This window comes from Homo sapiens, chromosome 8 (assembly GCF_000001405.40).
Source record: "Homo sapiens chromosome 8, GRCh38.p14 Primary Assembly".
NCBI lineage: Eukaryota > Metazoa > Chordata > Mammalia > Primates > Hominidae > Homo > Homo sapiens.
The window spans coordinates 141,634,545-141,704,405 of record NC_000008.11 but is presented as its reverse complement, the minus strand read 5'-3'; the positions used below and the strand labels follow the sequence as shown (position 1 = coordinate 141,704,405).

Genomic DNA, 69,861 nt, shown 5'->3' with positions numbered 1-69,861 from the left:
GGGAGGGCTGTCTGGGTGGGGAGAGTTCAGAAAAACATTGTCATGAGAGACCCCCCCAGCCCTGAGTCAGGCTGAGCATGGTGGGGGCTGATGGCGCTGGAACCCGTGAGTTGCAACCCTCAGCGCCATCCTGATGAAGCACAGCCTCCTCCGTATTGTTGTGACGCAAGTTTTTGATCAGGGAAATTACTGATTAACATATTGGCAGAGTTACCAGCTCCTGCCTGAGAAAGACTCCCTAGCAGATGAGGGTCAGGGAGCAGGAGGAGAGGGGTCGGTGATGGTGCTGCAGAGCGGGCTCATCTGCGAGAGGAGAGCTCCTCTGTGAAACAGCACCGTTGCTGGCACACTTGCTGAACCCCGCCAGCTCACACTGCCTTCTCCATGGACCGGAAATCTGCTCTGATGGGGAGGGAGTGGGGGCTCTGGGGGAGGGTCGTATCCATGTTGTTCTGGGCTAGCCTCCCCTGGCCAGGCTCCAGACCTTTGGAGTCAGCCTCTGAGGTCTGCTGGCTCCAGACACGTGCTGAATGCCCACCGTGGATTCGGGGAGGCAAAACCTTCGAAGGCCCTGAAAGATGGCGAGGGCATGTGGCCTGAGCTCTGTGGACTCCGCCAAGGGCTGTGGGGTGTACACAGCGGGAGGGAGCTGAGGAAGGGAACCCTGGGCCGAGGAAGCTTGGCCTCAGCCTCCAAGGGGGCTAGAGCAGAACCCTTGGGCTTGAGAAAGGACAAAAGCAGTGAGTGTGCACAGGCCGGGCAGCCTCGGTTGGGCTCACCTTAAAGGCTAGTTTCAGGCTCAGCTTAAAGACCAGTTTCTCATCACTGCCAAGCTCTAGCCCACCCCCTCTCCCCAAAAAGCCACAAGGGACCACTGAGTCTCCTGCCCAGGGCGTGGGACCCAGCAATCCCCGGCTGCCTGAAAGATGACCAAATATGGAATTCCATGGTGGCGACTGCTGAACCACTTTGGGCAGCAGGAGGGGGCTGAGCAGGTGACAGCGCCTGGCAAGCCTGCCCCAAGGAGATGCCGAGAAGTTCCTGGGCTCAGAGAGAGCATGTTCTCTGGTGAGATTTAATAAGAGGCCTGGGAAGAACAATCCTGCGACACAATTTTATTTCCCAGCCTCACCTGAGATGAATAGCAATTGCCAACACGAGCTCCTGCTATAAATAGAAGACTCCTGGGCTGGGTGGCCTGAGCACCACCTTGTCATCCCTCACTTGGCAGGTGGGAAGCACCAGTGTTCTTTCCTTCATCACCCAGGGGTGCTGTGGAACAGGCTGCAGGGGGAGGCAGACACAAGTGCCGCTCCTTGAAGACCAGTGGCAACACGTGCACTGCGGGTGCCGCCTGTGAGCCCTCCAGGAGGCCTCCCACTGCAGAATGCCAGGCAGGTGCCCCCTCCTTCCAGAAACATGTATGGAATTCCCAGGATGTGCAGGCAACATGGGGGCGAGAAGGACGAGAAGAAGGGAGAAAAGGAGGAAAGGAGGGAGGAGAGGGGAAGGAGGAAAGAAGGATCATGGCAAGAAGAGACAAGGGAGGGAGGAAGAAAAGCCTGCCCTGGCGTCAGGAGCCCTTTGTTGAGGAGGCAAAGGGAATCCCAGCCTATCCCAGGCATGATGAGGGTGTGAGGAGCACAAAGTGTGGGAGTGGGGAAAGGGGCACCTAGATCTTCTTAGGGATGCTGGGAAAACCTGCTCATGCATGAGCCACACCTGAAGGGCAGTGGGGACAGGTCTGGGCAGAGTGCCTCAGGCTGGGAGGAGCACGTGCCAGAGCGGGAGAGGTCCTCATCACAGGAGCAAGAGGTAGAGCAGGGATTGTGGGGCAGAGCTTGGGGGCTGCAAAATGGGAGGCCTCATTATCGTGCCCAGGAAAACCAGGGAAGGGCTCAGAGGCAGGGAGGGAGTGACAGGGACACGGAGGTATTTAGAAAGATGACGCAGGGGCTTGGGGAAGGGGGGGCAAGGCCTGAGCCCTGAGCCACCCCTAAGTGTGAGCTGCCGCTGGGCTTTGGGAAGGCTGTGCTCCAGGGACCCCGACATCCCGCCAGATGGCCTTGGGCCATCCCCTCTCATCCACAGGCCTCAGGTTCCCTCAGTTCTCAGCCTCAGCTAGTTCAAGACCCAAGTTTGACTCCAGGGGGCTCAGGTAACCCCCATCTCCCCCAACACACACACACCTACAAACTAACATCCCCCCACACTTCTCTCCCAACACGCACACACACGCACTCAGATACAGAGACACTCACACATGCTCACACACAGTCTCCCACACTCACACACACCCACATACACTCACTCTCACACACACGTACACACCCACACGCATCCACTCACACTCACTCTCACACTCACACACATGCTCACTCACTCTCACACTCACACACACTCACGCTCACTCACTCTCTCACACACTCACACTCACACACACTCGCACTCACACACTCACACTCACTCACTCTCACACTCACACCCACACGCTAATACTCTCACACACACTCTTACACTCACACACCCACACACTCTCTCTCTCTCACACACACACCACTTGTCTGTTGCAACTTGTTTTAGACACATGGCCGCTGGATGAGGTGGGCCATAGGACTGATTCAGAGAGAGCCTGAAACTCCAGCCGTCAGTGATGAAACCAGAAACAGCCGATGTCTGTTTGGAAATTTACTTTCTGCAGGCACCTCTGAGACTGCTTCCCCCCAGCCTGTGTGATTGCTCCCATCAGCCTGGTGGGGTGGGGATCACAGCCCTGGGCGAGGCTGCAGGAGCCACACACACCTGGGAGGTGTGGGCAGGGACCTGGGGCCGGGGCCAGCGCAGGGGCTGAAAGGTTGCTTTTGGAGGGTGGGGCTCTTCTTGGGACTCTGGCTTCTAAACTGAAGCAGGGATGCAGGAGAACAGCCCCCTCCCACCAGTACCCCCAGGGTGACCAGCACAGGGCTCGGGGCTGGGCATGGCAGGGCCGGCAGATCCCCCATCATTGCAACCCTGTGGCTGCTCCATCCGTGCCAACAGTGGGTCTTTCCCATGCCACAGGCCTCAGCACTGCCCTGTCCTCTCCCGCACTGGCCTCTTTTCCTGGGTGGCTGCCCACTGTTTCCCCAGCACCACTCTCCTCCCCAGCCCAGCCCAGCCTCTCAGGCAACAGACCTGCCCCTGGACATGTGTCAGCAATGGCAGCTGAGAAAACCCCTTCCTCCCTCCGCCCTGGAAAGGAGACCCCACCCAATGGTGAGGCTGTGCTCCGCAGTGACCATAGCCTGCTCCTCACTTCCCCCTCCCCTCTGGGCCTGGGCGGGCAGGAGGGGGCTTTCGATGAGGAGGTGAGCTCTGGTGAGACTCACCTCCTGTTCCCAGGGAGCCTGTCAAGCCACTGAGAGGTGGGGAGACCTCCGAGGCTCCCACTGCCAGCTGTGGGGCAGGTGGACTGGCAGGGGAGAGGGCATGGCTGTCACCATCTTCTCACCCCAGGCCCTGTTTGCATACCAATGGGGCTGGCATTGGCATTTCAGAACCCCTGGCAGGAACTCCGGTGGCTCCTAGAGCAGGAAGGGGCTGGCGGGACCAGGTCCAAGAGGGGAAGCCCCCAGGACCAGGTGCCCACAATTAGCCAGGCTTCAGCTAGCCAGCATCCAGGGCGTTCAGAGGACCCAGTAGGGGGCTGGAGACACTGAAATCTTTGGTACCACTGAGTGCTTGAGAAAGAGTGGTTTGCGCTGAGGGAGACAGGGTGGTGACGCTGCTCTGTAGCCTGCAGCTCTGCTGACAGCAGGAGGAGGCTGCTCCATCTTCCCCCAAGACCACCCCAGCCTCTCTCCCCCTCCCCCATCCCGCCTCTCCCCCTCCCCTTCCCCTCTTCCCTCCTCCTCCCTTCGTTCCCCTCCCCCTCCCTCTCTCGCTCTTTCTCCTCCCTCCCCTCCCTCCTCCCTCTCTCTCTCTGAGCAGTGCACCCCGTCTCAAAACAGTGAGGGAAGAGCAAGCCTTCTTATTCAAAACATTAAACAGACAACCCCGGTGTTCATCCCAGGCAGGAGAATGGCTCCGTGAGATAGAGGCTGTCTAGCCCTGACCCATGTTGAGCTCCCCTGTGTCCTTGGGGTCTGGGGCAGCACCTGGCCGCCTGGCCACCATGCATGTCCTTTTCTGTGGCATAAAGAGCCCTGAAATGGTCTCCTTCATCCCCGCCCCATGTCCAGGCCTCTGTAGTCCCCCAGCCTCCAGTGGCGGACATCTGCAAACAGGATCAATGCCAAGCCTCTATTAGGTCATGTGATATGGCAAAGAGGAAGGGATTTTGCAGGTGTAATCAAGGCCCCTAGCAAGCATGGCTTTGCTCTGAGCCAAAGGGAGATTATCCTAGCAGGCCTGACCTCATCAGAGAAGCCTCTTGGGGGACTTTGTCCTTCCCTGAGCTCGGAGACTTCAAACCACAGGGACCCTCTCCTGCTGAACCTGAACAAGCCAGCCCCCACCCCCACCCCAGCAAGGCAGCTTTGAGAAAATGGATTCTTCAATGAGCACATGAGCTTGGAAGCAGACCTGGGGCCACAGAGGGGGTCTCATTGCAGCCAGCTGAGCCCGCCATGACTCCTGACCCAAGAAGGCAGCGAGATAACACCTGGGTGCTGTTGGAAGCCCCTAAGTGTCCAGTGATTTGTTACGTAGTACAGAAAACAGGTACCCTCTCCTTGCTGGGCATACAGCTCCACTGCCTTTCCCAGCCTCCCTTAGGGTGGCCACACAGCCAAGGTCACCCAGAGGGATGCAGACGAAGACAAAGTGGCTACCGCCAAGCTGGTGCCTTGGCTCAGTGGCCTGGGGCTGGGTGAGACGAGGCTACAGCGATCAGGGTTCTCCAGAGAGAGCAGACTGGGGGACACACATGTGCATGTCAAGAGATGGGTTTCAAGGAATTGGCTTACGTGATTGTGACTGTGGGGCTGCAGGTCTGAAATCCAAAGGTGGGCAGGCAGGCAACTCAGGCAGGAGCTGAGAGGCGGAACTTCCTCTTCCTCGGGGAAATCTGTTTAGCTCTTAAGGCCTCAGACCAATTAGATGAGACCTGCCCAGACCGTCAGGGTCATTCCCTTTACTTAGGGTCAACTATTGCCCATATTCACCACATGGGTAAAAGACCTTCTTGGCAGCCTCTAGTTCTGTGGTTGGTGAACAGCAGGGGGCTGCACCTAGCCAAGCTGACACCCAGAGCCCTAATGTGAGCCACAGGAGAGGCTCTGTGGAGGAAGCTGGGTCCCTGAATCGCCATGTGGAGGGGAAGCTGGGGAAGAACCTCCACTCCAGATGGAGGCTGAGTTCAAAGCCCATTTTCCGCCGTCACGTGTGTTAAAGCAGCTGCCCTGCCACAACCTGCACGGGACCCCTCAACTGAGTCCCCCGGCCATGACCTCGCAGGTGCCAGGGGCTTTGCCCCCCTGTAACACACTGACCTGGGAACAAATGGAAGAAACTCCCTTTCTTGGCCCCAAAGTGCCCCTGAGATCGACAGGCATCCTGGTCTTCCGTACTGAGCAGCAACATCATAGGCAGAGAGGAGGCAACCAAGACAGAAGGTGCCGGCCTCTGCTCCTGCCCCTCGTGGTCTCAGAGTCCCAGACTCAGCATACCTCCCACTCACTGACCAAGTCTGTGCCAGGGCCCCGGCCCCTAGCCCAGCCTCGTGGCCCCTTGTCCAGGTCCTCTGTGGCTCCACCACGGGCTGCAACGCCAGGGCACCCTCCCAAGTCTGAGGGACTCCAGGCCCAGATGCCTCTGCAGCCGGCAGCCCTGGCTGAGCCCCACTCTGAGTGAGCAGGGAGAAAGCGCTGTGGGCCGGGAGGGTCAGAGGGGCTGCGTGAGGGCACGAGGCTGAGCTGTGCCTAATCCGGTCCACCCCTCTCTGAACTCGAAGCCATGGCAGGAGTTGAGCAGACAGAAGTGACAGAGGCAGGTGCCATGGGGGGTGGAAGGTCCCCACCAAAGGCGGGCAAGTCTGGTGACTTCCAGTGGGCTGTCCAGTGACTTCCCCACCCCGGCGTCTACCCACGGCCTCACAACTCCCATGACTGTCCAGGGTGCCAGGACCATGGTCTCGTCTGAAGGGTGGGGCGCTGAGGCTCCAGCCAGGTCACGGCTGCCTGAGGCCCCACAGCAGCCTCATGATGGTCCTGGTCTGCACCCAGACATCAATGCCTCAACCTTCTCCAGAGAGACATGGGGACAGAGACACGGCTTGGGCCTGGGGTCCTGAGACTTGAGGCTGGGAACTCACCAGGTGGCCTGGGGTCTGGGGCCATTGGCAGACTCAGTCCTAGTCAAGTGCCTGTGGGTGTCTGGGCTGCTGCCTGCTGCACCTGCTGATCCTGATGCTGTCTGGATCAGCATCAGGGGAAGAGGCAAGGAGGGGGCAGCAAGGAGAGGAGGCTGCCCAGGCACATCCAGGATTGCTGTCATCACCCAAACCCTGAGCGGCCAGCGTCTGGGCTGTTTGTGCCCTGAGCAAGGTCTTGGGTCAACTCTCCAGTATGAACAGGTCCTGGAGTCAGGAGCACTGGGCAGTTGCAGGGAGGCACCTGCAGGGTCAGGCCTCTCCCTCCAGGCCCAGCACTCCCCCTCCCCACCTCCCAGTTCTCTCTCACCCTCTCTCTCCCTGTTACGTCTCTCTCCGATCTCTCCTGCACTCTCAGCTCTCCTCCTCTCTCTTCCTCCTGGCCTTTTTTCCCTCTCTGATTCTCAGGCCTGGCCATGTTCCATCCAGCTCAGCCCTGTCCACAGGAGAGTAGGAAGCAGTGCACATCCTACCACACCCAGCACTCACTCCAGCCCAGCAGCCCAGGCGCAGGCCCAGGAGGAGGAGATGAGGGAGATGAGGTACTGACAGATAAAAATCCCTTCCCGGAGATCCCCAGCAGGTAAGATGTGGCTAACTGGGAGCTGATTGAAAAGGGAGGGACCTGTTCACCCTGCTTGTTTTCCCACACAGCTGCACACTCCAGGGATGCAGCCAAGCCTGCATGGCCCCTGCAACCAACCTCCCAGTGCCTGAAAAGGGCCAGGCTCAGCCTTGGGGAGAGCAGTGTTTGGGCCTGAAGAATGGAGCGCTGCCCCACTCGAGGCTGTCTGTCCCCAAAACCCTGCAGAGGGGACACTCCCAGCCCCAGAGTGAGACCCAGAGGCAGGTGGCCTTGTCATTCCAGCCTCTAGGGACTAAGGACAAGTCACTCTGGGACAGGAGAGCTCGGGGAAGATCGTGAGGCTTCAGAACCACCTGTGTGAGTGACCGCAGCTTGAGGCAGGTCCTCATCCCCAGCTCCCCCAGCTCTCTCCTCTTGGTCATCCTCTTGATCCCCTGCGGTGATGAAAACCAAGGGAATCTCACCATTTCTCCCTCCAGAGCCAGCCGGCCACATCTCACCCACAAAAGATGAAACCCAAGGAATGGGGCTCAGCAGGCCTGGGCTGGAAGTGGCCCCGGCACAGACACCCAGGTCACTCACCAACCCTGCACAGGCTGTGCCTCCTAACGGGAGCCCTTGGGGAAACCGAGTCGCATAGCATGCCTTGTACATCCTCTAAAAGAAGGAAGCATCTAAACTTAGACCCGCTGCCCCTCAACTTCCCCAGTACCGCCCATGGCGCTCAAGGCGCTTGCTTCCTAGAGTTTGTGGGGGACACCCTTGTGACTCAAGGCTCACCTCTGCGGAAATGAGGCTCCATGTCCAGGCTGGAAGGAAGGTGGAGGGAGCATGGGGGCAGAAGGAAAGGACGTGAGCAGACGCAGTTTTCTTCCCGGCATCTCTCTTCCTACCGGGCTGATGGGTTACCTCCTTGCCTTCTATGTGGGGACAAAGCCACAGCCCTAGCATGGCTGCTCTGTGTTTCTCCAAGTTCCAAGCCCTCACCAACCCCGACATGCTCCACCCCAACACCCGCAGGGTGACACTACTCACGTGCCAACGTTGTCACCCATCCTACGGGAGGGGCCGGGCCTGCCAGAGGGGGCAGGGAAGCCTACGTTCTAGGAGCCCCATTTCCAGGACAGAGAGATGCCCCCCAAACTGGGTGATGTCAGGATCCAGGTGATATTTGCCCCAAGAGGAGCAAGGCAGGCAGAGGTGGAGAGAGAGGCAGAGACTGGCAGCCTGATGGAGAAGTTGCGTGCCTGGGGAAGGAAGACAAGAACAAGCCGGTCCTCACGCTAAGGGCTGCTGTTCTAAGTGCCTGGGGGTGCATTTTCTCATGACACCTGCAAGGCAGGTATGTTTAGGACCCCAGATCTACCCCCCTCACCTCCCTGGCCTCAGGCCTCAGCCTCCTGTTCTGCCTTACCAGCTGGAGGCTCCTCTGGGGCCTAAAACACACCAGGTGCTCTCCCACCCACAGCCTGTGAACTTGCCGAACCCTCCTCCCACAGGCTGGTTTGCTGTTGTTTTAAACGATTTCTAATTTATAGAAAAGTAACAAGTACAGCACGGGTAACTTTTTCCCGAACCGTTTAACAGTGAGTTGCCAAAATATTTCCTCTTCCGCCGCAAACTCTTGAGTATGTTTCTTACAAACTCAGACCTTCTCCAGCACCCCACACCATGATCAGTGAAGTCGGGGGCTGCTGGCTGCTCAGGGCAGTGGGGTCCTCCCATCTGCAGGCCCCGTCCCAGCTCCACCAGTCGTCCCAGCTCAGAATCTTGGGTTCCTGTGCACTGTCCTGGCTCGAGTCCTCTTAGCCTGTTATGTAGCACAGAAAACAGGTACCCTCTCCTTGCTGGGCATACAGCTCCACTGCCTTTCCCAGCCTCCCTAGGGGTGGCCACACAGCTAAGGTCACCCAGTGTGGTGACCTTGGCCTTTCTTAACTTTCACGACCTTGACACTTTTGAAGGTTACAGGCCAGTTCTTTGGTGGAACGTCCCTCAATTTGGTTGCGTCTGACGTGTCCTCACGATTGCGTCTGGCTCCTGCATCTTTTACAGGAACATCCCAGAAGTGATGCTGTGTTCTCACTGCTTCCTGCCCAGGTGGTGGGGGTTGGGGGAGGTATGGTTTTGATCTGTTTTATCACATTTATCACTTGTCGGTGGGGGAGGCTGCCAGGTTTCTCCCATGTGAAGTTGTTTCTCCTGCTTTGTTATTAATAAGTATTTTGTGAGTGTGTGGGTCGGGATGTGGTGCCTTAAAACCAAGTGCATATCATATTCCTCATCAAGCTTTCCATTCATTCTTTCATTTATATTTGTCTGGACTCCTGGATGCCTATTTTTCCCAATGGATTATAATGCACTACCAGCATCATCAGACTGTCCTAGATTTGGCCAGTGGGAGCCCTGCAAACTGACTTCTGTGGGCTTTACATGTCCCCAGTGTGACCTGAGCACCACCTTGCTTTCTGGCTCAAGATGCTCCAGGCACATCCTGTGCTGTCCTCACCCAGCCCTGGTCAACCTCTTCTCCAAGGAGCCCTGGCACTTGTGAGTGAAGAATGGTATTTAGACACCAAGGTGGGGGCTCCAGGTGCGCTCACTGCTCTTGGGGCACCATCTTTTTCAGGCCCTCTGAGTGGAGAGAGCTACAAATTAAGATATCTATTGATATGTGAAGAAACACTCCAAAACTTAGTGGCTTAAAACAAGAAAAACTTTTTTTTTTTTTGGCAGTTTGTGTCATTTGCAATTTGTGTCAAAAATTTGCAATTTGTACAGGGCTCAGTGGTGACAGCTGACGTCTGCTTCACTCAGCATCCACTGAGGCAGCTTTGAGAGCTGGAGTCATCGTGGCAGGTGAAAGTCATGTCATCTTTTACGACTTAGCTTTGGAAGTCACATAGTATCAGTTACACAGTGGTCACCCCGCCCAGATTCAAGGAGAGGGAACACAGACCCCAGCTCCCAACAGAGCAATGTCAAGGCCTCACTGCAAAAAGGGCCTGAGGGTGTGTGGGAGAGATGTTGGTATGGCCATCCTGAGAGTACAACCTGTCACAGGAATATATATATATATATATATATATATACACACACACACACACACACATATATGTATACCATCCATCTATTTATCATCAATCTCTGTATATCTATCTATCAATCTCCTTACCTACCCACCTATCTATCTAGAAAATTATGAATTCATCCTGTGTTGTGGCTTAAGCCAATACAAATTTATTCTTTTATCATTCTGGAGGGTGGAAGTCTAAAGTGAAGGTGTTTGCAGGTTGCGTTTCCCTTGGAGGCTCCACCACCTCACCCCAGCTCCTAGAAACCACCTGCATTCCTTGGTTCAAAGCCCCTTCCTTCACCTTCAAAGTGCATCCCTCCAACCTCTGCTTCTATTATCACCTCCAGTGTCAAAACAGGCTCTGCCTGTCTCTTATGAGACCCTTGTGATAATGCTGGGCCCATCCAGATAATCCAGGATCACCTTCTATCTCAAGAACCACAGCCTCATTACACATGTGGAGCCCCTTTTCCCATATAAGGGAACATATTCCCAGGTTCCAGGGGTGAAGATGTGGGCATCTTTGAGGGCCATTTTTCAGCCCCTCACAGTCACAACTGTGTTTGTCGAACCACGAAGCCCAAGAGAAGAGAGTCTCAAGGTGATGGGGACGGTTCTGCACACCTGTGTGCATCTCCGTGCCCCTCCCTCTCCCTCAGCCCTGCCCCCAGCCCTTCAAACCCACCAGGTGTCTCCACCTCTGCTGCCCACCGGGGAAGCTGCACTGCAAGCCTTCATATGGCTGACGAGAGGCTCCGTGAGCCCTCAGCCCTCCACTTCTCATCCTCTGTGACCAGCTGCCACGGGCACGCACACCACACAGATCTTACGTGAATGCCCCCTTTGTCTTAACTACATCCTCTGCCCAAGGACAGCCTCTGACCTCTTCCCTCCCTCCCCATCACCACCAGCATGGCCTTCTCAAGCTTCCTCCCTCCTTCCTGCCCATCCCTCAGGATACATGTATAGATCAGGCTTCCAGAACCTTCCTGCATTCCCTGGGGTTAGCTGCTCCCTGGGGGTGTCTGCAACTTCCACTCTTACCCCTCATGGTGATGACAGTAGGTCCTTGGCACACCTTACCTCTGTGCTGGGCCCCACCTCAACTCCCACACCTGTTGGCTCACCTCCTCATCACAATCGCCTGGAGGTTGGGGCCGTTATCATCAGCCCATTTTACAGCTGGGAAGCTGAGGCTCGAGGAGGTCGCTCATTGGCCGGTGCAGACATGGGATGGAAGCTGCACCGTTCCCCTCTCATGGGGGACATCGCCCTGTACTGGAATGGCTGTTGCCCCTGTCTCCTCCTCTCTGGCCTGGGGAGTCCTCATCCTGTCCATCACTGCCCGGGGCGTGGTGACCTACAGCAGGTGCACATAAAACGTGTGGGTAAATGACAGCCTCAAGGGCAAGGATGCTTGAGGAGCAGGGGGGCGCACGGGGTGCAGGAATCAGCTAGACTCACCGGAACTCAGGTGGGGTCGGCCCTCACCTCAACCTCCCCCTGAGCCTCCCAAACACGCATCTTCTCACCATCAGAAATGTAGCAAGAGCCCCTTGAAATCCTTAAACCCAAACAAAAGTTTATCTTAATAAGCAGGCAAACAATAAGATAAGCCTCTTGAGCATGAAGGGCTACCCAGGGACTGACTTCTCACTGTGATTCCTGAAGCTGAGACTGAGACCACCTGCCTGCTGGCCTGCCCGGCCCACAGGCACCGAAGGGAAGGAAACAGCAGGGCCCTGAGGATGCTGCCCAAGCCTCCTGTGCAGGCCCTGAAGCAGCTGCTGGGCCCCAGGCTCACCTCTCATTCTTACCTCGTGAGGCAGGTGAGACCAGATAGAGTCCCAAGTCCCAGCACCTGGGTAAGGACACAGTTCCCCAAAATGTGTGCTGACCACACTTACCACCATCACAGTTACAGGACTTGCTGCTTTGTGGATGGGGCGAGCAGTGGGGTAAAAGCTCTCCTGCCCTGGGTTCAGATCCTGCTTTGAGAGCTTACCATGGGCATCTCAACTTTGCATGACCAGGCATTCCCATCTGTAAGCTGGGGATGAGGCCAAATCCCTGGCAGGTCGGCTGTGAAGACTGCGTGGATTAATCATTAATTGTGTCCTGGTTTGCATGAGAAATGACAAAGTCACCTGTCTGGGGCATTTTGGGGTGCCCAGAATGGGTCACCTTCTTGGTTACTTTGCAGGAGAAGCTTCTGTGCAAAGGGCCCCTTAGAGGAGCACAGGAAAGGGGCATCGGTCACAAAGTCCATCAGCCATCACTGTTTGCCCACGTGGTGAGTATCAAGAAGGGTGCTTGGGCCAGGCACAGTGGCTCACGCCTGTAATCCCACCACTTTGGAAGGTCAAGGCAGGCAGATCACCTGAGATCAGGAGCTCGAGACCAGCCTGGCCAACATGGTGAAACCCTGTCTCTACTAAAAATACAAAAGAAAAAATTAGCTGGATGTGGTGGCAGGTGCCTGTAATCCCAGCTACTCGGGAGGCTGAGGCAGGAGAATCACTTGAACCCAGGAGGCGGAGGTTGCAATGAGCCGAGATTTCACCACTGCACTCCAGCCTAGGCAACAAGAGCGAAACTCCGTTTCAACAACAACAAAAAAAGTGGGGGTGCCTTTTCATCTTCATCTGAGAGCACTGCCTAATGTTCTCACTCTCAAAACTCGCATGCAAGCCAGCTCACTCCCTACAAAGCAGGTCTGCTCACCGAAGGGGGTTTGATCAGAGGTGACATCATCCCTCAAAGAAGGCAGGGTCGCAGCAGAGAGAAGTGAAGGTGAAGACAAGATTCGGGGAAAAGGGGGACTCATGGCCCAGAGTGGGGGACAGAATCCCCTCATGACTTATCCTGTGGCGTCCCCAAGAGGTAAGGGTCAGTGGTGGTTGGAAGTGGCAGCATGGCCACCCACGGCCAACTGGGTATGGCCTGGCTGGGTGTGGTCCTGGTGTGGATGGGGTGTCAGGGCCCTATCCTACCTGAGACACTCCGCTGAGCCAGGTCCCCAGGCCGCTGCCAAGAGCTCAGCTTCCCACGGGCCATGGGCCATGTAGGTGAGGAGTGGCCTGAGGCGTGGGTGTTCCCATGAACTGGGAAGTGCACCATGATCTCTAAGTGACTCTCAGACTCCTCAGGAAACCAGTGCACACGGGAGCAGCTCCAGGACCCTCAGGGTGGCCCCAAGATACCTATAGATTGACCTTGGTGGTCCTTGGATGTGCCAGACAGCCCAGAAAGGCTCCTAGGAGGACCCCCACAAATCAGAGGCTGACCCCACGCATCGACACCTGAGCATCCCCTCAGAGAACAGGAAGCATGGGGGACTCTAACTTCTCACTGAAACCAGGACACAAGTAATCACTACGCTGGAACCAGAGGCACACGGGGGACTTCCAGCAACCCTCTGGAGGGAGAAAGCTAGAGTCTGTAGCCCAGTATCCTGCTGTATCACTAATGTAAAACCTAACTCTACTGCCAGGTGAGCACCAGGGGAAATGCCTTTTACAGGAATATTTGTCACGTAGATGGTTCAACACACACGCACCTGCGAATGCGCCCGCCGTGCTCAGCTCCTTGCTTTCCCTGGCGGCCAACACTTCCCTGCCTGAGTGGATTTATTAGAAGTGCTCACACCTACCCACCAGCCCCACCCACTGAGGAGGGGTCCCTGGGCCAGGAGCGCACAAAGGAGGTGATGCCATCAGCAAGCCTGACTGTTCCTTCCTTGTCATTTATTTTTCACAACTTAAAAATCATGGAGTAATCCAGGGTCATGCAGTAATAATCAACCACAAACTTCTCTCCTGCAGTTGGCCAGGCTTTTGCAAAATATACTCCTGTCTTACAAAAGGTAATGCCAACTGCGCGAGGGAAAACTTGGAAAATAACAAACAGTAAATAAAATAAAGCAAGCTCTGCCTATAACCCCACCATGCAAACAAAACCATTGCTAATATCTGGGGGCATGTCCTTTCATTATTTCTAAAGCGCTATTTTCCTAGCTTTTCCTGAGATGATGGTGATTTCTTGCTGACAGAGTTGGAATCATATTACACTATATTACCTGTTAGGATCACACTTTTTGTTCCCTGCAAGCATTCTCGGTATGTGCTCTTAGCAAACATTATTTTTTAATGGCTGTAATATTCATTCAAGTGGATAACCCACAGTTTACTTAAACATCCCCCATGTTCAAACACTTAGGTTGTTTCTAATTATTTTGCTAAAAATACCTATTTTTTCGTATTTAAGATTACTTCCTCAGGATAGCATCCTAGAAATTAAACTGCCAGTCTAAGGGGGCATTTTTAAGCGTGTGATGCAGGCTGCCAACTGTCTGCTCCTGGGGCAGTCCCTGCCTGCACCCGACACAGCACATGTCAGACATTACCATGTTTTAATGTCTGTTCCCCTTATTAACAAGAATCCGTACTTGGTTTTAATGTGCATTTTCTTTATTACTAGTAAGGGAAGATAACTTTTCCATGTTTATTTCCTAACTGTATTTATGATTCCTGGGAATTGGGCAGCCACATACTTTGACTAATAACCTATCTGAGGTTCTACGTGTTACTTATCAATTTTTAGAAAGTCCTTTTACACGCTGAAGATGTTAACCCCTCGAATGCGGTGTTGGCTGGAAATATATTTTCCATGGGGTAGTGGCTTTTCATTTGTGGCCTTTTCTGTGTTTGTTAAGAGGCAGGAGTTTCCGATTTTTCTATAAGTCAAGCTGTCCGTCTTTCTCTTTGTGATTCCGTCTAACATTTCTCATTTGACAATATCCTCCCCTTTTACGTGTCCATTTTCAGTTCTATTTGGTTCTAGATTTGCGGATCCTGAGCATGTGTTTTCACACCGTCATCTCAAATCCAGGGTTTATCCAGAGGACAGATGATAGACCAATTGTACGCTTTCAGCTTACCGTGGAGGAGGTCACTTGTGATGCGGGCAAAAAGGGGGAAGTGGGGTGGGGAAGTGGCGAGATAAGGTCTCTGGAAAGTGGAATGTCTCCCCCAGCCTGTGACTGATTTTCCCTGCGTGACCTTTCTCCTCCAGTCATCACTTTTGTCTTTGCTTTAAGTCAGAGGTTCTCAATCAAGGACAATTTTGTCCTCCAGGGACATTTGCCAATGTCTGATTGTCACAGCTGGGAGGTGCTGCTGGCATCTAGTGGGCAGAGGTCAGGGAAGCTGTTCAGCATCCCGCAATGCACAGGATACAGGATGGCCCCTGTCCCCAGAGCAAAGAATCACCCAGCTCAAAATAGCAATAGTGTCAAGGGGAAGAAATCCTGCTTTACACTGAATGCTAGCTTCCCTAGATGGATTAGCTAAAATTACACTAAAAAATGATCAAACATGGGTGGGTCTGAGAGGGCTAGTTGTCCTACAATGCCCATTCTCTCCTCCTTTCTTGCGCAGAAAGTTTAGCTGGGCACACATAGAAGAAAGTGGTTACATATCACAATTCTCCTTTCACCCAGGCACAGCCACATGACTGAAGTTCTGGCCAGTGACATGTAAACAGAAGCAAGTGTCCAGGGGCAGTTTTAAAAGTCAGCTGCCACTCACAGCTTGCCTCTCCCTTGCTGCCCCCTAGAATGCAGATGTGATCGTTGGAGCCGAAGCACCCTTTTGCACCTTGAAGTGGCTTTGAGAATGGAGGCCATGCTTGGGGGACCAACAGGGCAAAAGGAGCCTGGTCTCTGAGCTCTCTGTGGAGTAGACCATTTCAGTCCTGGCTGGCCTGCCTCCAGGCTCTATGGAAAAGGGAGAGCGAAGCTTCTTTCTTTTTTAGGCCATTGCTATTTTCAGTCTCTGTGACTTACCACCAAATCTAACTGTCGCAAATGGTGAAATGGGGAATGTTTGTGAAGACTTCTGATAAAATTCCAGCGTGAATTTGAGAGGATTAAATAGAATAAAATGTGCAAATTGCTTAGCTGATCACTTGGTACACAGCAGAACACTTGGTACCCTTGATACATTTAATAGTAAACTGGCTGAGTTATTGTGAGCCCCACCATGTGATGGGCATTACACCAACAAGCTTATACCCCATGTTTTAATCCCCCCAGCAACCTATGAAGGTGGTGCATTGTGGTCCCTGATAGGGATGGGGTAACAGAAATACAGAGACTACTCTCAACTTGCCACCATCGCACTGTCAGGGCAAAGCCAGGCCTAGTCCCTGCACTGTGCCACCTCCACCTCAGCAGACATTGGGGACTGCATGGTTTGGAGGCATTTGGGATCCAGCAACTATGAACAAAACTCTTTGCCTGAAGATCTTGCTTCATCCCAAAACTGTGAGCTTTTTGTTGCAGCCCAAAAGGGCTGCTTCAGCTCCAACCATCACATCTGCATTCCAGAATGCATCTCCAACCCTGTGAGATACCCACTGTGGCATTTGTCTTGCCACAAGAAACCTGAGTCACAAGGAGGCTAAGTGACTTATCCACTATCACACCACGAGTGGCAGAGCTGAAGCTCAAATCCAGGTGGATTTGATATCAGAGTCCATGTACTTAGTGACGTGGCCAAACTGCCTTTCAATAAATACAGCTGAATGAAGGCAGAGAGCACACAAACGAATGCCAGCTGTGGCTATGATGCCACTGAGTATCAGGATTAAGTACCCACCATGCACTGACTCACTCAAACTCACAGCAATTCTTGATCCAAAGATAAGGACATGGAGGATCAAAGAGGTCCGGAGACCAGCCTGAGGTCACTCAGCCAGGAAGTGTGGGGCCTGGATGAAGAGCAGATCTGGGGTAGGGGATGCTGTTCCCCTGCCCCTCCTGCCTCCTCATGGGCCATGTGGCCACAGTTCCCAAACTGGCGTGGATGATTCCTTGGCCAGGAATCCTCTTCTAGTTGGCAAGATGCTCTGGTGTGAGGCAGGCAGGGACCCAGGCACAGCCCTGGTGTCTTATGTTACCCGCCTCCATCCCTGACATCAACAGGGACTCACGCTTTGCAAAAGGGGCATACAGCTGGTACCCCTTGGAGCTGAAACAGGCTCTGTGTGTGGTGGGCCTGCAGTCGCTGCTGCAGAAAGTGAGAAATTGAACACATTTCTTGCTAATGCAGACAGAGCCGCCCATTTAATGTTGGAGAAGCCCTGAGAATTGGGGAGGGCAGGGAAGACCTCCTGAAGGAGAGGAGGTTTGACTCTACTACCTGCAGAGGGGACTGGGGCTGCCCACAGGAGGCCAGAGGCTCTGAGCCCTGATTCTGGGATTCCAGCTTCCTGAGAGGCAAGCTGACTTCCCCGGCCCTGAGGAGTGGGGGTGAGGGGTTGGGATAGGTGAGCCCCATCCCTCCGGAACCGCTGCCAGCTCACTCAGGTCGTTAGCACCTAAAGAGGGTGTAAAAGTGACTTATGAGCAGAAATCAGGTGTTCAGGCATAAACACACCAAGGCCAGTGATTGATTTGACTGGGTAAATAGCTTTTATAATTGGTATTTTTTATTAAATTTTAAGTGATGCATATTTATGTGAGAGCATCGTGGGCACATAGGGACCGGCCTCGCCCGGCCTTCCTGCTGGCAGAGACTCAGGATCATAAAACAGATTCCTGTTGGCCGGATTCCCAGGACCCCAGAGGACCCCCGGAAGGAGAAGGGACAGGGGATGTAATTGCAGCATCAGCTGCATTTTCAGATATTGGAGTGACGTTCACTTCCCTCGAGCTGGATGTCCGTGAGGTTTGGAGACAGGCGAGGGCAGGCAGTCGGGGAAGCGAGGGGTTTGGTTTTTGCTTCCTCCCTGCCCCACCCCGACACAGTCAGTCCCACAGCACAGAGAAGGCAAGCTCCGTCTCCCCTCCAGACGTGGAGGGCCGGCCCAGGACAGGCACAGACAAGGCTACTCGGGCAGAGGCTGGGCATTGAGCCCCAGAATAGCAGGGCACCCTCTTTAGCTCATGAGGCGCTTGGGGCCTGGCACAGCCAACAGGTGCTTGCTAGGAACCACCAACCGGAGCTCACAGTGCAGGCCGGGGGCGGGGGAAAATGCACTGGGGGTGCTGAGACCCCAGGAGGTGTGGGCAGAGCAGGGTGTGGCTCAGATGCAGGGTCTTCAGGACCGGCTATTCTCTGGGCGAGATCCTGAGGCCCCTTCCCGGGCCTCCGTTTCCTCCTCTGTAAAGTGGGTTAATGACTCTCACTTTTGCTCACTCCCCAGGAGGTGAGGCTCTGAGGTGAGCGTGATCAAGCCCCCAGCCTGAGGGACTGTCTCATGGCTGCCTCCTTGAAAGCTGCTGCTGTCACCGGAGGGCAAGCCCAGCGCAGGCTTAAAGCACAGCTACCTGAAAGATGCCACCTGCAGGAACTTCTTCTCGCATGTAGGGAGGGTTGTGTTCTGACCTGAGTCCCAGATGTGCAGAGGGGCTGCCCTAGCGAGTCCCACCTCATGCCCTGGCCTCTCCCTTCCACACTGGAACAGTTCATAGCCAATCAGGAAGCAGGATCAAGGCTCAGCTGATTGAGGACCAGGGTCAGGGCTCAGTGTGTGACCAGGATCAGGGCTCAGTGTGTGACCAGGGTCAGGGCTCAGCCTGTGACCAGGGTCAAGACTCAGTGTATGACTAAGGTCGAGGCTCGACATGTGACCAGGATCAGGACTTAGTGACTCAGTGATGAGAATCAGGGCTCAGTCTGAGACCAGGGTCAGAGCTTAGTGTGTGACCAGGGTCAGGGCCCAGCTTGTAACTTCGTCTAACTTCATCAGGGCTTGTTGAGTCTCCAGGGTCAGGGCTTACTTCCTTACACCTGTCCCTTTGCTTCTCTTGGAGCCTTTGAAGGGCAGAGGTCGCTGGGCGGCTGCCTCCTGTTTTCCACTGTGTAAATGGGGTCTTAGAACCGAGACACCATCAGGGTGCTGGCTACCTCCCCTCCAGTGTAGCTGAGCTGAGGCCAGGCACCTGTGGGCCGCCGCTGGGGCAGGGATGTGTGGGCATTATGGTTTCTGCAGCCTCTTCTGATCCGGCTTCCTCCTAAGCCTCAGTAAACTCGCCTAAGCTCAGCCTGAGCCTCCGTCACTCAGGCGCTTTCGCAGCCCAGGAACGAGCCTCCAGGCACTGTGAAGCTCCCGCCACCCCTGTCACTGGCACCAGGCTGGTGTGGAACAGGCGGGAAAGACTTGTCCGCTGTGAGCAGCAACCAGCCTAGATGGGATGAAGGCATTTGCATCTGACTGCCAGACAAGCCTCCTCACACTGCAGATAAATATAGGCCTCACCCTCCTTCCCTGGTCCCATGCAGGCCAGCAGGGCTGGCAGGGAGGCTTGCCTGCGGTCAGCAACGTATCATCAGTTGCCCAGGGCTTGGGCGGGAGCCCCCAGCCATGGCCCAGAGCTGGTGGGCAGCTGTCCCTTGTGAGCAGGCACCAGCACTTAGTGATCAGCTGCTGAGACCTGCAGCTCTGGCACGCCTGGTCTTATGAATCCCTGGAGCTTCCTGGAGGGCGGCTCCGTCATCCCCACGTGCAACATGAGGAAGCGGCTCGGCAAAGCCAGGCCACTTGACCACCGCCACGCAGATCGGAAGTGGTGGCACTGGGCCCCCGAAGCCAAAGTTCGCCTTCTCTCTGCGGCTGCTTTTGGGGCGTCTGGGCAGAGGGCAGACACTGGGCAGAGTGGACGGAGCACCTCTCCATCAGACCTGAAGTTCCCAAAGGAGTTCAGCACCTGGCCAGGTGCTCAGGGCCCGGGCAATGCGCAGATCAGGCTGTGGCCAGTGTGGTCCAGAGTGGCTCCAACTTCCTTGTACCCACTGTGCTGGGTGCAGCCACCCCACTTCTCGTACTGGGAGGCCACGTGCTCTGCAGCTGGGGCAGATCTCTCTCTGACCCCCTGCTTCGGACAGGGATTCAGCTGGCCTCTAAGACCCCCTTCCAGGATATCTTTGGGCAAATAGGAATGGCAAGAGGGATGCATTTTCTGCATAAATGACGCTGGTTCAGTTAGTGGTCTGCCCCCAGGTCTTTTTCCCTCCACATGAAGGAAGCACAAGGTCAGCTGTTTGAGCACTGTGGTGGCTGCATTTCCAACAGGTGGGGTCTGGCCCACAACAGGCCCAGCCCTCGAGGCCCACACCGCCAGGTGAGAGACAGAGCTGGGCCCCAGGACAGCCTGGGGAAGGAGACCTGGGGAAGGAGACCCAAGGAGGGGACCCAGGGAGCAAAGGCCTCCTGCCAGGCTGCAGAGGGCTTCCCCAAGGAGGGTGGGCTTCCCCAAGGAGGGTGGGCTTCCCACTGGGTGTGAAGGGTGGGTTGTGCAGGCTGAAGGGGAGCCCAGCTCCTATGGGGAAGGGTCTCCAAGTCAGGCTGCCTGGTCTGAGGCAGTGGGTGTCTCTGAAGGCCAGGCAGCCGCCACCCTGGAGCTTCCAGGAGAGAAGCTCAGGGGTCCGTAGTGGCGGGAAACCAGTTGGGGCTCCTGAGAAGGGAGTCTCGATGGCCTGTGTGCTCAAGGGGGAGGCAGGGCCTTGTCTGCCGGTGGCAACCCGGTGACCATGCAGGGTAAACACGGTGCGGGGCTGGGAAGCTGCTCCTCTGGGAAGGAGAAGGGCAGCGCTCGGCTGTGTGGTTTGCCAATTTCTGCAGTGTCCAGGCTCCCACGTTGGCTGATTCCAGGAAGTCAGTGTTGGCCACAGCTTGCAGTGTTCCTGAATATGAAGGATCGCCAGCTCTAGGAGCCACCAGTGCAGCCCACACCTGTTCAAGAAGACGGGGGCGCTCTGAGTTGGGCCTCTCAGGCAAAGGGGTGGTCATCTGCCGTCCACCCCCAGGTTGGCTTCCCAGAGCACATAGTCTCAGGGTTCCCATTGCGGGAAGATAGCCCTGTGGCCAATGGGAAAGGGGAAACCCCATAAGGCAGGGGCAGCCAGGGCCCTTCCGAGGTTCGAGGCACAACCTCTGGGCTCCAGGGAGGAACGCAGGACGTTGTCACAGCAGGGCTGGGTGTGGTGCATCTGCTCCAGGGGGAAGCTGCAGGGACAGCTAGGACTTTGCCGGGGACCTGGGAGCGGCTGGGTGCACCTCTCCGCACTTCAGTTACTCACCCCCCAGCCCCCAGTCCCCAGCCCCTGTGCTGTGGCCGAGAGCCAGAGTCGATGGGTAACTTTGGTGCCATCAGGAGCCAATAGCTGAGGCTTTCCAGCTAATGCCTGCGTGGAATCAATGAACAGAAAGAGCTTTCTTGTGCGGAGATAAAATCACAGCTGAGGATTAAAGTCACAAATGAGCAAACCCTTTTATGAAACCCCTCAGTCTCCCCAGGCCATGGAGAGGGCAGGGCCATCTTCTACAGTGAGATTGACCCGCAGTTGAGGGTAATCGGCGAGAAGAGGGAGGGAAGGAGGGAGAGTGGCTTCCTGCGCACCCCTGCTCCCACCCGCAGAATCACAGCCCCCTCCTCCTTGTCCGCACAAGCCAGCAGGCTCCTCTTCCCTGGTCCCACACGTGCAGGCCGCTGGAGTGACTGAACTGCTCCCAGCTCCCGTGCCCCCCGCCACATCCAGCCCACCCTTCACAAGCTGCATCTCCTGCCTTCCCTGCCTCCCCACCCTAAGCCCCAGCTCAGCACCAGCCTCAGAACGGCCTCTCTGCTGCTCACCTTGGTAGAGCTGCCCTTGCTCTGAGTGCCCTGTCTCCCTCTGGGCCTCCTGAACCGGTGCAGCCCAAGTCCCGGTGCTAACCCTCATCCTCCAGAAATGTCCCAGAGTGCGCCCTGGCCACCCCCACACCTGCACGTCTGAGCCTGTCACTCCCCATCTCTCTCTCACCAAATCCATCACCCGCTCATCCGACAGACACTCCTGGGCTGCAGCACCAGGCCGAGCTTGAGGAGATATAATAAGACCCAGTCCCTGCCCTCAGGGAGCTCCACGTCTGGTCAAGAAGACAGAAGGGTGGGCAGGGAATTCAAGAATGGTAGGGGCCGGGGCAGGGGCAGAGGCATGCCGGGGCAGCAGGCGCTGATGGAAGCTGGAAGAGGCAGAGGGATCCTCCCCTGGCATCTGGAGGGAGCACAGCCCTGCCCACACTTTGATTTCAGACTTCCAGCCTCCACCGCTGCCAGACAATAGACGTCTGCTGTGAAAGCCACGCTGTGTGTGGTGCTTGGCGGAGCCCGAGGAAACTAACACACACCCGGCCTGTGAGGGAGGAGGCGGCCCCGGCACGGGGGAGAGCTCGGATCGCTTTGGTGTCTGCCGTCTAGTGCAGTCCAGCTGAGTGCAGCTGAGAATGCAGCCCAGGCTCAACTCTCAGAGGCCCCTGGGCGGGGCTGGGGCTAGGCCACCCCCACTATCCTGTGTCTCCCCTTTCTCCAGAGCTGCAAACAAAGGCCCAGCTGCACTGCGGAGCTGCAGGGAGCCACGGCCACTGCCCCCACTTGAAGGGAAGCAGAGAGATGGGATTGAGTGCGGGGGAAGTTTCTCCCCGCCGCCCTCTCTCAGGGGCTGAGGCCCATCGCATTCTGGCCCAGAGAGTTCTGAGCTGGCAGAGCTTAGAGGCAATTTGTGCCACATGTGCCCAGGCTCACCCGGAGAGGTCATCTGGGAGCACCCAGAGTCTCAGTCAAGAGCCCAAACCTGTAAGTGCCCCCAGTGGCCCCTGCCCCAGACTCCCTTCCTCCCACCTGATACTCGATAGCATGTAGACAGCCCTGCCTTGACTGACAGCCCATGGCAGGTGGGGCTGGAGTAGGCAGGCCACCAGCAGCGCTCTGTCATGGGGGCTGGGCCCACACTGGGGCTGGTAGCTGCTGCTGGGGCCACCCGCCCTGGGTGCTGCCATCAGTCTCCCCTCTGCAGAGTCTGCTCCTGGCTCCTGTGCTGTGGCCGCACGCAGCCTCCCCGTCTCTGCTTCCCCTCTGCTCAGAGTCCTGGCCCCTCCTCCCCCATCACCCCCTCCTCCCAGCACGGCCCTCTCCATCGCCCCATTCCTCTCTGGGGTCTCGGAGGCCTGGGGTGGGAGCCCGCAGGGGACGGAGGGCAGGGAAACAAGCAGGTATGGGTTCCGCTGGACCTAGGGGTGCTGGGGGACAGGAGCGAGGCCCAAGAATGAGACCGAGGAGGCAACACCTGATGGGGCAGGGGCCCAGGGACTGGCTTTCCGAGGTCCTGGCTGGGAGTCGCCCAGAATACATTGCCCACGCTGTTCTTTCGCACCGTTCCAGGAGCTGACCTGACCGAGGCCACAGCAGAGCAGACAACGCCGATTCAAATGTGTGCAGAGGTGTGGCGGGAGGCCAGGGATGGGAGGAAGCCTCCTGCAGAGGAGCCCTTTCAGGAGGGTCCCGTGCCCCTGCCTGCGAGTCCTGCTGGAGAGCAGTTGCTGATTACAGGAGAAAGGAAGCAGCGGCCTGGGCCAAGGGGACATGTGGTGCTTTCTGCCCCACTGCAGTGGCTTCTTACGGAACAGCAGCCCCCAGGCCAGCAAAGGCTGAGGGAGGGGACTCACTGCTCTTTCTCCAGGAATCAGACACAGTGCCTGGAGTGGGGAGGGGCCCTGCAAGTCTCCTGATCACAGTGCAGCCCCCTGGCCCCTCCCTGGCTGACTGACTGCACAGGAAGGGAGTCCTCTGTGCTGGCCACAGCACCTCCAGTCAGGCCCATGGGCCTCAGTCTCCCCAATTGTGGTTTGGGGTGACAACCTTGAAAGGGTCTCTCAAAGATGCGGTGTAGAAGAACAATGCCGGGCCCCACTCTGGGAAAACCCAGCACAGCAAACAGCGGGTAACATGGAGCCCAAATCGGAGCACTGCCGAGGACGGAGCCCCCAGAGCAGGAGAAAGGGATCCCCGTGGGGCAGACAGAAACAGTCATAGCAGAGACAGCAGCTGCATCCCGGGGGTAGGGCGTCCGGCCCTGAGGTGCTTGCCTGCCTTCACTGGTCCCATGGAAATTCCTCAAAGAAGACCGGAGCAAGCCTGCATCCCAGGAGAGGAGCTGGATGCCACCAAGCCTAGCCAGCTGCAGGAGACCTGCAGATGCCAGCCTGAGCCTGCCTGCCCCACAGCTCCCGGAAGTTGTCATGCCCCACGCTGCAGAGAACCGGGCAGCCAGGGGTCGCAGGGACTAACCGCCAGGCAACGCTTGGCTCCCGGTCTGTTTGCTCAACAGAGAGTCTGGCAGGAACATGCTCCCTGGTTCCAGCCCCTTTCAAACCAGATCCATTTGACTTCTCATCTTTATTTTGGCAGGGGAGAAAAATGTAATTTTTTTCTAATTTAAAATGTTAAAACCATCATCCTCATCCACATGCATTCAGCTCAGATGGTGTTTGGGAAATTAGCTCTGTCACTCACACACACACCAGCACGAGGCCTGACAGTGGGAACAGTCTCCCCCACTGTGGACACTCTGCACCCCCCACTTGCCTTATGGGGCTGTGCTGAGCCCCCGTGAGCTGAAGGAAGCATCTGGGGACTCCAGAGAGCAGGATTGTACCCAGTACCTCACCCTTCCCTGCCCAACTTGCTGTGTGACATCCACCTTGTGAACTCACCTCTCTAGCCTGGATCATCCTCCCTATAACAACCAGATGGCCTCATAGGGGACATGTAATGATGTCATCAGGTTTCGCAAGAAGAGTGGAGTAGGTCATGGAAGGCCCAAGCACCAGCTGAAGAGTTAGACCAACCACGGCATGATGCCTGGGTGTACCACAAACGTGTTCTGTGACTTGGGGAAGGCAAGGAACCTCCCCAACCTGCAGTTTCCTCATCTGCAGAAGCGCTTTTCTGCCCAGAGTTCTAGTGAGGCTCATGAACGGTGCGTGTGTGTGGCCTGGCCCAGGGTCAGACCTCCCACAGGGGTTCATTCCAGACTGGTGTTGGGATTTATGAGTTATGCACATGGAGGAACTGCACACACTGTGTACTGTGAGCAGGAAGAATATCAGCTGAGATTACTAGAGAAGTTCCATGTGGGGTGCCAACGACTGGCCTCATCAAATCCTGCATTTTCCAGACTGAAACCAAGGGAGGTTGAACACTGTGCCTAACATCCCTGCATGTGTTTTGGGAGGGGTGGCTCCAGATCCAAGGTCTGCATCCACACCTCCCACCCTACAAGGGTTCCTACGCCTGGCTCTTCCCCTGAGAGCATCGGGAGGGGCTGGCACGCTCCCAGGCCTCGCCATTACCTTTGCAGTGCTACCATCTCCTCCTGCTTTGCAGGAAGGACAGACGCAGCCAAAGAAGGGAAGAGACTTTCCCAAGACCACAGACACTGGCATTCTTCAGGGTTCTGGCTGCAAGGCGCAGAAACAAGACAAACGCTCACTTATTGGCTACAGAATCCCAGGAAGGCTACATGATCAGCCCCCAGGAAGCTCAGCATTCCTCTTTGTAAAATGTGCATATTAGGAGCCTACAGGGGGCAGGTGGCATTCCCAGAGCTGGCAAAATGGAGGTGACAAGGGGACAGATGGACAACAAGAAAAAGCACAAAGGAAACATCAGGAAGAAGCCAGTGTCCATACAATGGAACATGACAGGGGAGGGCTTGGAACTGGAAGGGCAGGGGAGACCTCAAAACATCAGAAACTTTAGGCTTCAGTAAGTCCTGGGGCCTCATGAGTACTGCCACTGAGCACACTCTCTCTCCCCTCTGCTTTCCTCCAAATCTCAGCCTCAATCTCTCACCATCTGGTGAAGAACAGGACTGAAAGTTCACATTGAAGCTCAAATAAGGGTCCAGAGTCTGACCTTTATTAACAGGAAATCCCAGAGAAGCACTTTGATTGGCCCAGTTTGGGTTGAGCGGCTATCTCTGCACCAATCAACTATAGACAGTGGGTAGGCTCCAGTGAGAATTGGCTGGAGCTCCCATGGCATCCACTCAGTTGCAAGGACCGAGGTCCTGGAGACAGAATGGGCAGCTCTCGACAGTGTCAGAGCCAGATGGAGCACAGGTCACACTCCCTTCCTTCTCATCCTCACAGCTGCCCCCGGGGATGGCTAGCATTCTCATCCCCCTTTGCACAGCACCAAGACTGCAGGTAAATTATCATATCCCATTTGGTTTCAGAGCCCCTCTTTCCCTGCTCCATGCCTGATGCCCCTGTCAGAACCCATCTGTGTGTTCCTGACCAGGCATCTGCCCTGAGCTCTAAGCTCTCCTCCGCCCCTCATCCCACCCTCTTCTCAAACCTCCAAGGGCCATTCGGACCCATCACTGAGACAGCTGTGGTTTGCTCTGGAAAGAGCTTTGTAAATGCCGCCATTTTCCTGCAGAAGAGGCTGGACCTCTCTTTTTATTTGTGAGAGCCCCAGCTTCCTGACCCATAAGATGGAAATTACAGGGTCTGCCCCTATTGTCTTCCCATGGAATAAAGCATATGGCAGGTAGGCTTGATGTGCCCAGTGCAGTGGCTGCTGCACAGGGGCTGCTGATGGCCCATTGGGTGCCCATAATGGCCATAGAAAGGTGGCACAGCTCAATAGCCTGGGTGCTGTACACAGAGGCAAGGTGCTTAAGTCCCAGCTTCTAATGAGCCCGCTGGCCTGCAGTGAAAGGGTGGGTGGGAAGAGCTGCAGGCGTGGGAATGGAGAAAACTGCTGAATTAGGAGCAAAAGCTGATCACAGGTTCTGGGCCTCCTCACTGAAGGGCCAACAGACAGCCCCAGGAGGAGCAGGAGAAAGCCCAGAGTGTGTTCCTGGCCAACCACTTTTTGGAACTGCTTGTGTTTAAATAGCCTGCTGGTCTGGACTTCCCTAGAGGAAAAGCCATCTCCCTCATGGTCTGTAGACAAGTTCAATGGGGATGGAGCATGTGTCATGCAGGCTATGGACCTCAGCCCCTCCCAGGCCACCTTGAAAGCTAGCATGGGTGGCAGCCACACACAGCCAATCTATGGCACAGGAGATAAAATCAGTGGACAAGACAGAATGCCCCCAACATCCAGGGGCTGAGGTAGGGGATGTGGTAGAATTTAAAGTTTAACATTATCACTGGGATACTGTCACTGCCATAATCAAACAGCAGCCTTGGTAGGAGGGCTTCCTGATGAGTTCCAGGAAGATACCTGTTTCTCTCCACCTGGGGATCTAGCCAAGCCTCTTGTGTAGCATGAGCACTTACTCTCAAAAGAGCCCAGCCTCAGTCCCAGATGGGTGGGCAGCCACTGAACAAGGTGACGGCAGAAGCCAGTTGCCCCATGGGCCGTGTTCCCCAGTGTCTTGTCACACTGTGAAATCCCATCATTAATTCTCCATTCCTTGAGTCAAGCATTGCCTTATAGAATGCACTATTAAACACAAAAATGCCCTGGGGATAAGGAGCTGTTACATTATTTCATTGCCCAGAAAAGACCTAGGGATGTGTCAAAACAGAAGACCCTTCCTGTTTACCACTAAGGTGAGCCACAGTGTGGAGCTTGTTGAAGACAAACTCTCCCACGAGCTTGCTGTGGTGTCTGCCCCTCGACCATCTGGCTCAGGCGCTGGGAATCCCTGGTAAAACTGAAACATGCTACTTAGGAGGAAGACACTAACAGCTGTTGAATCCCTTTTCTTTGTCAAGCACCTGATGGATGTTACTCCATTACCTCCTCTTAGGCACCCTCTGTGCCAGGTAAGGAGCTGGAGGTCAACGTCACAGCAGCACTTAGACTTGGATTTGAATTCGGTTCTGCCTCTCTCTCTGGAAGGACTCGGCAGCACTGGCAGATCAATGGGTGCTTCCAGCTGAAACGGAGCCAAGGGGATACCGAGGAGGCCAAAAGGCAGCCCAGGGCCAGAGCGCTGTCCATAGGTGTGGTTCTGAAGCCAGGTCCTCCATGCTGGGGGGTGAGTGTGCCTGAGGCAGAGAGAACTGAATAAATGCTGAGTGGATGTAAAAGGAAGGCGGAGGTCACAAACAACCCCCTTAATGCTGCCCTGGATTCATGCCTCCCACAGGAGAAGCAGATGTCCCCAAACTTCCTCTAACTCCTCAGTCCCCTTCTTCCCATTGCCCTCATTTCATTTCCATGTATCCTCATTGACCTCCAAGCCTTTGTTTCCACTTCTTGGATTATCCTGTTAGCATATATTTCTAATTGTCAAAGTCCTACTGCTTTTGGGAGACCAGAACTCAGCTAGGAAGGTAAAAACGTGGAATGGCCATCGCAGTGGGCAGGGGATTTCTCCAGAGCAGCTGAAGTCAGCAAATCCGGAAGGACTCAAGGGTTATCTCTATGGGGGCTGAAGCCATGGTAGCCAGTCTGACATTAAGGATCAGTTAGGAAGCGGGTGGGGTGTGGCACTAATTGAAGCAGGGAACACTGCTCAGAACAAAGTCTGAAGCTGAAGTGGTTGTGGCTCTGGTCACTTTTTCTCCCATGAGCAGGAGTGAAATGCTCCAGGCTCAAGCAAGGATGTGATTCCAGGAGACAGTCAACTCTAGATGCCCAAGAAAGGTCATGACTCAGTTATTCTTACACAACACTCTCTATCCACTCTCTGTCTGTGTAGACATGGTGCTACCAGTTCCTGCAAGCCTCTCCTGCCCCCCCGACTGGAGCTGGGGGTGCCCAACCTGTGCTATGGGAGCAAGTACACATTGCCCATGTGACCTGCCACCTTCCACCCTGAGCCATAGGAACCTAGGGATAGGACCATGGCTCACTCCCTCACCACCACATCTGCACTGCCTGGAACATTGATTATGCATAGTAATCACTTAACATTATTGAACAAATTCATTGACCAAATTAGAATATCGTTTTCTCATGCACATGTCAAGCAAAAGCTTCACTGTGAAACAGTCCAGGTTCAAGACCTGAAGGCTTTCTCTCTAAGGCCTAGTTTGCTTGTAAAACCTGTGTGCCTCCTTCTCCACTCCTGCACAACAGAGATCATGACCATAACATGAACCTCCTTCTCTCGGAGTTGTCCTGCAAAGAACAGGAACTGACAGACATGCAACAGCATTGCCCATAGCAAGTGTGTGTGTATAACTTTTTTTCCAGATCCTTCTCCAGGAGGAAGCCTCTTCGTCACACATCCTGGAGGATTGTGCCCCGCAGGGCTCAGGTGCTTAAAGGTGCCCAGGACAGAATTGAGATCATTCACACAGTGAGGGCGCCCAGGAAGGAGCTGGAGGGCCCAAGGTGAGCTGAATGGGGTTTGGGTCAAATTGGAAAAATTGACTGAAGTTGGATTAACTGCCAGGATCTGGTTAAAGTCAAAAAACTGGACTGAGGGCAATTGAAATGAATTGAAGGAATTGAATTTAGCTGGACTGAAGAAAGAAAATCGAATTGAACGAAAGGAATCCAATAGAATGAAATTAAAATAAATTGAATTGAGGAGTCAAAGTAAAAATTGGAAGGAGCTAGCTGTGGGCCTGGGATTGAGTTGAATGGAGGGAATTGGAAGAATTTGCGACGAATGAGATGAATTGAGTTGAACTGAAATTTTTGGAACACGCGACTGCAACCTCAGTTAATTTTAACTGGAGTCAGGGGCACCCACACCAAAGTTTTCTCCCAGCTGCCATGCATTGTCCTCTGGCTCTGGTTGTTCAAAAAACGTCTAAGGGGCGCCAGCTGCATGCAGATACCAGACGAGGACCTGAATCAGGCCTGGCCCCACACCATGAGTGTTCAGGCACCGTTGTCTGTCAGTGTGCTGAGTTCCTGAGGTCAGACCAAAGGAGGGAACCCAGCACAACAAGCAGGAAGAACCAGAGAGCCCGAGCCTCGAAAGAGGAGGCATCTACCCACCCACCTCTGCCCTCATTTGGCAAAATGCTTTGAGTGCATGGTGCAAATCTAGCTTAAGGGCCAGGCAAGGAACCACACGCCTGCAGCCATAGAGATGAGAGCTGGGAAATCCGTGGGGCCTTGGGCTCTGTATCCCCTCTGACTCTCGGTGTTCTCATCTGCGAAGTGGGGACAACAGGAGCTTCCTCAGAGGAGTGTTTCAAGAAGATGAAGGAAGTCAGAGTTTCTTTTCTTCATTAATAACAACCATAGCAACTGCCCCCTTTCCCCCACTGGCTGTGCATTTGTTAATTTCTGCATCTTTCCTTCAAGCTTCCCAAAGGCACTGGGATTTTTAGGAGAAACTTTTGGACTCCTTTGACTACAAAGTCAAAGGCCACAAATGCCTCCTCCAGGGAGGCCTCCTGTGCTCCCAGAGAGGACTCATGTCACCCCCCGCCCACCCACCTGTGGTCGACCCTCTGCTCTAATCACCTGCCACACCCACTGACTTTCCCAGCTCCCTGCAGCCCCTGGCAGACAGGCCAGAGGCGTTTCCATCTCTGAGCCACAGAGTATGCCGGGCTCCACACCCGGAGGGGACAGGGCCCATCTGTATCAACACAGGGCTTTCTTTCTGAGCCCTTTTATCCCCGAGTTTGTTTTCATTTGAAGCTTTTCAAGGACTTTTTTAGACAATTCGTCTAAGGACACCTCCACCTTAATAGCACAATTATAATGAAAATGCTCTAAATGTAGCACGTGCTATCCCAGGATGATGAGTTTAGCTGCTTCCCAGTGTTTTTGCATCTTTTCTCTGTTATTTTTCCCCCAACTTTTCAAGTTCAAGGATTTTGAGTCAATTAGTCTAAGAATACCTCTGCCTTGTTTTCTTATTTCTAATAAGCATTTGTCACACGTGGAGAGCTGCTCACTCACCGCCTCCCGCCATTCCTCCCAAGTTATCTCAGCCCCTGGAGCGGCCAATTTTTTTTTTCTAGCTCTTTCCACACCGCCCTTCCCAAGTGACAGAGTTCCTTCGGCCCGTCAGCACACACTGGGGTTCTTCCCGGTGAGGCAGGTTTGCACTCTTGGGCAGAATGCGCACGGAGGTGCCATGGGGCTGCAGAGGGACCCTCCGCTCCGGGCACCATTCATCCTCCTGGACAGCTCGGGGCCGGGGCCTCGCATGCAAACCCAGCTCTCCCCCTTATCCTGCTGTTGTGCCTAGCTGGAGTCCTTAACCACTTTGAGCCTCGGTTTTCATATCTTTAAAATGTGGATAATAAGTACCTCCCATGGGCATTGTGTGGATTAAATGAGATGATGTGCAGAAAATGTTTTGTTCATAGCAATCGCTTAAATGGTGGCTATTACTAAGAATTATTATAAAAATAACAATAGATCACAAGATATTAATGGACTCATATCATATTTTTAGACAAAACATACTCCTTAAAGAAAATTTGAAAAATCCAGAAAAATACCAAGAAAAAAATAGATCAATCACTCCCAGTCCTACCACCCGCCGAAATCATTCTCATCTTCACGGTGCTCTGCAATCAGCTTTTCCTCCACGTACAAAGCTTTCAGCATTTGAATAAACCCTTCCCTCTTAAAAACAATCTGAACTTTATATCATATGCATTTCCATGTCTTTACAGAAATTCTTATAAGGTCTTTATTTAATAAGGAAATTAAGCCTTTGTCATATTTGCTACAAATATATTTCCCAGGCCATATTATTTTTGCCACTTTATTTGATGGTTTAATTTTGACTTGCAGAAGATTTTCATTTTTATGCAGTCAAATCTGTCCATATTTTCTCTCCTGATTCCTTGTATTAGTTCTAAACTTAGGAAATCTTCCCTCTCCCCAGGCATGATGAATATTAAATTCTACTTAATTCTCACTTTTTCTGTGCCCTGATTTTTTTAAATATACTTAATGCTAATCCTGATGGAATTCAGTTTGATGACAGGGTTGAGATGGAGCTGAGCCAGTTTGCCTGCCCCCAGTCCCGGACTCCCATGCAGAGGAGGGGGTGTCCTTCCCGCTCCCACTGCCTACTGAATCCCTTCCTGGGGTCGTGCTGGGCCTCTGCCAATGCTGCACCCCCCTGCCCACTCCTCCCCGAGGATGGCTGGAGTGAGCTCACGTGCTGGAAATTCATTTGCAGAGGAACAAGTGGACTAAAATCCTTGAAATGCTCAAAAGTGGGCCCCAGAGAAAATGACCTCAAAAATGGGCCAGATTACTGCTAATGTGACACATTTGGCGAGTAACTCTGGCGTCAGGCCTCTCCATCTCCGGCGCCTGCCTGTGTGCCTTCCTGCTTGCTCTTGCCCTGCCGGCTCCAGCACACCACGTCCTTCTCTGCTGCCATCAGCCATGGCAGGTCCCCACACCCGTGTGCCTGACCAGCTTCCCCAGAAGCGCTTACTCAGGCCAAATGTTGTTCTAAGGACTTTAGAAAAGCCTCCCAATGAATGTGATGTATTGACTACCTCATGAGAGGTGCACTTTTGCCCACATTGCAGATGGCTAAACCGAGGCACCAAGGGATAAACCACCTTCCACAGTCACCCAGGGTGTGAGTGGTGAGGCTGCACAGGAGACCCAGCTGGTCGGACTCTGACCCCCAAGTTCTGCCTGTCATTCTGTGATGTGCACCTGCCAACCAGCCTCAAGGGACAGCCTGTCTTTGTTGGCCTGTCCCTCCCAGGAGAGGGAGGCAGGAGATGAAGGACTGGGGTTCATGAGGCCCAGGGGTGCTGTGATCACAGTCCATCATCCTCATGGGGGACAGGGAGTGGGGTGCACAGAATTTGGGACGCCTGACCTGTGCCCCCATAAGCCTCAGTTTACCCTGCTTTAAAATGCGAGTCTAGGACTGGGTGCTGATCTTCTCGTCCTTCCGGACAGCCCAGCCATGCCTCCCAGGCCCCACAGTTCCCGTTCAGAGTGTAGCGAGCTCTGTGTCTGAGCCCTGACCAGCACCCTCTTCACCTCTGTCCCTCCCAGCAGAGCCCACGGGGGAATAAAGCCCAAAGGAACAACAACTGCCCTTGATGGGGCGAGAAAGAGCCCACAGGCAGGAGGACTGGAAAGGTGCTCTGGTAAACCCACAGGGGCTCCCCACCCCAAGTACAAGGCAGCTGGACCCCAGGCTCAGGGTCTCCCCACCCTGAGTGCAAGGTGGCTGGAGCCCCAGACTCAGGGTCTTGCCACGCCAAATGTAAGAGAGCTGGATGACCAGATTCATGGGGCTCCCCACCCTGAGTGCAAGGCAGCTGGACCTCTAGACTCATAGCCCTGGCAGGGAGAGCAGGAGGGTGAGAGGATGGGGAACTGCTGCTGCCATCTGGTAGCATGGGGTCACCCCCACGCAGCACCCCCCACACACACACAGGACACAGAATCAAAGCCTCAGACTCTGGCCAACCAGGTCAATAACTCCTCCGCGGGCAAGTGGGAGGCTGGAGCAGGAGGCAGGAGGTGAGTGGCGCACATCACACCCATCTCTGCTCTAACCCCCAGGGCAGGCCCACAGCGGGGCAGCATCACCTCTGTTGTACAAGCAAGAAAATGGAGGCAGAGGAGGTGGCACCCAGGGGCACCCAGTGGGTAAAGGGAGCCGGGCTGGGAACTGGGCCCCATCCTGGTCAAGTCCGTCCCCTGTTCCACCTTAGTCTTCCTGAGGCCTCAGGTCACGGCCTGGACACAGGGTCCGGGACCAGGGTGGGCAGTGACAAGAGCAGCAGGGGGCCCTGAGCCCCAGCTCCTGGATTCGGGAATGAGGCCCTGGCATAAGAGACGGGGCTCTGGAAAGGCCCATGAGTCACCGAGCACTGATGGATGGATGGGCCTGGAGCTGAGCCACTCAGCAGCATTTGGATTCCAGTGTGTTTATGGGGTTCCGAGGCACTGGCCAGGAAGAGAGGGAGTATTTGGCCTGTTAATTTCCTAGTTAATCATGCAGGACATTTGGTAATTAGCACGCTTGCTGTTCCATCGCACTGGCCAGCCCTGGGCTGGGCCATAATTCACTCTCAATGGTGCAAACAGGTGCCAGGAGCCTCTGCCTCGGGGCTGGCCACCGGGGGTGGCTGCTGGGGGCCGCCGTCTCCTGCCTTCCACCTTGAAAGGCTCAAGTGCTTCATGCATGGAGTGCGGGGGTTGGGGGCAGCAGGGTGGGGGCTCAGTGTGTCCCCGAGAGTCTGTCCGTCCTGGAGGCAGTGAGGCGCCCTGGAAGGCCCACAGGCGTCAGCCCCTGCAGGCCTCGTCCCACTCTCCACAGGAGTCTGGCCAGGCCTCACTCCTTGCACACTCCTGGCCCATAACATGGGTCCTGTGTCTGCCCAGAGGACAGCCACAGGGATGAGGAAGAGCAGGGAGGTTTCTTCAGGCCATTACTGTCAGTGCGTCCAAGAAGGCAGGCATTTCTGAGAGCTCCACCGGGGCCACCTCGCACCAAGGCCACCTCGCTGCAGCAGATCATTGCTGTTTTGAGCCTCTTTCTACTGCAGCCCCCCTCAGTGAGGGAGGTCAGGCCTGGCCTGTGCCCCAAGCCTGAGTGCTGGCTGGGGAGAACCACTGCACCTCCACATGTGAAGCCCTCCCGGCCGTCTGGAGGAGTCACCGCGATGGGAAGGTGAGGATGCGGCTGAGAGCCCAGTGGCTATTGGGAAGGTGAGGACGTGGCTGAGATCCCGGCGGCTATTCACCCAGGGCTAACTGGCACTGTAAGGACACTGCTCCATCACACCACACCTGCTTAGCCGAGGCCAGGGAGCAGTGGGCAGTGGGGTACTAGTCTCCTCTGTGCCCAGCAAGGCCTGGGCATCCCAGGAGGGACCTCGCTAAGCCCCAGCGTATGTTACAAATGGCATCCTCTTGTTTTCTAGGGAAGAGAAATGCTCAGAGCAGCTCTAGGGTTTGCTCAGGGCACTGCCTGCAGGACCAGATCTCAGGACTTAAAAACAAGCCTCCTGTCCTAGTCCCTTTGGCTGCCGTGACAAAGCAGTAGACTCTGGGTGGCTTAAGCCACAGACGTGTATTGTGGTTGCAGGTGGCTGTCTTCCTGCTGTGTCCTCACACAGTTGAAGGGGCGAGGGAGCTCTCTGGGGCCCCTTTTATAAGGTCACTGATCCTACTGGTGAGGGTCCCACCCTCATGACATCCTCACCTCCCAAAGGCCCCACCTCCTGATCCCATCGTGTCAGGGGTTGGGATTTACACCTGTGAACTTGGCAGGGACATGAACATTCGGTCCATTGCACCACCAGACCCTGTGTGCTGTGTCTTTCCCTCTCTGCCTCCCCATGCCCAAATGTCCCTGTGAGGCAGGCAGGACAGACAGGTAAACTGAGGCATAGAGAGCCTGTCACATAGAAAAAGCGCTGGGTTGGAGCAGAAGAGCACACTTGTGGCCTCTGGACCCCAACATGCACCTGTGATGCGTCCGGTTCCAGGGACTCAGAGACCAATAAGGTAGCACCTGCCACAGGGACCTCACGGCCTGCAGGGAGGTGAGTATAAAGACAAGGCCACGCACCCTGAACTCTTGTGCAGAGGTGCTGCAGATGGTTGTGGATTCAGTGACATCCTATGGCCTCTGGTTACAGGTGCTTGGTGAGTGCACGGGGGTAGCTGGATGGATGTTTGCGGGAACCCTGGACAGCAGACTCCAGGGCAGCAGAGCCTTGTCCTAGGCATGTCCCTGCAGAGGGCCTGGCACAGGCACGTGCTCAGCAACCATTTCCTGAGTGGGTGAATGGACAATAATGGGTATTCCCTGGAGCCCTCTAGCTCCGACAGTCCCGGGGTTCGTGGGGCTGAGCCTCTCTGGGCGCAGCTCTTCCCCCACAGCCCCAGGGGAGCCCTGCTCTCTGTGCAGCACCGCCTAGAGCCGAGCTGGGCACTGGGACCAGAAGCTGTCCCAGTGGTCCCAAGACCCACTGCTCCAGCCCCTTCCTCACTTCTGCTCGCCCTTCCGCCGGGCTTTCGCATCGATGGCGGGTGTCTACCGCTCTTTGTAGGACCACCGTGGGGTCCTGGAGCCTTTTGCCCACACATGCCCCGCGGGCTGGAATGTGCATGCCCCTAGTGGGGGTGTGAGCCCAGGCCCTGAGGCTGAGGCCAGGACCACCCTGTACCCCACGGTCCCCTCCCCAACCCAGAGCACTTCCTGCTGCGTGCCCTCCCTGCCACTCCTGCCCCAGCCCGCACGCCTGGTCTTGTCTTTCCAGGTATTGCCTCAATGCATAGCTTGGACTTGAGCTGGAGTCTGACTGTGGGCACGGACCCAACCCCAGGGGTCTGATTTGATGTGTCTACAGGATCCTGCGACGCTGGGGGCCTGGAGAGAGAGTGTAGATGTGTCAGTGCCTCCACTCGCTGCTCAACCTAACCCACGGGAGCTCGGCTCAGTGCCTGGGGCGAGGACTCTGTGGGGGTAGGGGGACAGACAGAACCCAGGCTGGGGTACAGTGGGAGAATGGAACTCAGGCTGTGCCGAGCAGAGATCCTGGCTCCTCGCTCTGGGTTTCATGCCTGCCTCTGCCACCCAGATCCCCCCCAACACACACACACACCTGAGCCCCTGCTGCAGCTTCCTGGCCACCTGCCTGCACTGCCATCCCCCCAGTGAGCAGTCAGGGCCACCCTCTCCAACCTAAGTCAGGTCACGCCATCTGTGCTCCAGACGCACTCCTGATTCACTCAAGCAGAGTGAAACCCACGTCCTGCTGCACCCAGGGGACCTGGCCCATTGCCTCTGACCTCGGTCTATCCCTGTGGCTTCCTCAGCTCCAGCACGCTGGCCTGCGCTGCTCTGTGGTCCCCCAGCTGAGCTCCACCCAGGCCCTGGCACACGTGGCTCCTTCTGCCCGGTGGGCTCCCCAAGGGGCACCTAGCACCGCTCTGTCTCCTCTTCCAGCCTTTCTCAAATGCCACCTTCTCAGAAAGCCACCGTGCCAGCCTTAGTCCATTTGTGCCACATAAGAAAAATACCATAGGCTGAATAATTCACAACCCACAGAGATGGACTGTTCCGGAAGCTGGAAGGCTGACATCCAGGCGTTGGCAGGCTTGGCATCTCTCTGCTTCTAGGTGGCACCGCACGTGGTGGAAGGGACAAACAAGCTCCTCGGCCCCTCCCATCAGGAGTCCCATTCCTGAGGGCGGAGTGCTCCTGACCCAGTCACCTCCTACAGGCCCCACCTCTTAATTCCATCACCTCAGGGCTCCGGTTTCAACACAGGGGTCTCGGGGCCCTGGCTCGCCATGTCCAGCAGGCCCTGCCCTGATTCCCTGTCACTGTTCTCCTTGCCGTTCACATCCGTCTCTCTTTAGCAGGCTGCAGAGACTGAGGGCAGAGGTTTCTCTGCATTCCCAGCACCTAGAGCGGGGCCCAGCACACAGCAGGGCTCAGTGCAGGCTGATGAATGAATGAATGAATGAATGATCACCACCCAGGGTTATTGAAATGGGCCACCCATTTCATCCCTCAATAGGTTCCAGCAAAACTACTGGTGTGAGAACCCCCACTCCCATCCTGCCTCCCCAGCTTCTCTCCTGCCTCCCCTAGCAGCTTTCCCTCAGGCCTCTTCGCTGGAGAGCTCAGAGGCCAGGAGGCCCTGCCTGGAGAGCCCACTGCACGGGGAGTCAGCCCCCGATCTCTCTGGGGACCCCTCCTGAGGCAGAGCAGCTGCCTGAGTTCACACCATCAGGGCCGAGGGGGTCTCCGGAGGCAGCCCACTTCAGCCACAGTAAAAACAACAACGACAGTGAGAGTGGGACACCACCAGAGAGCTCATCCGAAGCCAGCCACAACCGGCTCCCTCCAACCCTCTTTTTGCTCCAACCCAGGCACTGGGGCCTAGAGGAGCAGGGCCCAGGTCAGGGGCTGACTCACTGGGAGCCCTCAGCATCCCCATCTGTAAAACAGGAGGTGGGGGTGGTGCACAGGACGAGAGTGGTCTCCAGGAGTCCACGTTCTGTACTTTGATGAGCTGCGGCCCCCAACCAGTGAGTCTGAGCAGCGAGAGCCTAGCCCTGGGTGGCCCCTTCCAGGGAGTTAACAAAGGGGATTTGGAGGACAAAGGGCTGGGAGGAGCCCCAGCAGCAGGCTTCCAAAATTTATGTGGGGCATTGGGAGAGGAGATGCAACAAAAGCAAAGATCTCACCGTTTTCTGAGTTCCAACTGCAACTTCAGCAAATTTTCCCTTTGAATAATAAAGCTGCCTCCCCAGGCTGCGATAACCAAAGTCACTCACTCTACTGAGCCCAGAATCAAAACCAAGAGCCCCAGCCCTGAGAGGGAACTCGCGAGCTTCTTGCCTGTGTTCTTGGGCCCTTCGTGCAGCTGGCAGCCCTGCTCGTCCCGCCGGCACCAGGGTCTCTGAGGAGCACCTGTCACCCATCACCACTCCCAGTCCCTCAGCGCAGCAGCGAGGGAAGTGAGGAAAATCACCAGGGGCAGAGACGATGGCTGTAACAGAAGTGAACCAGGCGCCAAGGTCAGGAAGGGCTCGAGGTGGGCCTGTGGAGGGCGAGCAGGAGCCGAAGCTGAGCCCTGAGGAAGGGGAGGCAGCAGCGTGGGAAGGCCTGGGGGAGACCAGCTCGTGCCAAGGCCCTGGGGCAGGGAGGAGCTGGTGGAGGCCTCTGTCAGGTCTGACTGAGCAGCACAGAGTCCTAACTTGAATGCCAGCACCAGGACTCCATCAGCCCAGCCAGGGCCAGCGCTCCCCTGCTGGGGTGCATGGCCTCCGGACTCCAGCCTCCTCCACTCAGCTTCTCCATGGTGCCCCACAGGACAGCAGGAGCTTTCTCTCTAGAGCGCACATCTAGTTTGTTGATAAAGCATCATAGAATGTGTTCAGAGTGAATGAATGGCTCCTCTGTGGCCAGCAACATGAGACTGACTCGGGGTACAGCTGGGATGGAAGAGTGAGAGACGGGTGAACACCAAGGAGCTGCAGAGGGTCCCCGGAGGGGTGATGCTCAGTGATTTAGACTTTTTTCCTTGTTCTTCCCTTTATTTCCAAAGTTTTCAACAGAGATGATCTATGATCAAAACCCACGGTGACAAGTGAGAAGGGAAAAGGTGCTGGCCCTTTACTCTGAAGTGAGTGGCGTCCATAAGACAAAAGGCAAAGGCAGCTGTGCACAGCACGGGACTCCAGCTGGCGAGGTCATTCCCCTCCGGGGGCGGAATGAAGCTTCTGCACGGTTTACCAGAACTGAACAAGCAAGTGGTTGACGAGTGGGAGGAGCAGGTTTCTCGCAGATGGAGAGAGAGGCCACAGGTAAGAAGAGAGGAAGGATCCAGGTGGTCATGGATGAGAGTTGGAGAAGCCGGCGTAAATCAACCCCATCTCTACAAAAAATACTAAAATGAGCCAGGTGTGAGCCGAGATCATGCCAGTGCTCTCCAGCCTGGGCCCCAGAGCTAGACTCTGTCTCCAAAAAAAAAAAGAATGAATGAATGGATGGATGCCTTGGGCTCTGGAGCCTGGCTGCCTGTCTTCAGATCCTCCCTCCCATGCTTACATGCTGCATGGCCACAGACAGGTTTCAAAATCTCCTGGCCTCTGTTTCCCCATGTGTGGCCTAAGCTAGGGACAGTTCCCTGCCCCCCACCCCCAAGAGCAGCCGTGCATTGGACACTGGCGGCTGGAGCGCTGCCATCGCAGCCGGGCGGAGGGCACTGCAGTGAAGACCCTCACAGAGGCATGTGTCTCCAGAGTTAGGTTTGCTGGCCAGGAGGCGAGGTGACACGTCTCTCCTGAAAAATGAAAGTTCTTGAAGAGGAAATGTGGTTCAGTGGAAAGAACATGCTCGTTGTCAGCTGGCAAACTGGAGCTCCGCTCCTGGCTCTGTCACCGAAGGGTTGTGTGACCTCAGGCAAGCCCTTCCACCACTGAGGGCCTCAGTTTCCTTATCTGTCACATGGGGTTGCAGGTGACCACCCCAAGGGCTGTGGTTGGGACCAGGGCAAAGCCTCCCTCTCTGCTATGGGGCACAGTGAGGTCTGGGCCCTCCTCTACCCATGCTTCCCTCTGGCATCTCAGGGCTGGGACTGGGAGTGCCAGGTCCCCATGCTCTCTTGCCTCAGATGTACCTGCCCAGCTCTGACCATCCCCAGCCTCATCCTGAGTCCTGCCTCCTCCTTGGTGAAGTCCTCCCTGACTCCCCTCAAGATCAAATCTCACGCAGGCCAAGGATTTCCTGGTGGTGCCTCGAACACCGGGGGTGTCAGCTGGGTCTGAGTCCCCGGCAGGGGGTGTGCTCCAGGAGGACATGGGCCTGCCCAGGAAGGGCTGTGAGACACATGTCTGCTCAATCACTAAATAAGTAAACCGTGAACAGACTCATATGAGCTGAGGCAAATGGCTTCCCCAACCTGGGCCTCAGTTTCTCCACCTGTAACTCAAAGGAAGGGTCTTCTGTTTCTAATACCTCCCCTCCTGGGGTTCTCAGATTCCTGGGAGCCCAGACTCATCCTCATCTTCCCAAGCAGTAGCTTGGGCCCCGCTGTCCTGCTGAGATGGATGGGAGGAAGTGGGTATAGACTGAGGCTGGTGGAGACCCAGGCCCAGCAGGGAGGCCACATCCAGCCCCAGCAGGGAGGCCACATCCAGCCCCCCTTGAGCAAGGCTGGGCTGCAGGCTCAGCCCAGAACTGTAGTCTTAGGACAGCCTGACCAGGACCAGCAGCTCTCCCCACCAGCCCCAGGCAAGACGGGCATCTTCCTGTCACACAGCACCTGAGACTGGACAGTCCCATCAGCCTGTCACTCAACTGAGGGGGCCAGAGAGAGGCGGGGAGCTCCCACTCCAGTCATGCAACAGCTCCTCTCAAATGAAGACAGGGCAGGAGGATCTCCCGGAGGCTCTGCCACACACGGGGAGCTTATAGCAAGTTGAGCAGTATCTCCCGAGACTTCATGTCCACTCAGAACAGCGGAATAGGACCTTATTTGGAAATAAGTTCTTTGCAGATGTAATTGGTTAAGGATCTTGAAGTCATCCTGGATTTAGGGGAGCCCTAAATCCAATGACCGGTGTCCTTATAAATGAAAGGAGAGGAGGATTTGGGCACAGAGACACAGAAAACAAGGCCATGTGAAGGCAGAAGTGGAGATTGGTGTGACGCGGCTACAAGCCACAGGATGCCACGCACTGCCAGAGCCACCAGCACCTAGAAGGCAACGAAGAAAGATCCCCCTCCCGCCTTCAGAGGGGGCTCGGCCCTGCCAGCACTCGGATTTTGGACTTCTGGCCCTAGAACTGGGAGACAACAAGCTCCTGCTGCTTTGGGCCACCCAGTTTGTGGTAACTGTGGCCCATGTTCTACCAATATGTCCTGTTCCAGGCTCTGAGACATCTGGGGAAGGGGAGGACTGACTTTCCTCATTCACAACCAAAGCATCTGCAGCCCAGAGAGATCAGGGCACGTGGCCAAGAGCGTTCAGCACACTTCCTCTATGGCACTGACCCTCCTCTGAGCTCACGGCATCAGGAGGCCAGGGTGCTAGACACACGCCAGCAGAGACACCTATGAGCTGTGTGGCATCAGGCCAGTCCCTGAGCCTCTCTGGGCTGTTTCCTCATTTGTAAAACAGACACCATAGCATTATCTTCTTTGCAGAGGATTAAATGGTCAATACACATTAAGCCCATGGCACAGTGCCATGAATTTCAAGTGCTCTCTGTTCAGGGGGCACAGCTGGTCGCTGGACCCTGGCTCAGGGTTGAGCATGCACCACACCAGCGGCACAGCCCTGTGATCCTGCTCACAGCCCCTTCCGCCCGTCACACCCCCTGGTCCTCAGGTCAGCCTCAGGAGATAGGCCTGGCAGGGCTGTGTCCCATGTTCCGGCTGGAGAAACTGCAGCCCAGGGTGTAGGCGACTCACCTCCAGGACACCGAGCTCCCTCCCACGGTCCCACGCTGCCCCCAGCCATGCCTCCACCTCCCTCCCTTCCCCAGCCCCAGGCTCAGACAGCCTCCCTCCTATTCCTGCCCATCCCCCACACCCAGCACGACCTCCCCAGCCACACTGTCTCGGCCCAGGCCAGAGGCCCCTATCCCTCAATGGCGACACATCCTTCATGGACCGACTCTCTCATGTTCCTGGGAAAGGAACATGAAAGAAGACCCTTCTTCCCACTGGGCGAGGTCCCTGCTGTGTGACCCTGGGCAGGCCACCTAGCCTCTCTAAATTGCATTTTTCTTTTCTGTAAAATGTGGGTGGTAACTGTAACTTCGCAGAGCCGGGGCCCAGGGCCCTCGAGACTGCCCGCGTGCACACCACCGGCTCAGCGCCCAGCCTCATAGGTGCTCAAGAAACGTCATAAATGGATTCTTTGTTCCTTTAAGGCGAGTCAAGGGTGCAGTCTGGAGACAGGATCTCTGCCTTCAGCAATGAGCACAGAAGAGCCACTTAAAAATAGAAAAGTAACAGTTTTATGGTTATTAAAGTAATAAGCATTGACTGCAAAAAACATAAAAAATGAAGACGACACCTGAAGGAATGATGAAATGAAGGAAAATCACTGGCACCGCCCTCCTCTGGAGCTATTACAATGTTGGTAAATAGGTTTTTAAGCATCATATTCTGTATTATTCTTATGCACAGCTAGAGAGCTGGAGCGATGGAGAAAGAGAGAGAGAATTTACAAAGTGGCCCCATTTGGGACGTGCTGCCCGTGGTCTGCCTCACACACGATAATATACACCATGGACATTTTTCCACAGTAATAAACCCGAATCCACACTGTCAGAATGGCTGCCTGGTGTACCTTCTGTGGCTGCTCCATCCTCTCTTCACTACCCTTCTGTCCATGGACAATTTGTTCATTTCCAGCTTTGCACCAGACTGTGGCTAATAATTTACAGAGCCCATCACAGCTGCATCCACAGCCGAAGGCTCCCGTCCAGCTATTTCTTTATGAGGCTTTACCAGAAGAAAATGGCTGGGTCAAAGGGAGCGAGTGTTGTAAACCCTTCCATGGCACGGGCCAAGCTGCCTTCCAGGAATCTGGGGTTGGGGTCAGTGCTGCCCCCGTGCTGGTCCCCACACCACGAGCCCCTGCACCACCACCAGTCACAGCAGACACCATGTCGTTGCTTGAATCTCATGTGAGAGGCAAGGTCCATGGGTGGTCTCCCGGCTGTTTTCAGTTCTTTCTTGGTGATTGACTTGTTCGTGGACTTGGTCCTTTTTCTCTTGGAGTTTGTTCATTTACTGGTATTTGGAGAGCTCGCATTGTGACAGGTACAGGGATGCCTCGGAAGAAAGCCATCCTGAGCTGGAACTGTCCTGGAGGTCACCCTCTCAGAAAGAAGGTGGACAGTAAGCATATACACATGCACTCTAATGCACATGTATGCACACACACACACACGCACACACAAATAAGTAAACTAAGTAATGGAGAGAGAGCAAAGCGCTGTGGGGGGTAATAAGCAGAGGACTGAAACACAACCATGTAACCTGCTTTCTGCTGCAGATTTCAGGCTCCAAGAAGGCAGCCCCCAGGTCCCCCACAGCCCCCACACCCTCCTCCTTTGGTATCTCAGCCTCTGCTCAGGTCCTGTCACCATTCAGTAATGAGAGCTGCCTGAAGGACACAGAGCTGGGAAGTGGTGGGACTGGGGTTGGGACCTGAAGTGGGTTGGTTTGACTTCACAGCACGTGAGTCTACAAGATCCGCATCAGCACCCCAGAACCTCCGATCTGCTGCTGCCTCTGCCACGTACCCACACATGGGACTGCACTCCCCAAACCTTGACAAGCTCAGCTTCTCCCCCACCCAAGATCAGGGCACCAAACAGTGACACTTAACCCTTTATCCAGGGCCCTGGAACTGGGGCCCCAGAAGCAGGCACAGGTTTGCTGACTCCCTGCATGAGGCTGCTCTAAGAGCCTCTTGGAGCTGACAGGGCCTCCCAGGAGCAGGATGCCTGGAAGCAGCCGAAGGCAGGCTGCTCTGCTCTGGACGCTGGGGCCAGAGACAGGCACAGCCAGTAAGGCCTGTTGCAGCTCTCCCCGCACAAGGGTTACCTGGAGCTTCTTAAGCCTTTCTTCTGCCAAGCTCCCACCCTCCCTCGAGCTGGCCTGAGCACCACTTCTTCCCAGGACCTCCCAGGGCTCGGCCTAATGGGCTCTGGGCAGGCACCGCTGCCGAGAACCTCAGCGGCACAACAGAAGCGGGAGCCTCCAACTGCCGGGCTCCCGAGCCAGCCTGGCCCTCATCTCCAAAACCTCAGGGGGAAACTGTCCCATCTAAAAATGGGGACAACCCCTTCATTGTGGAGTTGAGGGCACAATCCAATGAGCCGACAGCATAAAGCACCCGGCATGGAAAGCGGCTTGGATTCTGGAAGGGGAACCTCTGCTCATTCCTCACCCACAGCCTCCTCACCAGACCTCACAGAGGAAACCCACCAGCCAGATTGTCCAAGTTAGGAAACCGTAGCAAAGAGAGGCAAAGAAATTACCAGGAGCAACGCTGCTGAGGACAGAGCCGGGATTTGATCACAGGCCGGAGCCGGAGGGGGCTGTCTGGCAGGAGGCTGCTGGGGGAGCCCCAGAGGACTTGCAGCAGGGATGAGCCCAGGCGCGGGGTGCCTCTGAGGCGTCCTCACTCCGTACGGAGAGAAGGCATCTGGGGTGAAGTGGAGAGTTCTGGGGACCATCCAGTCCTTCATTTCCGCATCTGTAAAACACAGGTCCTCGCCTTCCCCACATCTCTGTGTTGTTGAGTGACTCAGTGGGGTTAATGTTGCTTGGGGACACATGGGGAAAATGTCAGCTGCTGCTATTTTCTCACCTTGCCACTGCGAGCTACTTAGCAGTGAAGGGCTCCTTGGCATGCCTGCTGTTGACAAGCGGGGAGAGAGAGGGCAGAGACGCAAGCCCTGCGACAGGATGATCCCGGGCAATGCCACCTGCAAGGCAGCTCTCCTCCAGGGTCTCACAGTGAAACATGCAGAGGCCCCCCTGCCAGGCCTCTCTGAACGGGGCATTCTGGCTTCCCAGGGAGCTGCTGGGTGACAAGGAAAGATGGCAGCAGCCCTCAGCGGCCTTTGCTAGAATCTGATTTTAGAAACATGGATGAGTGGGTTCCCATCTGCCCTTTTTAAGAAGCCCTGAGGGACAACCACGTGCCAGCCTCATGCACCAGTGAAAACACAGCCGGCCAGAGACAGGAGGGTGACGTGTGGGTAGCAGGCATCTACCTTACACCAGGCACTGCATCACCTCGATAGCCCTGTGACACCGTCCCTAGGATTTTCACTTTGAAAATGGAGAAACTGAAGTTTAAACATGTGCAGACACTCACCCGATTGTCATAAATCGTTGAGCCAGGACCTGAGTCCAGGGCTGCCTGTGCTGTGGGGCCCAGGTGTCCCCTCTCCTTAGGGTCCAGATGGGGCTAGTGATCATGGTGCCCCACCCCTGCTAGGACATGGGCCCCGTACAGGCCAATCAGACATCTTCCCCGAGGCCTCACACAAGGACACTGAGACGAAGGAGCCTCACTTTCTTTCCAGTGTGGACGTGGAGCCTAAGACACATTCTTCAAATGGGCTGGCTCGAGTTCCTTGGATCAGCTCCATCTTCCATTATCTATGAGAAAGGTTTGAGGACAATCTTACACTGTCCATGAGGGGATCTTGGTGCTCATTACGTGCTGAACATTGTGCAACATTCAATGGGGAAAAGGGAAGAAAACAAAAGGAGCTGAGGGAAGGGAGAAGAGCTCCATCCACATTTGGCTGCACGATGTCCAAAGAAAGAACATTCACGTGGATGGGTCAGTGATGGGGGCAGGGGTGCAGGTCAGGCAGGGGACCCAAGGCTGATCTCCAGCCAACCTGTCCTGAACTACAGGCTCCCCCAACCTCTGCAGGAGCATGCTTATGTAGAGTGCAGAGAAGGGTCTGTGATTACCAGCTCCTGCTGGGCCAAGTCTATGGTGTCAGACAGACTAGAGTTTGAATCCTGGCTCCACTACAAGCTACCTGCGTGAGGTCAGGCAAGTTACTTAGCCTTTCTGAGTTTGAGTTTTTTCATATGAAAAAAATAAAATAATATTTTCTCTCTTATAGGGTTATAGTGAAAAGAAAATGAAATAATGTAAATACAATGATTAGCATAGCATCTAGTGCATAATAAGTGCTCAACAAATGTTTGTTGTTATCATTGTTATGTGTTGATGTTGTGAGGATGGTGATGGTGATGGTGATGGTGATGATGATGATGGTGGTAATGGTGATGATGGTGGTGGTGATGGTGGTGATGATGATGGTGATAATGGTGATGGTGATGGAAATGCTGATGATGGTGACCGTGGTGATGGTGATGATGGTGATGGCGATGATGGTGATGTTGATGGTGATAATGGTGATGGTGGTGATGATTGTGATGGTGATGATGGTGGCGATGATGATGATGGTGATGATGATGGTGATGATGATGCTGATGATAGTGATGGTGATTATGGTGATGGTGATGGTGATGTTGCCTTAAGGAAAAGCACACTTCTTCTCCCAGATCCCCTGAGATGTGGGATCCAGTTCAAGTTTAGGAAGAGGAGGAAAGTGGGTGTCTCTCACCTGTCTACTTTTGGTAATATCTTTCAAGATCATGTTGTTCCCTTTCCTGTGACACTACAGTTCCTACATCTGAGAGGAAGAATTGTCTGGGAGGCTTCTGAAGATTAGTGATTTGTGTTGGGCTGGGCTGAAATTAGTTCAGTCAAGTTCCTTCTCATTGCAACAAGTTGGTGCACCAGGAAAATGGTAGCCAGTAGCTGCAATCCCCGATTAGAAGCCCAGCATAGTGAAAGGTCTAGCCAGGGGGCACTGCTGGAGCCACCAGGCTTCATAACCCACACCTTCTGCGTAATCCACTTCCTTGAGGAGACAGAGAGCCTGCCACTGCTACCCACCCCTCAGAGTCAGACACAAAAGAAGGGCCCACCTCAGACCTGTGGATGAGCAAACAGATGAGTGGGTGGGGAAGGGGCGATGAGGCAGAAAGGCTTTCTTCTCTAGGAGAAGAACTCCAGGTTATCTCAGGACTCACCAGCCAGGTCTTTGGGGCCTCTCTCTGAGACGAGCACCTTATTTTCTCTGGAGGTGGAAGGAAGGTCTCTGGCTCACTTACAGCCCCCAGGCTGTATGTGTGGCCCTGAATTCTCCTGCCCCCATCTCTGCTGATGTGGGGCTGTCTCTCTGTCTCACTAAGTCATATCTTTATGAATCTATGCCTTGATTTCACTCTCTCTCTCTCTCTGGAAATCTCCCTCTCAATATGTGAGGTAGTGGCTCTAATTTCTATATTCCTTATTGTTGTCTCTTCCATTTTCTTCTCTCTCTTCTGGCATCTTCTTCCTGAGTGTCCTTTGCCACATCTTCCTTTCCCTCTCCTATTAGGGTAGTCTCAGAGAAGGCCAAGTGGAAAGCCAAGATTTTCATCCCTGCCAGGTGGTAACAAAGCCCATGCAGGGTGTCAGTGGAGAAGGTTTCAATAAGATCCAGAGTCTCATAATCTCTGAAATGTCCAAGTTTCAATCAAAAAGTACTCATCATACCAAGAACCAGGACGATCTCAAATTAAATGATAAATAACAGGCAGTAGATGCCAATACTGAGTTGACAAAGATGTTAGAATCGTCTGACAGAGTTTAAAGCGGACATCATACAATGCTTCAGTGAACAATTACACACAAGTAACAAATGAAAAAATAAAAAGTATCAGCAGAGAAATAGAAAGTTTCAGCAAAGAAGAAGGAGATATAAAGAAGAATCAAATTAAAATTTTAGAACTGAAAAATTCAATAACTGAAATTTTAACATTCCATGGATGGGCTCAACGGCAGGTCAGGAGGATAGAGAGAAGAGTCCAAAACTTAAGGACAGAACAATAGTGCAACAGAAGGACAGTATACTGAAAAAAATTAATAGAGCCTTGGGTACCTGTGGACAATAACAAAAGATTTCTGTCATCAGAGTTCTGGAAGGAGAGGAGAAAGAGAGAGGTGCTGAAAAATTGTACTTGAAGAAATAATGACTAAAACGTCTCAAGATGTAAACATACAGATTCAAGGTGTATAAGCCCCAAACAGGATGATCGGAAAAAAAAAAAGAAATTCATATAAAGACACACCATAGTCAAACTTCTGAAAACTAAAGGGAGAGAGAAACAAATATTGAAAGCAGCCAGAGAAGAGTGACATCTTATCTACAGGGGAAAAACAAGTAGAATGACAGTGAATTTTTCATCAGAAATCATGGTTGTTGGATGGAAGTGACACATTTTTCAAATACTGAAAGAAGAAAAAAACCATCAACTCAGAATCATATATCCAGCAAAACATCCTTCAAGAATGAAAAGGAAATCAAAACACTCTCAGGTGAAGAATGTCACCAGCAGACATATGCTTAAAAAATGGCTAAAGGAGATTCTCTAAGCAGAAAGGAAACAGTAAAAGAAGAAATTGTGAGACAAGGAAAGAAGAAGGAACAACAGAAAGACTGAAAATATGGCTAAATACAATAAATTTGCCTTCTCTTACATTTTCTAAATCATATTTGAAAGTTGAAGCAAATATTATAACACTGTGTCTGAGGTTCGAAATTTATGTACAGAAAATATTTTAAACTATCATAGTACAAATAGGGGAAGGTAAAGCAGCATATAAGGAGGTACGTTTTCCTCACTTTACTTGAGCTGATAATACAATGACACCGGTATACTGTGATCGTATGTGTGTATAATGTAATACCTAGAGTAACCACTCAAATACAGAGATACACTCAAAAACATTACAAATAGATGAAACATGACATTTTTAATAATACTATTCAAGTAACCAACAGCAAGACAGAGGAAAGAGAGAAACCAAAAAAAAGAATAAACATAAAACAAAAATAAAATGGTAGTCCTAACATATCAATAATTACATTAAATGTAAATTAGCTAAATACATCAGTTAAAAGACAGGATAACAGAGTGGATTAAACAACATGCCCCAGTCATAAACTGCCCACAAGAAATTTGCTTTCAATATGGTAATATAGACAGTTTGAAAAGCATGGGAAATGATATACTATGCAAACAGTTATAAGAAAGCAGGATTGTTTATGTTAATGTCAGATGAAATAGGCCAAGGGAAAGAATGAGAGGAAGAGACAAAGAGAGGGACAATATATAATGATAAAAGTGTCGATCCGCTGAGAAGACCTAGCAATCGTAAATGCACATGCGCCAAACAACAGAGGTGCAAAATATATGAAGCAAAACCTGATAAAACCGAAAGGAAAAATAGGCAAATCTACAATTACAGTTGCAGACTTCTGTACTCCTGTGATAGTAATAGAGCAACTAGACAAAAAATCAGCAAGGATATAGAAAAACTGAACAATGCCATCAACCAACAGGATCTAATCAACAATGGGTAGAACACTCCGCCCAAAAACAATGGAATACACATTCTCTTTGAGTGCCCACAGAACATATACCAACACAGAACCTGCCTCAGGCCATAAAACAAACCTCAACAAATTAAAAATAATTGAAATCATAGAGTGTGTTCTCCAACAAAATGGAATCCAACTAGAAATAAATGGCAGAAAGACAACACGAAAATCTCCAGACACTTGGAAATAACTTAATCCATGAGTCAAAGAGCAAGCCTGAAGGGAAGTTTTTAAAACTACATTGAACCAAATAAAAATGAAAATACAACACATCAAAATTTGTGGGACACAGTTGAAGCAGTGCTTAGGGGAAATTTTACAGTACTAAATACTTACCTTAGAAAACAAGAAACATCCCAAATCAATAGTCTAAGCTCCTGCTTCAAAAACTAGAAAAAGAAGAGTAAATAAACCCAAAGCAAACAGGAGGAAGGAAAGAATAAAGGTAAGATGTGAAGTCAATAAAGTTGAAAACAGAAAAACAACAGAGAAAATCAATGAAACAAAAAGCTAGTTATTTGAAATGATCAATAAAATTGACAGATCCCTAACATGGTGGACGAGAGTTTCCTCCTCTTCACTCCCCTCCCACTGTTTCAGAGGGAAGCCCATCTCCAGGTGGCACCTCCAGTCTTCAGAGCAACCCGGAGTCCACTGCCTCGTTGAATCATGTAGGAAAACTCTAGGTTGTGGACAAGATGCCGATGGCCACTTCAGCGCTGAGGAAATAAGGGCTAGAGGGAGCTGTGTGCTTTGCTTAAGATCACCCAGCGGTAAGGAGCAGGGTGATGATCAGAACACAGCCTGGCCAACCCTTGGCCCCACTCTCACTCTCAGTAGACGTGGCGTGGCTGGGGCGAGGTATCAGGGCCTTGTGTTTTTCTCAGATTGGAGTCCCTTCCTCTGCTCAGGCTGGAATGGGACTCGAAACTGGGCAGAGACCCCCAGAATTGACCAGGGAAGGCCTGAAGATGATTCTCAGCTGTATCATCCCCCTGTGTGCATTCAGCTGGCACTGACTAAGGTCCAGGTACACTTTGAGGGTCTGTGACCCATCCCCAGAGCCAGCAGATGCCATCAGTGTGGCCTGGCAGGGAAACTGGGGGTTCATTGCATGACCCCTGGAGTTGTACTGTTTGGGTTCAAAATGCAGACCTTCCTCTTGCTGGCTGTGGGACCTTGAGCAACCTACTTAGCCTCCCTGCACTTTAATTTCCTCATCTGTAAAATGAGAATCGTAGTTCCTGCCTCAGAGGTTATTGTGAGAATAAACTGGCGAAGGGACAAGTGCCTGCATTTCGGTAAGTTCTGTGAATGCGTTCACCACCATTATCCAGAAGTGCCTGGCCCTGTGCCTTCCAAGACTGAGCACTGTGCAGAAACTGAGGCAGAAAGCCACCATGTATGAAAGGAGGCCCTTCCGACCCCCCAGGTCCAGTCTGCAGGAAACGCCTGGCCTGGCCAGGTGAGCTTGCCCTGCATGTGCCTACCTTCCCTCCTGTTCCTGGTTTTGCATTTTCCTTTGATGAACAGTTTTAATAGAGGCCTGTTGCCTGCTTCGCAGCAAACACCCAAAGGAGGGGAGGGATGTGCACACAAAGTCCCGTGAAGGAGCTGGTTTCGGCTCTCCCCTCTCCTTCCCCTGGGGTCTGGATGCTCCCTCCGAGGGTCTAGACTCTGCAGTCCGGGCCTGCTGCATAGGGGAACCCACAGACTCACTTGGGGCTGGCTCCAGCACCCACTTAAGGTGCAGGCCTCCTCCCACCTGATCAACCCTACCAGGACCATCGGCTGGAGTTGGGGAAGGGATTAGCCAGAGAGGAAACCACGCTGAAGACACCACTTTCTCCCCTGATGCCCAGGAAACCTCCCAGACCACAATTCTCCCAGAGCTGCCTGGGCTGCGGGGACCTGAGAACTGCACAGCTCTTCGGGGGCAGACTCAACACAGTGACCAGAGTGACCCCCAGGGGCATGCATGCCCTAGTTTCCAGCCTCAGATCGATGCCTGATCCCACTCCTACCCCTCAGAGAGTCACACTGAGCCCTGATCCTGACCCATGCTGAGCCCTGATTCTGATCACATGTTGAGCCCTGATCCTGGTCACACTGAGCCCTGATCCTGACCCATGCTGAACCCTGATCCTGACCCATGCTAAGCCCTGATTCTGGTTACATGCTGAGCCCTTATCCTGGTTACAGGCTAAGTCCTGACCTTGAACATGGGCTGAACCTTGACTCTAATCCTAGACTAGGCCCTGACCCCAGCTATAAACATAAATCCTAACTGCCAGCCACTTGAAGAACAGGTACTCAGGGCAGAGGGAGGGGATATGGATGGCCAGGTGCAGCCCTTGTCCTGTTGGCCACAGGCTGAGATGCTGGATCCACGTGCTGGAGCCTCAGAGCCACTCACTGAAGGCAGGTTGTCCCCTTGCCCCTGTGCTCGTGGCTCACCCCGTCAGTCGTGGCTGCTCTCCCGGGACCCTGAGGAGGGGGCTGAGCTCTCCATCCCTGCTCCTCATGGGGGCACCTGTGTGAAAAGTTCAGGAAAAGCTCTTAAAGGAAAATGGTTTTCCGCTGTTGGGCCTGAAATAGCATTCCCTTTCCCCGAGTTAATAACCGGTTGCTGGAGATACAGTGCTATTTTAGAAATAAGTGTCTATTAGCACCGGTCACCTTCCAGCGTGACTCAAGGTCATCCCTTCACCTCTGCCCCTTGGAAGTCGGTGTCTGGATGCTGAGGGCTGAGGTGGAGAAGCCCCTTAGGGTCTTAGGCTGTCCGCGGTCACTGAGGCCCACCTCGGGGTTAGAGGGAGGCAGAGTGGGACCCGCAGCCACATCTGGCCCCTTCTTTGGGTTCCTCGGCTGCCGTGCACTGCCGCAGCTCACACGATGCCGACAGCAAAGACGAGGATCCTGCAAACACCAGCCAGATGCTGAAGCACAAACAAAGCTAGCGTGGACTCATTCAGTCCTGCCAGAAAGAGGCCATGGGTGGAGGAACGTGACCACCCATACTATCTGCCAGGCCTGGGCAAGGCCACGCAGTTGGCGGTGGCCCTGAGTCCCGGTGCTACGATGAGTCCCCTGTGCAATATGCTTGGGTTGGGGCCAGAGCCTTGGGCTCTAACCCTGGCGCTGCAATGAGCCCTCAGGAAGCCTGGTCCCCAGGGTCAGTTATGCAACTTGCAAGGACCAGTGCAAAATAAAAATACGGGGTCCTGGTTCAAAACCAAGGCAACGGCAGAGGATTAAACTGAGCATGCAGTCCCTCTGCATGTAGCCCCTGGGACTGCCCAGGCCACCCCCGAGAAGCCAGCCCCTCTGCTGCATGTCCTCTGTTTCCTCAGCTGCAAAACAGGTGGTGTTGGTGACCGCCCTGCCCTGTCTCAGGGCTGCTCTGAGGGTGAGACGACTGAGAAACAAGGGAACAGAGAGATGAACAGTGTGACCTGGCTCCCCCAGGGGCGGGAGGAGCGAGGGTCAAGGCGGTGGCTCCTCATCTGACATCCCCTCTGCTGGAATCCCTCGTGTCTGCTTGGTCACACGTTCCGGCTCTACCCCCTGTGCCAAGGTCCTCACCCAGGTCCTCGCCCATGTGGGGCTGGTGGTCTATAGCAAAGGTACAGGACATACGTCATTGATACTCTATTCTGTCAAATTGAAAATACCGTTGATTCTAAGATGCCATGATTTTGTGTGACACTCAGACACTGCCAGTGACATGATACCATGGGGCCTACGACAGTCCTGCACAGCGCACTCAGGGTCACGGCAGCCTCTCCTGGCTGGATAATTGCTTCCATTTCTTCCGAAGTGCTCGGCGATTTCTCCTGCCTCCAGCTGCTCTGCTCATCCTGCCCTAGGCAGCCTTTGTGTACATCTTTGTACTAAACAGAGCTCCCCAGGCACATAAAGCGCCTGGTTGATGCTTTACAAAAAAAAATATGGAGCCATGGTCATCTCCTCCAGGATGAACACTTGCTTCCCTGATATAAGAGGGAGCCCTGCTGCTCTGTCCTTGCTTCTGTGTGGTAAGTCCCGTTCTATGCAGAATCAGAGTGTCGCCTTTAAAGCAATTCAAAGCGGCAATCAGACCCGACCCGGGCAATGTCAACAGCACGTGGAACTCAACTGAAGGGAAGGCAGCATGAACAGCGATGCCTCGGCCGGCTGCTGCGGCATAACAAACCACCCTGAAATGAAGAATTGCACCATACAATACAATTAAAGCAACATGTTGCTTAAAACAACAGAATTGAACAACAAGTTCCGAAGTGTACAGATCCACATGTGGTTCTGCTGTCAGCAGGCCTCATCCTGCATCTGAGTTCAGCTGTGAATTGAGTGGGCAGCTCTGGCCTCCCATGTGTCTGGGGGCAGGCTGGCTGTGGGCCGGTGCACAGGGTCCTGGCTGGGGCAGCGTGGCCTGGCCCGCGTGGTCTCATCCTCCAGCAGCTGCCTCTGGCCCCCGGTTGCCCACAGGGTAGTTGCAGGGTCCCAGGAGCAGAAGCCCACAATGTAACTCAACCCACAAAGGCCACTCCTGCCACAGGTAGCGTGCAGCCAGACAGTGGTGTGCACCTCACCTCCCAGCACCTCATGAGTTCCCTGGCATCACATTGGTGGCTGGCAAGCAGCTGCAGTGGGGGTGTTGGCACCATAGAAATACGCTACAAGTCAGGGGCTGGGCTTCTCAGGAGCGGGAACCCAGTTCACCAGCACACAACTGGTCAGCCACGGTCTACGGGCAAAACCCAGTCACAGGGCCAACACCAATTCAAGGATTGGAGGACAAATAGGATGAGCTTGCCTCAATTTGCTCAAATTTTCCCAGTGTTATCTCTGAAAGTCCCTTGTCTCCTAAAACCCTTCTGTCTCAGGGAGACCTTGGGAACTGATGCCACTTCTTTATGGGAGAAGCATCAGCATCATATGCCACAAAATACATGAAGATGGGGTGAAGATTCACGTGCATGTTTGCAACCAATACCTCATAAGTTCAAGTTCATACACACACAGGCCGCGGCAGCTGAGTCCTGACCCCCACCAGAAGACAGCACCTGTCAGACCCCAACTCCCATACTATGCATCCCAACTTCCTGCCAGTTAAAATGTGGGAAAGCGATTATCTTAGAATTGGTGAAATACAGCGGTTAAAACACAGGACAGTGACGCATTGGCGGCGCTATGAGCAGGGAGTGGGAAGTGATCAGCACACAGGGGTGGGGCCAGGGCCAGGGCTGCAGGGCCGGGCACAGAGGATGCCCACCAGCCGAGCTCTGAAGAGCCACAGCTCAATCCCAAGTCCCAGAACAAACAGCCACTGGCCTCTTTTCTTCCTCCCTGGTCAAGTGCATACCTCAAATGGCCCTTTGAAGTCCCGCAGGCTGGGGCTGCGTGCTAGTGTGCGTGGTCAGGGGAGCAACAACGTGGCGCCTCTCTGACTCGGGCATCCCTGGGGGCGACAGGTCAGAGGTGACTGTGAGTTTGGGCTTGAAAGGCTTCTTCTGGAGGGATGAAAGAGAGGGAGGGAGGATGGGAACAGGCAGAGGAGCCAGCGCAGCGCTGGCAAAGCAACACACAAATACAGAAGCCAAGCACGAGGTAGTGATGGCCAGAAAGACCAGCTGAGACCCAGGACGGTGGGTCTCAGCCAGGGCTGATCCTGCCCCTAGGGGACACTGGTCATGTCTGGAAGCATCTGTGGTCGACACAACTGTGGGAGGTGGATGCTGCTGGCCTCCAGCAGGTGGAGGCCACGGATGGAGCTGACACCCTACAGGTCATGGGGTGCCCCAGAAAAGACTCCCTGCCCCACACATCAGGAGGGCTCAGGGTGACAATCTGGGAGGGAAAGGACAGCATCAGGCAGCACAAAAGCAGCGCAAAGAATGGGGAGGAGGAGGAGCCGGCCCACTGGGTGGCCCCCATGCTCCAGAGCCCCAGCCTTCCAAGCAGGCTCAGGGGGACTCCTCAGCCCACGGTTCCCTGGCCCCGCCAGCCAGTGCGCAGGCTCTGGAGGAGGCTGTTTGCTATTCTGCCCCAGGTCCCCGGCACAGCTGGTTGGAGCCCCGGGACGCGGAGGGGCTACCCTAATTGCACTAATGGCTGGTAATCAGGCATAATGGGGTGTTTGTACACACCATCAAGCCCAGCTGCAGGTGTGGCAGGCGGGCGAGTCCCGCGGGGCTCCCAGAGACTCAGCAGCGCGCCAGCTGAGAGGCCGGGGCCCATGGGCAACTTCGCCCCCCATAGATGTTTAAAATCTCCTTTGGGCTTCCCACGTTGCACAAAGCATGCCAGCTATCCACAGACCATTCGAGACTTCCAGATTTCCCGGGTGCACCACGCCAGCCGCCATGGACTTCCAGCCCCTCGGGTTGGTGGTCTGGAGAATAGCTAAGCAAGCGGAGCCTGTGATGATCCCCAAGTCACCAACTCCTTGGGTGCAGCAAAGAAGAAGCCATTGCTGTCCCCATGATGCCCGCTGCCTGGGGGAGCTTGAGGGCCCCGAGACCACTCACGGTGATTGCTATTGTCACCATAACCAGGCCCTAGGAGTAAGCCCTGTTCCGGATGCTGCAGAACCATCTCACAGCCACCCTCCATGTGGCGGGTGTTACTACTATCACCCCTGTTTTCCAGATGAGGGACAGTGAGGCTCAGGAAGACTCACACCTGGCCCGTGGCCACACAGCTACATAGAGGTGCAGGCTGCAGGCTGAGGCACAGGCTATGCTCTGGGCAGCACGACTAACTTTGCTGAAGCAGGTGAGCATCAGGGGGCGATTGAAGAGGAAGCATTTTCGAGCTGGGTTTTGAAGGATGTATAAGAGTTGCCACAGTGAGGATTGGGAGGACATCGCCCTTACATAGACATAAGATGGTGGTGGTGTCTTTTAGGACAAGTGATTAACGCTGAGTTCTAGGGAGAGAGAGGAAAGGATAACAGTAGATGGGTCTGGAAAAGTAGGTCAGAGGGCAGGCTAGGAAGCATTGACAGTTGGGATAAAGTTTCTATTATGGAGAGATGGCTCTCCTGGCTCAGGTGGGCATGGGCTGCAGGCCAGGAGGGCAGGATTCAAGACGTCACGCATGTCTGAGCTCAAGGGAGCAAAATAGAGAGACAGGAAGCATAGCCAAGGGAGCAAAATAAAGAGACAGGAAGCATGGCTGGACCCAGGATCCTGGTTCAAACTTTGACTCTGCCACTAATATGCTGTGTGACCTTGGGCAGATTCCTTACCCTCTCTGTGCTTTGGCCCTCTCACAGGGTTGCCATGAGGCTCAGCGGGATAAGACCCTCAAAGCAGCTAGAGCATGCCTGGTGCACGGGTAGAACCCCACATGCCAGAAGTCACATTGTCCCGGTGGACGCAGCAAGCCTCTGAGACCAGAACAGAGCAGGGAAGAGGGACCCCCTCGCCTGCTGATGTTCAATCTCAGGGTCTCATCAAACACTTCTGCAAGGACATCTGCCCGGCAACTTCCTGTCCAAATTCAGACTGACGCCACCCTTGTTATTGATTTTGGTAGCCAAGGATAATTGTCCCAAAACAATTACATAATCCTCCTCATTTTTCCTTTAAAAACTTTCGTCTTCCTTTACCTCCCTGAAGATACACATAGCTTTCTGTGGCTTGGGGATTCCCAATAATGCCTATTCCCAAATAAACATCATCTTGTTTGAGAGAGCCTCCCTCTGTGTTATTTAGGTTGGCACCTCATAACTATTGGTGCTATTATTATCACCGCTCTCACTCTATGTGTGATGAAACTGAGCACAGAGAGGTTAAGTAACATGCCCAGGGTCACACAGCAGGTGAGGCATGGAGCAAGGATTTGAACCCAGGCACCTGGTACCAGAGCCTCAGTCTTGCTCCCAACCACTGTGCTATGAGAGCCCTCTGAAGAAGGGAACAGGACACAGGAGAAAATAAAAGAACTGGTCCTGAGCTGAACTGGGGACCAGGGAAAGATATTTAAAGTAAGATCAAGGGGCCCCCAAGAAGCTTGCCAGCACAGGGCACCAGGAAGCATGTGCCAAGTTCCTGTGCAGAGAAGAATGTGGACAGCAGGAAAAATTGAAACCCACATGGCTGCAGCTGTTAACCAAGGGAAGTGAGGGAGGGCCATGGAGGGCGAGGCGGGCGTGAAAGGAGAGGGTAAGTTGAGGGCCACATCCCCCAGGCTTGCCGGCCCATGAGGCCTTTGGGGGTTTATCTCAGGTGCCCTGGAGGCCATGGGGGACATCAGTCAGGGGGCATGATTGGATCCCCCAGTCACTGGTGTGGGATGGATAGTAGGGGGGCCACCGGGGCACCAGAGGCCCCTGGGGAGGCTTCGGCAATGGTTCGGATCAGAGATGGCCTGGATTCTGTGGGGAGGTGGGTGGCATGGAGGGGGAAAGAGGATGGATTCCAGGCATATTACGGAGTGGAGGGATGTGCAGGGTTGTAGTTGCTGGGCTCAGGGGTGAGGGAGAAGAGCTGTCAGAAATCCACCCATTTCCGGAGTGAGGGGGTTACAGGGAGAGCCATCACCAAGAGGGAGTTTCTGGAGTGAGGAGGGTGCAGGGAGAGACATCACCGAGAGTGAACTTCAGGAGGCCCAGATGCTTGGGTTGAGGTCCGGGTTCTTCCCAGGGCCTGTTCTGTCAGAGGGGAGAGGCGGCCAGATGAGCCCCAGGAGCCTTGGGCGGGGGCCAGGGCTGGAGGCGGCTGTGGGTGTTAGCTCCGTCTCCGGGGAGCTAGGATCCAGAGGGGAGGAAGGCAAGGGTGGCTGGGGCGGAGGGGGTGCCGAGAGGCAGGGGGGCCTGGAGTGAGGGATCAGACGGCAAAAAGGCTTCGGACAGCGGGGAGGGGAGGCTGGGCTCCGGGACTGGGCAGGCGGCATGGCAGAGCAGGCATGCGTTCGCTGCAGGTGCTTGCCGTGCCTGCTTCTCGGCAGTTTCCTGCAGTGCACAGCTCCTGGCTCACCCTAGGACACGCCTGTGGGATGGGTTGGGGAGGTCAGGGGCAGTGGCATGGGGAGTCCATCTGCTCTGCAAATGTGAGACAGGCAGTTGGGAAAGGGTCAGATGCTGCCTACCATGTCTGCTGAGGTTGAGTGAGGCGACCTGAGCGAGTCTGAGGCCTCGGAGGCGGGAGGTGGCCGGAGGACTCAGGGAGCACAGCCTGGGAAGCCAGAGCCACTGGGTGCAGTTGTCCTGGGGCCACAGAAGTTACAGTTTGAGCAGACAGGGCCAAGGTCTCCGTGCCACCAGGGACGGGAGGCCCAGGCCTTTAGATGCCCCAGCTTCAAGAGCCTTCTCCGCGGCCATCTCAGAGGCTACCTGGGCTGCCATGGCTCTCAGTGTAACTCAGCCCTGGGGACATCCTTGGTCACTGAGGGACCGGGGGACAGGGACACAAGATACACTGGTCACCTTGAGTTCCCTCTGGAGTGGGGACACAGGGGAGCAAAGATTGTAACCCAAAGAGGTCAGCCCTGGGTGTCAGACGCACCAGGGCCCACAAATGAGGACGACGAGGGGACCCCAGCCGGAGGCAACAGCAGGAGCTGAGCTGAGGCCAAGACAGCGGGGGCCACCTGGGCCCTCCAGGGTCCCCTTTATCACAGCCAGTAGGCTGCAGGGAGGGAGTGGGGAGGGAGGGAGCCTTCCTGCAGGACTTCCTCCCTGTGCTAAAGACCTGGCGTCACTAAAAGGTGATGGGGTGACTATGGGGAGTGATCTCTAGGATGCTGCTAGTAAGAAAAACAGGGAGGAGGGCCAGGTGCAGTGGCTTACGCCTGTAATCCCAGCACTTTGGGAGGACAAGGCAGGCGGATCACGATGTCAGGAGATCGAGACCATCCTGGCTAACAAGGAGAAATCGCATCTACTAAAAATACAAAAAATTTAGCCAGGCGTGGTGGTAGGCACCTGTAGTGCCAGCTACTTGGGAGGCTGAGGCAGGAGAATGGCGTGAACCCAACCCGGGAAGCAGAGCTTGCAGTGAGCCGAGATCACACCACTGCACTCCAGCCTGGGCAACAGAGCGAGACTCCGTCTCAGAAAAGAAAGAAAGTAAAAAAGAGAGAGAGGGAAAGAAGGAAAGAAAGAAAGAAAGAAAGAAAGAAAGAAAGAAAGAAAGAAAGAAAGAAAGAAAGAAAGAAAGAAAGAAAGAAAGAAAGAAAGAAAGAAAGAAAGAAGAAAGAAAGAAAGAAAGAAAGAAAGAAAGAAAGAAAGAGAAAGAAAGAAAAAAGAAAGAAAGAAAGAAAAACAGGGAGGGGCAAGTGTGCAGGAGCTGAGCCAGGGTGCCCACAAATAGGAGGGCCAGGGAAAGGACAGTCATTTGCATATATTTAAAACACAATGGAGGGCCTGAGCAAACACTGAAGGAGAAAACATGTAAGAAGAGGAAACTTAAAGTATAATAATAAAAAAAAAAAAGGAGAGGGACGGGACAGGACGGAGGGAATCGGGACCAGAGCCAGGATTCTCTGAATCTCCCCAGCCAACATTCGTGTAATTACACAACAAAATTACATTTTTGAAAAAATAATCCCTAAAAATTAAAAGCAAAATAGAACCATATATGGAGTGGGTAGCATGACCACACGGAGGGAATCATTTGATGTAAGCTTCAAACACAGCAATTTTACAGGATATTCCTGCGGGTTAGACCCTAAGGACGGAAAGAAATGCAAAAGCAAAAATAAAAATAGAGAATTTAATTCCCAGGAATTATATTGTGACTAATAATATCGGTGGCTATTCTAAGACTGCATTTACTCAAAGATAAAATAATAACACGATTGACCTCTCCAAGTCTGGGGAAACCAGTTTGTCAGCATGAGAGAAAGGAGGTACAAGCATAAAGTGAAGAAATTGCGTAAGATCCTGCAAGCCTATGTTGGATCGGGTAGTATCTGCATAAATTTGTGATTTTTTTTTTAATCTTTAAGAAAGTAATTTTCCTAGCCTGCCTGGGAACAAACCAGCCCAGGAGCAGTGAGAGCTCAGCTCCTGGTGCCCAGGGACTGAGACCACGTCCCCATGTCAAGCTCCTTGGAGAAATGTCCGATTACCTGGCTGGGCCAGGAAATGTCCAAGAGGAGCCTGGAGCTTCTTGTCATCCCCAAAGCAAGGAAGCCATCAAAGCTTTCTGGAATCATGTCAAAACCATCGGGAATCGAGTCGAAGAGCTTTCCACAAGCCGAAGACGGGAGGAATTACATATCAACACAGATCCTAACCCCAGTGGGTTGAAACCTATCAAATACGTGCAACTTCACACATTCAGAATGATGAAAACCCTCATGGGCAAGCGTTGGAGGAGGCAAGACCACCAGCTTATTGTTTTGGAAGCTAGCGAATAAAGGCAGAGAATCCAGCGTGTCTCCGGACGGTCCGTCCTACACAACCACACATCCACGTCGCCAACAGCTGACGAGGGAACGCTCCTTCATAGGAAAGCATTCCAGCCAACGAGCGCAGAAGGCTGACAAACTCTCATCATCATCCTGCGATTCCCTGATAACTGGGGGATGTGGCAGGCAATGGCGGATAATGTCACGGAGGAGAGGGACAGGCAGCTACCCTGCACCTCCTCACCAAGGAACACCAGCGCCCAACGCTGCTGTGGCTCAGAACTCACCACCAAGGACTGGGACTGCACAGGGATGTGTCATCAGGGTCCCAGCTGGAAGCTCCCAGGACACGGGCTGCCTCCCCCACAGCTTACCTGCAAAGAGAAAAGAGCACGCAGGGAGGGATGGAGGGGATGCCTGTGAACTAGGAGATCTGAGGGGCCTCTTGTGGATGTCTGCAGGCCTCATTTCGAAAATATTTTTTTAAAAATCCTGTTTAAAAAGTATTCATGATATAATCAGAGAAATTGGAAGCCTGGCTGGCAGAGGACATTATAAAAAAAATACCGTTCTTCCCTTTAGGTGGGAGACGGGTGTAGCAGTTGCATATTTTTATGAGCCCTCATCTTTCAGAGATGCACTCTGAAATGTTTATGGATAAAAGCTGAGCAGCTCTCTATGCAGTGACATGGAAAATGTTCATAATTTATAACCTGGAGTGAATGTAGCATGCCACAGATCAATGCATTGAATGCCATCCAATTTGTTTTGTAAAGAAAGGAACAGAGAGAGCTGTCTAGGAGGCATCACACTCAGAGAAAGATCCAGAAGGACCGCACAGAGTGTTGGCACTGGGCATCCCTGAGGAGCCCGACCACAAGGAGGGTGATGTGAGCCCTCATTTCTTCCTGGCAGGGAAATCCTTATTTGTGGAGAAAAGTAAAATGACATCGTCTTTCTGCGGCCTCCAGTGAGCTAACGGACGGGGTATTGACCATCAACAGCTGTCAGCAACATCACAACGGAGAGGCTGCCAGCCCATGTGTCCGCAGCAAGCACCCAACCCCGCCACGTGGTGTCCTGCCGAACACGGCCTGCGTCCATCTGGCCAGCCCTGTGTGGAGTCCCCTGTTTCTCTGCCTGGGGCAGTCTGACCTTGTCCCAAGCAGCAGTGGGCAGGGGCTGAGATGCTGGGGAGATGACTTCCGCACCGTGTCTTGCATACGCAGGGAGACTGTTGTCTCCTCCGATGCTGTTTCTCCTCTCTTGTGCTGGAGACTGTCAGTGCAGCCATGGAGGCACCTTTGTCTGAGGAGATAAAAGCAAGGTTATGTACTTGGGGTAACTCATGACAGCTGAGAAATCAAGTGGCCCCTCCATGAGCCAGGACAGCTCTGAAAGGGACAGGTGTCTCAGGGCAGTGTGACTGCATGTGAGTTTCGGAGAGAGGTGGAGTGGCGAGGGGCAGGCCCCAGTCATCCCTTTTTTTCACCTGTAGAACAGAGGCCAGCAGGGGACCCTCCACCCTGCACCCCTCCCAGGACCCTGAACTCCAGAGTTCACCCACTGACGGTCCCCTGCGGTCCCTGGGCCTCGCAGGTCCTCTGAGGTGTGGCCCAGGCTGCGCTGTCTGCCTGGTGTACGTGGCCCAGAGAAGCCTGAGAAGTGGGTGGTTCCAGGGCTGGAAATGGCGCCTCCGAACAGGAAAGCCTGGTCCTGCGGCCCCCTTCTTGCCCTGCGGTGAGGAGCACTCTCTCTGCGGAAGAAGCTGGGGCTTTATCCGCCTCCATCCACAGCCTCTCCCCACCCCATTTCTCTCCCTAATTAGGAAGCAGGTCATTACTGTCAAGGAAAAAAGTCCAAATCAACCTAGAGTCCTTCACCTTCTTCTCCCACCTGAATCCTCTTCTTCCTGCAGGTGTAGCTCTGGCACCCCCACCTCCAGGAAGCCCCCTTGCTCCCCCTCCAGCTGGACTGAGCGTCTCTCCCAGTGCCAGCCCCCGGTGCTCCCACAGATGTGATCACGGAGCCCTTCTGAGTCACAGCCCACCTGCCCCTGTGCTTCCTGCCTTGCCCAGCGGGGAGTCCTGGCTGTTGCCCCCAGGGACCCACCTCCTAATACCCAACTATCCCTGTCTGCCCCAGGGCTAGGGCCAGGCCTGTCACAGCCACAGCTGCAGACTCTCCAGGGCCCACTCCTACCCCGCCTCCAGACTCCACGGGGGCACTGCTGTGAGGCTGGAATCTCCCCAGAGGGGCGGGTAAGAGATGGGGGAGCCTCGGTACCAGTGGGGGCAGGTGCTGGCAGGCGCCCTCCATGTCTTCCTCCCCAGCACCACATTCTCACTTGGGGGGTGCTCAGGACATGCTCTACATGATGGAGACACAGCTATACCTTCCCGTGCAGCTGCCGCCAGCTCAGGAATGCCCCTCTGTGTCTCTCCCCTACTCCCTGGCCTCGCTTCCCCTAACCCTCCCTTCCGGTGCCATGGGACTGCACCTCCCTCTGAGGCCACAGCACGCAGCAGCCCTATGTCAGGCTCTGTGCTCTGGGCACTCGGCTCACCCAGACCAGGCCCCTTAGACAATGCTCAGTCTGCATTAGTTCAGCCGCCCCGGCCATGCACATGGGGGCCAGAGAGTGTCACCGTCACTGGGACTTAGTCTCTGGAGACCAGAGGTGCTCCAGGGAAAATGGGAGGGCCATCTGATTTCCGCTAGATAAGTCTGAGGCCTGTGGCCAGGGCGATTTTCTCATCTTGTAGCCTTTTTTTTATTAATCACCTATGGAAATGCAGACATCTTCCAGCTCCAGAAGCAGTGACACCAGAGCAGGTAGCCACGATGAGCAAGTGGCACAGTCTCCTGCCTGGGACTGCCGCTGGGGGGCTGCCAGTCAGATGGGCTTCAAGCAGCTCTGGTGGGTCCTGGCCCCATCGCCCATCCCAGCAAGAATTTCTTCTCAAATCTACCTGGTAGGTGCCGATGCAGCTGCTATGTAGGTAGAGTGGGGGAGGAGTGGGAGGGAGAGGATGGGGAGGAGAAGGAGGAGGAGGAAGAAGAAGGCAGTGAGGATGATGGCGACTCTCCAGCTCCAGGGAGCCCACCTGCAGGGGGTCTGCATGTTCTGAGTCCAAGTCCCTGTGACATGACCTGTGGGGTCCTGCCTTCCCCATCACGGCATTTATCACTCCACCGTACTGTGTCCACCTGCCCAGCCCTGCTCCCCACTAGCCCAAGGGGGCCGGGGAGCCACTCTGTGTCTAGTGCACCCCCCAGGAGGAAGATCTGGTTGGAGTGAGGATGTGGCACCACCAGGCGACAGTGGAGGCCCCGCAGTGTGGTGCCCACGGCCACTCTCTTTGATGCCCACACCGGCGCCCCACAGAGCACGCTGCTCCTTCTTGCCCTTCCCACACAGTCTCTCCCTGTCCCCCTGCTTCTCCGCCAGCCGGCCCCACCTGCTTTCTGGCCCCTGGCCCCTGGAGAAGGGGACAGCCATGCCCAGCCTCCTCTGCAGGCTCTCTGGGGCTCTCCCAGAGCCTCCAGCCCGTGGCTGGGTCCCCCTTCATTGCTCTCATCCTTGCACCAAAACACTGCACTTTATTCAGCCCGTCCTCATGAGAAGTTTTCCAATTTGGGGCTCATTCTGGAGAGACCCCTCCAGCCTCTCTCAAGTTCTCCATACTCCACTTCAAGTCTAGATTCTCCAGCTCAGATAATAACCCGGCGAGGAGAAAGGAGAGGGGAAAATTACCTCTCCACACATCTGCACTCTGCAATCTCCCACGTGAAAGCCACCCGGCGTGTCAGGGATTTTCTTTTTTAATTGAACTCTGCAAGTGGGAGGAGAGTGAGAAATAGCACTCGTTCCCGTGTGCTGGGCACCCCAGCCTCGGTTAATCCTGGCAAGGCCACCCGATGGCTCTTGCAAGAAGGGTCTACTGTTCCCATCTTGCAGATGAGGAAGGCGAGGCTTAGAGAGATTCAGTGACTGCCTAAGCAGGTGGTAGACGGATAGAGGCTCCTAAAAGTGCAACGACAGCTCACCCAGATAGGGAGGCCCCATCGAGCACACCCCACCTGCTCCCTGCGCAAACCCCCCTCCTCCCACAGGGCGCTTGCTTACAGGAAACGCCGAGTCTGGAGCCTAGAGCCCAGGCCTCCCTGGCTGTGTCCTCAGACCAGGCCCCTCGGAGTCTTGTAGAACACCTTACTCTACCTGCTCATCTTATCTTACAGGTGGGGACATTTAGTCCAGGGACAAAGTGAAGACCAAGTCCAAGCTTCCTAACTCCAGTCCTCGTCCTGCTTGGTGAGCCTTGTGCCCCACCTTGGATACTCCGCTCCCTCTCTGGGCCTCAGTTTCCCCATCTATAGCATGGGTCTCTAGGCCCTCCTCCTGCCCAAGAGCTGCAGGGGAGGCCCATGCTGGCCACGCAGGCTCCGAGTCTAGGACGATGCCCTCCAGCCTCCCCCCTGCACCCCTCCAAACCCCGCTTCCAAGGAGCCTAGCCTTGGGCCGGGCCTCTTCCCCTGTACCAGTCAGGTGCTGCTCCTCCCGGGTGGAGGCTGCAAGGGAGGGCAGTCCCACCGCGAAGGGCTTTGCCAGCTGACAGGCTGTCATGTTCTCTGCAAAGGACAAGATTTGCTGGGTTATTAAGCACACACGGACCCACAGACTGTGGCCAGGAGATAAGGAAATCTCCGTCGAACAACTGCGGGATGGAGTCTGCGTCCCTTTTTTCTTTCTTTCTTTCTTTTTTTTTTCTTCTTCTCTCAACTTGGGTATTTTCAAGCTTAGAAGTGACTGCTCTAATCAAACCAAGAGACCAGCGGCGAGAGGCGGATTTGCGCAAAGAAAATGGAAAGTTTAAGAAAAAGAGAAGGCAGGGGGTGGGGAGAGCTTGTTCCAGAAACATGGAAACAGCATCTCGTGGCTGGATAGAGATGGCACAGCCCCAGCCTCCATGTAGATAGCTGAAAATTTCGAGTAGAGGCCTGGCCTAGCCTTTGGAAGCCTGTAATCTCAGTGGGGAGGCATAGCTCCTGCAGAAAGGCCCTGGTCGGACGGCAGAGACGTAGCCACACTCAGGCAATTCATCTGGTGGGGGCAGCAAGGCCCTGCCCTAGGCCAGCACCCCCCCACTCCCCAGATGCTTTCAGGAGCTCCTCAGGGCACGAACCCGCTGCCACCAGCTGCCGCCTTAACCCTGCAGGCTGCCCTGAGCAGGCTCCTCGACGGCAGTGCTGGACCCCTCCCCACAGCTGCTCCCAGCCCATGGCCCACCCAGCGCACACCACAGAGCGAGCCACAGCCTAAGTCACCTCCTGGGACTGTCGTGTTCTTGCTGCAGGAGCCCAGCCAGGGCTTATCTGGCCGCTAGTCCATCCAGTCCCATGCCGGTGTGGTCCTCACGTGTCCACAACACTTCCTGGGCTGCAGGAAGTGTTGGCCTGAGCCCAGGCAGGTGTCACACCTTCTACTGTTCCAGTCGTCCTGCACACAGGGAAGTGGGTGAGCCTTACCCACCTGGGGCAAAGGCCCAGATAAGGCCACGTCCCTCAGATAAACAGGCTTGTATTTAACCTCAACTTCCATGCAAAAACAGACTTGAAAGACACAAACTCACATCTGGAAACATTTTTAAAGGTGACCAGTGACCCTGGAGCAGCTGCAATTCCTTCCCTCTCACTTTCCCTCCAGAAGCTTCGCTATCGCCGGCATCCAGCCCTCAGGCCTCCCCACACGCTGTTCCTCTGTCCAGAATGCTTATCCCTGCGCTCTTCACAGGGAAGCTGGCTTCTTTTCATCTCTTAAGTCTTGACTCCCTTGTCTCCTCCTCCAGGCAGCCCTCGCAGACTGCCTCATCCTGCGTGCTCCACCCCAGGCCCTACTCCTTTCCCTCGCCAGGGACAACACGCTTGAGCTTGTCACTTGAGTCAGTCTGCCTCCCCCTGCCAAAAAGAATATCAACTCCATGAGGGCAGGGGTGAGTTACTTGTGCCCCAGAGTCTGGCCCATGGTAGATGCCTCATAAATAAGTGCTGAATAAATGAGGAGGCCCCTGCAATCTCCCTGCCTCCACCTGCTCTCCCTAGTCACACCCACCAGCTGTGCACATGTCACAGACATTTCCTGCTGAGCCTTCCACGCCTTCCAGGTCAAAGCCATCACAGGCTGGTGGGGAACATGGGGTCCCCCCGGGGGCACCTGTCACCTCCCTCAGTGGCCCACCCAGTCACTGTGCTAGCCCTCGCCTGTCCCCACTGTGGGGTGTTGAGAATCATGAACACAGCATTTTGCAGCCACTTTCATTAAGAGGTAGCGTCAGTAGCTCATTCCTGTAATTCCAGCAGTTTGGAAGGTCAAGGCAGGAGAATCACTTGAGCGCAGGAGTTAGAGACCAGCCTGGGCAACATAATGAGACGCCCTCTCTACAAAAATCTAACAATTGGCCAGGCATAGTGGCATGCACCTGTGTTCTCAGCTACTTGGGGGGCTGACGCAGGAGAATTGCTTGAGCCCTAGAGGTTGAGGCTACAGTGAGCTATGATTGCACCACTGCACTCCAGCATGGGTGACAGAACAAAACCCTGCCTCAAAAAAGAAAAAAAGAAATGGTCATAACAGCTGCCCGGCCCTGAGTCTGCAGCCCTCTGCGGCCCACAGAATGTGACAGGGCTGACACTGCAAGCTCCAAGCCCGGGCAGCAAGGGCCTGGCAGTGCCCACCCTCACCCTCTCGGAGGCCAGCACCACGCAGGGACGTTCCACTGACCACTGACCCCTTCTCACTCCCTGAGTGAGACCTGTCATTCTCCTACCAAAAAACCTGCCCTCCACCCTCCCAACAGGGCCACAGAGGGCAGCACCGGTGTTGGGGGCTCAGCCGAGGACAGGTCTCAGGTCTCATGACAAATGCATGCCAGTGGACCAATGCAGGGCCTGCTCATGGCTGAGCTGCCCCGAGCCGATAGCCTTTGGCTGGCACTTCAGAAACTCCCCACAGCCAGCGCCACTGCAGCACCTGGTCTTTCTATGACCCTGACTACCAGGGGACATCTTTTCTCACCTGGTCTTTCTACGGCCCTGACTGCCGGGGAACACCTCTTCTGAACCCCTCTGTTGTGTGATTTCTTGATGAATTTTGGAAGCCACTGAATGCAGGAAGTGTCTTTTCTCAAGGCGCCCCGGATCCTATCTCGTTCTTCAAATGAGAGCATTTTCCACCGTCACTGAGGCAAGCAGCTCCTCCCTAAAGGAGGGAGGAAGGGTGCTAGGCTCGGTGCTAGGAGCGCACAGGATTCTCACCCGTCACTTTGCCATCTCGGCAGCAGCTGCAGCAGGGAGATTGCGTATGTTCAGCAAAGTCCCCTTGTGCCTGGCTGTAGCTCGGAGCTGGAGGAGTGAGTCCGTGCGCATGGCCTGGGAGCAGGGTCCTTCCTCCATCGGTGGCCTTTGGTGTTGGTCCAGAGTCCGGGGCCTGGCATTCCAGGGTCCCAGCAGTTGCCCCTCCTGCTTGCTCCCCGACAGGTACCACCCAGGGACCTGCCTAGTGGCCCTGAGCATGCTGACCGCTGCTCCATACACGAGTGCCCCTGCCTGGCCCCAGATCCAGCACAGGCTCCGCGAGCCCTTATCACACCTACTCATTCCGCCTTGCCCATGCGGCAGCCAGGCTGGGTGCTCCCCAGAGTAAGGCAGCCCCTTGTGCAGCCTCTACCTCCTGGCACCCCTTGCTGCCCGCTGCTCGGAGGGCAATGCCTAAGATGAGAGCATCCCTTTGTCCCTACTGGTGAACAGCAGGTGTCTCGCCCTCCACACCAGTGACACCTGGGTAGGCAGTTGCCAGAATGAGGCCACCCTGCCCACAGCTGGGTGCTCAGCCACATCCGTGCCTCAACTCACAAGGTGCCAGTAGCACCCCAACTGCAGTGGTGACACTAAAACATGTCCCAGGACTTTGACAGAGCAGATATGGCCAATGTCCCCTGGAGAGCAGGACCCCGCTCTGGCTGTTTTGCACTTAATGACTTTGCATCTACAGTTCTTTCTGCCAGGAATGCCCCCACCTCCAACTCCCCAACATCCAGGAACTCCTCGAAAGTTCAAATCAACTCCCATCACCCTCTTCGTAAGTTCCTAAGAGGCAGAGTCAGGATTTTTTCAGCTTTGAGTGACATGAACCCAACTCAAACTAGCTTAAGGGAAAGGGAAGGCATCAGTCTGGATCCAGACAGGACAGAAAACCCTCCAAGGCCTCCAGAGAGAGGGAACGTGAGGCCACGCATGTCCACGCAGGGACCTGAGAGCCGACCAGGGAGCACAGAGGCTGCCCAGGGATCAGTACCCACAGCAACCCAGCCCAGCTGAGCGGGGCAGGTTTCCAGAGCCTCCAGGCCACCCCGCACCACGTGATAGGGGCTGCCCGCAGGAACTGGGACATGGAGGTAGCAAGGGTACCTGGCAGGCACTGGAGGCTAAGGACTGCCTGCCAGCACCAGCAGATGGGCAGAGAGGAGGAGAAATACCCTGACTCTCCTCCCACGCTCTGCGGCTGAACCTTCAACTCTGTCGAGAAGCTAGAAACTGCACCAAGCTATAGTGCTGGCTGTGGGGGAAGGTCTCCATGGAAAGGGGGACCTGGAGAGACCCAATAATGACTGACGCTCACAAGTGTACCCCTGTGTACTCAGGATGAAGCCCAAACTCCTGAACATGCCTGCAGGGCCCTGAGCTCAGAGTTCTGCCTACTGCTGCCACATCCCAGCCACAATGCATGCATGGCTTTCAGCTTCTGAAACCTGTCCCTTCTTCCTGCCCCAAGGCCTTTGCCCACACTATTATTCCAGGGTCTTCTCCCACACTGTTCCAGGACCTTTCCCATGCTGTTCCAGAACCTTTCCCATGCTGTTCCAGGACCTTCACCAATCCTGTTCCAGGGCCTTTGCCCACGCTTTTCCAGAACCTTTCCCATGCTGTTTGAGGACCTTCATCCGTGCTGTTCCAGAACCTTTCCCATGCTGTTCAAGGACCTTCACCCATGCTGTTCCAGGACCTTTGCCCACACTGTTCCAGAACCTTTCCCATGCTGTTCCAGGACCTTCACCCACGCTGTTCCAGGGCCTTCACCCATGCTGTTCCAGAACGTTTCCCATGCTGTACCAGGACCTTCACCCACGCTGTTCCAGAACCTTTCCCATGCTGTACCAGGACCTTCACCCACACTGTTCCAGAACCTTTCCGATGCTGTACCAGGACCTTCA

The 69,861-nt window shown here is 54.6% G+C and overlaps 6 annotated features.

The window, feature by feature from the left end:
- Window positions 3,282–3,856: an enhancer, noted in NCBI's record as "H3K4me1 hESC enhancer chr8:142710650-142711224 (GRCh37/hg19 assembly coordinates)". NCBI's record gives its function as "activates a minimal SCP1, AML or CMV promoter by ChIP-STARR-seq in primed H9 embryonic stem cells {active_cell/tissue: H9 hESC(primed)}" and the evidence as "EXISTENCE:reporter gene assay evidence [ECO:0000049][PMID:30033119]".
- Window positions 22,045–22,220: a silencer, noted in NCBI's record as "fragment chr8:142692286-142692461 (GRCh37/hg19 assembly coordinates)". NCBI's record gives its function as "represses an EF-1alpha promoter that drives an FKBP-Casp9 reporter gene in an ReSE screen in HepG2 liver carcinoma cells {active_cell/tissue: HepG2}" and the evidence as "EXISTENCE:reporter gene assay evidence [ECO:0000049][PMID:32094911]".
- Window positions 23,670–24,513: an enhancer, noted in NCBI's record as "H3K4me1 hESC enhancer chr8:142689993-142690836 (GRCh37/hg19 assembly coordinates)". NCBI's record gives its function as "activates a minimal SCP1, AML or CMV promoter by ChIP-STARR-seq in primed H9 embryonic stem cells {active_cell/tissue: H9 hESC(primed)}" and the evidence as "EXISTENCE:reporter gene assay evidence [ECO:0000049][PMID:30033119]".
- Window positions 54,234–55,063: an enhancer, noted in NCBI's record as "H3K4me1 hESC enhancer chr8:142659443-142660272 (GRCh37/hg19 assembly coordinates)". NCBI's record gives its function as "activates a minimal SCP1, AML or CMV promoter by ChIP-STARR-seq in primed H9 embryonic stem cells {active_cell/tissue: H9 hESC(primed)}" and the evidence as "EXISTENCE:reporter gene assay evidence [ECO:0000049][PMID:30033119]".
- Window positions 58,087–58,633: an enhancer, noted in NCBI's record as "H3K4me1 hESC enhancer chr8:142655873-142656419 (GRCh37/hg19 assembly coordinates)". NCBI's record gives its function as "activates a minimal SCP1, AML or CMV promoter by ChIP-STARR-seq in naive and primed H9 embryonic stem cells {active_cell/tissue: H9 hESC(naive and primed)}" and the evidence as "EXISTENCE:reporter gene assay evidence [ECO:0000049][PMID:30033119]".
- Window positions 60,787–60,970: a silencer, noted in NCBI's record as "fragment chr8:142653536-142653719 (GRCh37/hg19 assembly coordinates)". NCBI's record gives its function as "represses an EF-1alpha promoter that drives an FKBP-Casp9 reporter gene in an ReSE screen in K562 erythroleukemia cells {active_cell/tissue: K562}" and the evidence as "EXISTENCE:reporter gene assay evidence [ECO:0000049][PMID:32094911]".